Here is a 72,089-nt window from a genome sequence, read left to right on the forward strand (position 1 = left end):
GATCCGAATCACTTTTTGTCAGATCCAACAGTAACCCAGGCGGACCCGAATACCCTTTTAGCGAACCTGATATCCATACCATTCGAGGTTGTGGCGCGTTTAGTGCACCAGTTCGAGTATGGCACTACTTACTATTCCCATTAGTTCGGCCAGGCGAATGGAGTTCTCTCCTGCTCATGAGGGATGGGATTGACGATATTCTTACGTCGTGCTTGTATGATTTCTTCTATTTTATATGTTTGGTTAAAGAATCATTTAAGCAAGATGATACCCAGGATTTAGATATAACCATCTGCTAGTGTGCTAGTATCTTATGTGGCAATGCTCGATTCACTAGGCAATATATCGTATTGGATCTATCGATCTGATTGGCACGGCGCAGGGTGATTTTCTATTCGTATTATTATTATACTTATTACTACACACAATACTCACGTACTAGACCCCGATTTGGATATAAATATAACACTCTCCTTATGCTTTCCTTTTGGATTTATTTGCATGTTGGCATAATAGATTAATCACATCATGTCATCTATTATAAATATTTTCTTTTCAATAGTTATTAAGATAAGATATTATAATAACTCATGTGCACATATATTACTGTTATAAACTGTACGTAAAATTATAATTAAAAGTGCTTCGACCATAGAGGATTCCTGGAGGGATAATTCTGGGTCACATACTGGGCGACTAGTCGCTCACCCACGAGTTGTTTCGTGGGTTTTAGATACAGAGACTGACGATTTGTAGCAGGAGTTACTGGGAGCTGTCCCCGATGGCCACCTCGTTTGATTATCTGTCCTTAGGGCTTTTGATTAGGTTTACGAGTTCCTATGTCCTTGTTTTATACATGGGACTCGATAGATCATGTATCATCTTCTTTAGATTGTTCTATTTTATTGTGATGTGGATTGTATGGATATTGTATGTGTATGTTTATTTACGGATGTATGCCTGATGTTATTTTGATCTTATTCACTCTTCCGCTTTAGTTAGTATTTGTGTTTATTGATTAATAAATATGAGGCGAAGCATAATCACATCTTAATCCAAAATTCTCAATTTGGGGTGTGAAAGTTAGTGATCCCCTGAGATACTTAGTGGTCTCTCAAGTAGTTAATGCCTGAGGGGACATTTAGGGGATTTTTGAGGACCTTTAGTCCCTCCCTATTTTATTTAGAAAATTGGTGATGAATATTAGGGATTTTTATGATTATGTTATACATGGATAATCTTCATTGAGTAATAAAATGGAGAATAGTTAAAAATGTAACGTACCAACACCCAAGTTGACTTTAGCCTAGCATGATAATAGAATTTTAATAGTTAAAAGTCAACTATCTGTCTCAATTTGCAGATAATGGCATTCCAATTCCAACTTCAGATATTGCATCAACTACAAACCAGGGCTTCAAGAAAGAAAGAGAAGGTAAAAAAGGATGCACATATGATATCTACACTACAAATTAGCTTTGTTTTCCTATATATATATATATATATGCACTACTTGCATAGCCTTTTAGCGATGAAAAAACTATCAAACCAAAAAAGTAACAAGAAGTTACTATTAACTACGGTCACTGTCAATCGCTGTCTGAGCTACAAGAAACAGCCTCCAAATCTTTGGTCTGATTTTCCATCTGAACACTTTTAAGTTCTTTAATTAGGAGATTTCTTATCCTCTGCCTTAGTGAGGAAGCTTCTTCTGGTTTAAACCACTTTCTACCAAACTGTTAATTTAACAGAGGATCAGAATAACTGTCAACAGTTACAAAATAACAATTTTCTTTGTATAAATTTCAGTGGTAACTGACAAGACTAATAAAACCTGTGTATGAAATTGGTCACTGGACTTCTGTTTCATTTCATACCATCAACTTCTACTCTCTTCAAATTAGATCTCCATATATTTTGAACTTAAAACTCAGACAAATCACAAACAGATTTTGTAAAGCAATTTACTACATTTAGCCACAAACAATCTTTTTGTTAAAATTTCTCAAATATAAAATTCTACGAGAATATAATGACCATAGGTTGGATTTGAAGTCTAGTATGTTAAGTTATGACTTGAAATGTAGCCAGGATAATATGATTGAATTATCACTTGGTATCTTGCGCAATATTTTTATTTGGAATGACTAGATATGGTCAGGTTGGAGTACAATAAGATAGGTATCAAGGGATAAATCAAAATAATATGGCAGCCCGGACAGTTTTGAAACGAAGGGTTATATTTGGTGAAATCCATGAAATTTACCTTGGTTGCTCAAAAAAATAAAGAACTAAGTTTGATTGGGCTTACCATGGCAAGATCATCATTTGTAAACCTATCAGGAGCATCAATGATGAAGCGCTCAATGAAGTAAAGCACAAATAGGCCACAGTCATACTCGTTTTCCTGCTGTGGGACCTTTCCAAACAATATCCAAAAATTAGAAGGTTGTGATAAATAGACACTTGCAAGGGTGAAAATGGTTTACTATCAGAAATTAGGATGGACTAAATGCACTCATCGCAGCAGACGTATATACAATATTTGTTTGAAGGAAAGAGTACCTTAGTGCTTTGTTTCAAAACTAATATCCAATATATGTTTTAATTAAGGCCATATTTGCATTTCAATTTCCATGATTTGTTGTAGTACTTTTAGTTACTAACTAAAGGTAAATAATTAATTCTGGACATAAAGAAAGGTTTTTATTATTGTGCAAATGATGAAAGACGAACTAGCTTTTCAGTATATCATGATTTATAAGGATATTTTGCAAAATCCTCTGATAAGGTAAAACATTACTTAGAATTGCATTTAGTTTTTTTTTTTTTCTTTTGAATTCTTTCTTTGCTCTTTTGGGACAAAAGAATTTTTCAAATATCTATATAACCAATCTTAATTAATTTCATGAACTCAGTTTAATATTTGGCCAATATGATATGTTCAAGATAACAACTTACCGAGACCTTTTCCTTCTCAATTAGACAAAGAGAGTTTTGAGAGTTGCTCTGAGCTAAATGGTGCCACTCTTTCTTCAGATAGCTTTTTCAAACAAAGTTACAGATGATCAGTACAAGTACTAGAGACAAAAAAATAAATAAATAAATAAACAAGTTTGAGACCGTGCATTTTGGAACAGAACAAAGGTGCATCATACTTGCCATCTGACAAATTATACTAAACAGTTGCTCCAAACAAAGTTCAGTATATTTATGCACTAAAAGTGAATAAAAATTATGGGATGTACCTACCATTCAATGGTATTGAAAATAGAGTTGCTAGAGTGACATCCCAAGGAATCAAGATGAATAATTTTAATTGGCCCCGAGTTTCTTCTCTCTTCAGGGATGCATATTATGACCAAGCTCCAATGCAGCCTGATATTGCAAGAAATATAATGAAAAGATTCTAAGCAGATGATGCAAGAATTATTATATATTGCAAATTACCTTCCATGGATCGGCAAAATGATGTATGCCTTCTCAAATATATTTACACCTTTCCACCATCTCCTCAATTTCACAAATAATGAGTTTTGGGCATCCTGAAACTACATACAGTGAATAATAGTTTTACATTCTTAGAGTAATATTTTAGATGTAGTCTATTAATTACAGATTTCCATTTGTTCATGTTTGCTTGTTTAGGATGATGGTTTCTCTCTTTTCTGTGGTAGAGTTTAGGTGTCTGGTGTAATTTTATGGTTGAGGTTCATGTTTTGATTTTTACAGTTTATTTTCCATTCAAAATTTCCTATACATAGCCCATGTTAGTACCTAACCAGTAATCCCGCTAGCTTCCATTCATATTGAAGAGAAGGGAATAATTATAACAATAACTATTTATTGCTAGTGAAGAAAAGGACCTCGTCATCAAAAGCCTCCTCAAGTTTTTGGTAGAAGTATGTGTTAAATATGTAGAACTTTCGTATCGACCTTGAAGTTTGACAAAGGGATTGCTTCAGAAATCTGTTAACAATACCATCGAATTAACAAAAAAAAAGAACATACAACAAATTCAAGGAACTTACAAAAGAATTGGAGAAAACCATTAGAAATTGCTAATGCAAAATTAGAGATGCTCTGGTACCACTTAGAAATTGACAATGAAGACTGGAAAAGATCTATAACTATTAGAGCAGTTAATTTAAGTTTCAAAGTTTTCTCTTACCTTAACTTAATTATGAACCCTTCTCTCACAAGACTTGCATTTATTAAAATTGCAAATTATTTTAACGCTAGAAAGTTCTACTGAAGAAGATTGCATGACTTGCATAAGTTGCATATTCCAAAATTGACCTAGAAGACCTAAAATATAAACGACAGAATTTCTAGAGAGCAAATATTACATTACATTTGACTATTGACCAGATAAGTTTAGTTCTTAACAAAAAACGATTACTTACTGAATATAAAAGTTCATAACTGGGGACGATAAATATTCACATGGTTCAAGGCATTTCATATCTGAATAACCAAGCTCGATAGCTTCTGGATCATTCCTGCTCACAAGGTAACAAATCTAAAATTTAAAAAAAAAAAAAAAAAACATGTAGGATTAAGAAATGACTCGTAGCACATATGATTTACCTTGAAGGATAGTACATCTTATTCTCTTTCCTGAAAATATGCATCAATTCTGTATATTAGTGTGACTGAAATGAGGAAATGGCATACAACAAAAGGAGGGTAAATAATTGGTGGATACTGTACCACTTGTCAGGAACTTACATGTTAGGTACCTGCTCTGGTGTTTCTACGTCATCATCATCCAAAAGAACCACATTTGTTACCTAAACATAAGAGTCAATTTACAAACAATAGAACATTAGGTGTTAAAAGCCATTCATAAAGTAGTGAAGACATTTGAAATAAGGACAGAATTTGAATAGAAGATAAGAGAAATTTGAATCACCTTCTCTGACTCAGAATCAAGCGGATCCACAGATTTAGATACTTTCCTTCGACTACAATAATAAGTTTAAATTATTACAAACTAAATTTCAAGAACCATGAAGTAGTTTCAAATAAATAATACAAAATGGTAAAATAACCCCACGATGGTCGAGAAATTAATATATCTAACTTTTGCTTTTTCTCAGAATAGAGAAAAGAAAATTCCATCATAATGCCAAGCATATGGTCATTTTTTTTCTTTGATAAAAAGCCAAGCATATGGTCATAATCATGACAAAGTCAAAATATGCACTGGACATTGGGAACACAAATGTTTAGACTAGACAATTTCATTTTTGGGATCAATAATATCTATCAGCAAACCTAAACTCCGTGGTTTTACATTTATGAAAAATTATTGGAGCAGTCCATGTTAAGATCAGCTGCCACATAGTGAGATACAAAGTTCATAAAATTTGTAAGTAGCCGATCAAGATGATACTGATCATATCTAGGATATATGAGATCTTAGTATATCTATAAAGACTACAGACAAAAGAATGTAATTACAAGTTACTTTATTTTCTGTTTCATCTACATTCAACAAATCAATATCTATGGAATTCCAAAAGAATCACAAAACCAATAAGGTAACAACAAATTCACATGGAAATGACGCACCTTTTACTTAAAAGGTGAGCACTAAGGTCGTTGTACCGATCTGAACAAACTCGCTTACGAATTCTATCAGATACACTTCTAGAAGGAACTTTTCTTGAAGTTTTTTTATCCTTGCCCTTCTCTCTACTATGGCCTCTTTTGGAGAAGCTTCTGGAAGGTGGTTCTCTTGAAGCTTGTATATCTTTTCCCTTATCCATGGCTTTGCATTTATCACGGCCAAGGAGAATCAATTCAGTTTCAAATGCAACTTTTTCCTGGAAACAAACAAGAAAATTCACTTTGAAGGGAATTACAAGAACAAAAGAGTTCATAAGGCCCTGAACCCTTTTTTCTCTGCATCGCACCTTTTTTTTCATGTCCAATCGAAATCCTTAGATCTTTCATTGTGTTGAATATGGCCCCTGAACTTTCTATTCCAGACAGGCTCCTGAAATCTTTTTATCCAGTAAAAACTATGCCAATTAGCCATAATGCAATGATAATGTAACAAGTGCTTCAAGGCATAAGTGATAGGACATATTAATTCCCACCCATGTCAAGGCACAAAAAGTAAAGCTGAACTAGTGAAAGTTCATATTTGAACAAAGCCAAAGAAGGAACCTAATTGAGAAGGGAAAAAAAAAAAAAAAAAGTTCGTCCAGGGCCTTTTAAGACTTGACAAAAAAAAGAGCTCCTAAAACTTTGAGTTAAAATAGGTAACGGTTTACCTTGCCATAGAAATTATTAACAGATAATGGAGTTCTATAGGATCCATAGCTCTTCTTGAAGGAAAAGGTAGGGTCACTGCAGCAATCTGAAAAGATTAGCAACATGTTTAGAAACCTTTGGTGTTCTTTGTCAGAAGAAATAAAACCATGTGCCACAATTGAGGGGGAAAAAAACAGTGTTTTAACTCGTGGATATGATAAGTTCCATGAGGATATGATCTAGTTCAAAATATACTTAATTCAAACCAAAAGGATGATAATGCGTAAGAAGGATGAAAAACATAAGAATAGAAGAACATAAGAAAAAAGAATTATGTGGATGTAATAATAGCTTCAACAGTAAAAATTCATGCAAGGGTTAAGACGGGAATAGAGATTCTTATTCTAATGTAGATATTGAATAGGAAAATAGGATAATACTTTTAAGATTTTGGGAGGATTAAGGGGAATAAGAAGGATGTAGATATGGAATAGAGATTCTTATTCTAGCGTAGAGTAGAATAAAGAGGGTTAAGACTAGAATAGAGAAGAATAGAGGTTTATTTTTTCTGGAATGAGGTTTTTATTCAAGTGTTGTAAAAAGAGAAGACTAGAATAGGAGCGGAAACTCTTACAAGGTGATTCTCTTGTTGTAGAATGAGAAGTCTTCTCCTTAGCTCCATCGTCCTAGAAAAAATAAACTTATAATTAATAGCAAAAAGAATGAGAAGAAAGAAAAAGAACTACATGTTGCCTCTGTACCCAGCAAATCTTAAAGTACATTCTACAATGGAAAAGTCTTAAATCTAAAATATAAAAACATTTTTTCTCAAAAAGTAAATATACTTGATTTAAATTAATAGAACAAAAAATAAGTCCCACACTCTAAGAAAGCGGTTAACAAGGAGCAGTTCTCTTCATAAGCTGCTCTTGGTGTGCAGCTTATGCTAATAGATTGAAGTATTTTCAATTTGAATTACAACTGAGTTGAAAGAATTACAACAAATTTCTTAGTAGCTTCATATTGGATTTCATTTTTAGAATCTTTCAATCCAATTCATATATTTTTTTTTAAAATGCTGTACACAAAATGTATATATTACCCTATAAAGCATGGAAAGTACCACCAAAAACTCATATGCACTCCCTTGGAAATTGCTATACAGAAATTTGGCAATTTTTATGAAATTTAGAAACTGATGGTAAGTTCATGATTCTCATGTGGCATGCGTTCCCTAGGGACATACGAAAAAGGCATTCCAAGATTTTGAAGGGTTCACCTGAAATTTCTCATGCCCCCCCCCCCCCCCCCCCCCTCAAAATCCCTACCACCAATCCCAATTAAAACTTCGGTGCTTTATTTTCAAGCAGTTATATATGCATACACGATTCTACGGAGTTATGATAAGAATTAACTAATTAAGTAACGTATAAGAAGGTGATTATAAGGTAAAAGAAAATTTTCTCACAACAAACCTTCGGAAATGAAGTAGTTTCTCTCCTACGGAGCTCATCTTGGCACTGAGTGAGATTGATCGTCAACTTCTCCCCTCGATCGGGAAGGCGGTTGTCTTTGAGAAAGCTCCTCAACCTTTGGATCTTCTCTCTCAAACTATGATCGGACATTGCCGCTATCTCCGGCGTCACGGAGCAGTTTGGGGTGGAGGTGGTGGCGGAGGCGGAGGCGGAGGAGGGAACGACCACCACTTCCGTATAATCATCGTCGGGCGATCCCCAGTCGATCGCTACAGAAGCTCCCGCCATGGCGAGCGAGAGAGGAGAGGAAAGAAGCTAAAATGTAAAGTTTTTTCTTTTCTTTTTTTGGTAAATAGCCCCCAGGCAAAATGGAAAGGGTTTTAGCGAGAAGGGAAGGGTCGTAAGGCAAGAGAGGGAAAGACTGGAATTAAAACGAATTCAGATCCCCTAAAGTAACAAAATATTTGAGTTTGAATCTAAACCGTCCAATCTGTGTATGGCACGAATATTAAAGGATCCCGTACATTCCACCTCAGTTCGGATTTACTCAGATTCTAATCAGACTGTAAAGATGTGAACTCAAAGATTGGGTTACTTTAGGGGATCTGACCCAATTAAAACGGGGCTGTGGCAAAAAGGTTTAGAGGGAAAAGAGAGCGCTCATTTTGGAAGGGCAGCGGCATGTATCCGATGGGCATCGGACCAAATTCGATCTGATGTCTCTAAATTGTTCACTTGGCATTAAGATTCTTGTTAGAAAACAAAATTGGCATTAAGATTCGTCTTAGAAACCAATTGAAACCGCTCGCGAGAATCTCAGCGTAGATCTAACGGTCTTCGTTTGTAACAGGACCAAATTTGGTCTTATGCCTATTTGACCCCCTTCGCTCGTTCCCAAATTTTGGATAGTTATTGGACCTGTTGGCACAAAAAGACAGGTTCATCACTTCTCCGGTATCGACATACTGGAGGGTTCAAGACTGTTCAATTGTCATCAACATCAAGTGGTCAGGATCGCTATTGCGCTGCCCAAGCTTTAACAGATTAAAGAATTTTTTTTTTTTTTTCATTTTTCCTGTTACCTGTGCTGAAGTCCGAAATTTAAATTTCAAAATGGGCTAAACTCCATATATGGGCCTAAAGGCCCATCTGCATGTTTTCTTTTAGATATAAATTTTTGGTAATGAAAAATCATAAAATGGTATATAATATAATAAACAACCGCGGATGAATTTATTTTATTGCTTAAATAAATATAGAAAGGTTAGGGCCTGTTCGGCCGACAAATGGGAATGGGCGCGGGCACGGGATTTGAATTGAAAAACACTGTTCCCGTGGGAAAAAAAAAATTCAGTTGAACTGAATTTTTTTTTTCCCACGTGAATAGTGATCTGACCGAACAGGCCCTTAATGACATGGAATTGATGGTCTTGTATCATAATCTTCATTCTTATATTATGCACGCAGTTGTTCTGATTCTCCAACGGTTGAGATTGAAATATTAATGTTCGAATTGAATATCAACCCTCCATCACATAATCTGTCTTTTTTTGATTAAATACATATATTTTATGTGTAGGAGTCTAAATTTAGTTAAAAATATACTCGCCACACAGACTACTACATGGTTTATTACATTACAATTGAATAAATCCCCAGCGATCTGTTTCCTTATTTCTCCTTACAGCTATCTTTGATTCTTGCAATTAAATTATTTTCTTAATTATTTCTCCTTACATATATCTATAGTTTTGACAATGAAAACATAAACAATCATATATTTTCGAATTTTATTTAGTGCTACTATATCTTTGTGAATAGATGAATAGCAGATCATGTGCTAATGTAAACAATCATATCTTTCTAATCTAAAGAGAAAATGAAGAATATCTAAAACTTTCGTTTAGAGAAATGATATGTAGGGAAATTTTCATGAAGAATATATATGTAGAGAAAATCTTTATTTAAATCATTTAATCATATCTTTTTCAATTTTGTTTCTTTACAAATTATTTGTCCTCTAAATCGTTTAATGACATGTCTTGGTTATGGAGACAATTAGATATTAAATCACAATGATACTTCAAAAAAAAAATTCATGTTATATTTGATTTTTTTTTTCATTTGTTGTTGTTTTTTTTTATTGTTATTTATTATTTGGACTTCTATTTTTTTCATTTGTCTTTTATTTTCATTTATATATTTTTTTTTAATTTTGTGTGAATGCCAAACAAAAAGGTATTTTCATATTCTATTTAATCTTATAATATGTCTCCGTTTCAACACAGGCACGATACTAGTAAATTATAGTTTATTTCTAAAAAGAGCAAAAATAACTTGTATGATTTATAATAATCGAATATCACTATAATGATAAACGGGGTTTGCAAACGCTGATGAATTTTTTTTCCCAATATACTTGGTGAGGTCTAAAATTTTAAAAATCTAAATAAGATTATTTCAATTCAGGTGACTTTAAATAATTATTTATGTTTGATTGAAATATATATATATGAGGAGGGTTCAAATGTACCCAAATTTTTGTGCACCCAAATGCACCTTATCTTTCAAATCTTTTTTCTCCGTTTTCAAAGTCCGAATAGTCAATCCAAACTATTAGATGCGATCTATATATTAAGATGTGCTTGGAGACCAAATTTTATATTTTTTGAAATTTTTTTACTATTTATTAAGCCACTTTGAAAATCGCTGATTTTACATTTTCTAGACCATTGGATCAGCGATTTTCAAAGTGGCTTAATAAATAATAAAAAAAATTCCAAAAAATGTAAAATTTGGTCTCCAATCACATCTTAATATATATATCGCATCTAACGGTTCAGATTGACTATTCAAACTTTAAAAATAGAGAAAAATGATAGGATGCCTTTGGGTGCACAAAAATTTGAGTGCATTTGAACCCTCCTCTCTATATATATATATATATGTTATAACTTAAGCTATTGAGAGAAGGAAAATAACTCAAATTAGTCCGGCCTAAAATTAAACTCACTTTATTCAAGAATCTAGATCAACCTAACAATTTTGTATTTGACAACTTGACTAAAATGTAATTTATTTATTTTTTATTTGTACGATTTAGAGCTGAATAAAATATATAGCCCAATATTTTGATTTACTGCTCTGCCCATAGGATAAAACAGGGATATGTGGGGGACCACATGAACAGTTGACTATTGACTTTCAGAGTCGTAGACTCACACAAAGAATGAAAATAAACAAACAAACAAAAAAAAAAATAAGAAAATGACAGCGCAATTAATATAATACTAGTAATTGAGTCAAATGAAATCACCTCACAAGATCGACCCTCTTATTCTTCAATTCAAACCGTTCAAAATCGATCAAACAGCTTTAAATTACATCTTATTCATTTTAATTATATTGATATAAAAAAAAAGGTAATTGAAGTCGTGTGATCAGTTTTGAACGGTTCAGATTGAAGATTAGGAGGGTGCTCATTTTCTCAAGAAAAGAAGTAAATGTGAAATCCTTAATATAGAGGACTTCCTTTCCGGCTAGTACGAGATCAGTGTCATATGACAGTAATTTCAAAATTGATTTAATAGACTTCAAACGACTAATTTAAACCGTTCAGATCGATTTACTTTGATGCATTTACATTCAATTTTTTAAAATATTTTTGAGTTATTTTAGTATCAAATCAAGCGGTCAAAAATGTTGAAAAACAAATGTATTAAGACTAACTTAAAAAATCACACATTTGATCACTTTACTTGTTACTAAATAAATTCTAAAAATTATAAATTTTGTATGTAAACAAATAACTAACGCGGTTTGAACGGTTTAGATTCATCATTTAAAGTTGATTCAATAAATTTTGAAATTGGTGTTATATAGACTGAAATGACACTGATGTTATACTAGCCAGACTCCTCATTAAGCTATCCACATATAGCAAAGTTCCAGTGATTGTCAACATGCATGTCTGTATAACAAAATGCATTTTATGATTTTATGATCAAGTCAGAAATATTTTAACGATGACTTAATATAGAATTACAGAGGACTCATTGTTTTAATCAATAAATTACACAGTAGTACATACTTAACTATTAACTTAATGCATCTTGTCAAGAAAACTATTTAAATTATGCATGAATTTTAAAAAAAATACTAACTTGTGCATGAATTTAAAAAAAAATACTAACTTGTGCATGAATTTAAAAAAATATTAACTTATGTATGATGCATATATACTATATAAGTATATATTATTTTAAAAATTAGCATAACTGATTAATACATATTTAGTTCTTCCATAAGCAGAAATGTAACCACATAGCCCCTTCATAAAATGAGATTACACGACGCTTATTCTGGTTTTGTCCTTATATGTAAGAGTGAGGTGTGATAATATATACATATTACGGCTGAATTCATACTATGAATTTATATCTCTATTTTTAAAGTTTAAACGATTAATTCGAATCGCTAAACGTGATTTTCATATATATGATATTTACTTGAATATCAAGTTTCACATTTTTCTAAACCTTTTAAACTATTTTTTTAGACAATTAGAAATTACTTGATCTAAAAATTTCAGACCAGGAAGGACGCGCATCTAGTGTACTAGTTATCGTGCCAACGGTAAACGCTGGTTAGAAAGTAATAGCCATTTTCACACTAAGAGTTATCCATATAGTGAATTAGTGACGGCATTTCATTCGAAAAGTTGGCTAGGTAGCTAGCCCTGTTTTTTCAAGTCTAATGTAATGCTACTTTCTCCGCTTAATAAATAACTTTTTGCTACCAATAAAAAATTGTTTCTTATTTCAAATCAAAAATGATTGAATTTTGACCAATGAAAACTATCAATTTAATAGAATAATTAGGTATATAATATATCTTTATGTTACTATTCTATTTATCAGTACTGTTCGTTGATACTAAAAAGATTCTCTTATATGTTCGAATTCATGATCTGAACGAGCCGTACATACACCCTAGCTTTATCTATTAAGAAAGTTAGTAAAAAAAATAAAAAAAAACAAAAAATTTAATCTCAAAAAATATTTTCTTATAAAAAAATATATTTAACGATTAAAATCTACTTTTTAAATTTAAAAGTAAAGATAAAGGGATCGATACATGATTTTTTCTTATTTTTTCAAAGTCGGTCAAAAGTAATTGGAGTAGTTGGAAGTAAATATGTCATTCCTTTATGATAAAATTAGTATGTAATTTGATCTACCACTGCCACGTCACTGCTTAGTTAAGCGGTCAAGCAAAGAAAAAGGCCTACATGGCTACATAACTATATATCTTTTTTCCTATTAAAAATAAGAAAACAATCATTAGTCTATAGACAATCATGACAAGTATCTGTTTGGAGTTATATTCATTTTAGAATATATATATAGAGAGAGAGTTGGATTATGCTGTAATGTAATGTATAAGCTCTCTTGTACATTAGATTGTAAACTGTTGTATTTAAAGTTCAAACAGTCGATTTAAAGGGCTCAACATATTCTCCATATTAAAATGTGCTTGGAGACCAAATTTTTTATTATTTGTTTAGAATTTTTGAAAATCGGTATTTTCAGAAATTTATGGACCATAGAAAAGCATCGATTTTCAAAAATTCTGAAAATATAGCAAATAATTTCCAAAAAAAAAAATTGGTCTCAAAACACATTTTAATATGAATATCAATTCAAATGGTTTAGATCAGTTGTTTGGAAATCAAAATCAATAATATACAGTCCAATGTACAAAAGAGCTCGTACATTGCAATGCACCATATCCCAACACTATAATATATATATATATATTTGGTTGAAAAAAATAATATTTTATTAAGGAGTATATATACCCCAATGGTTGACGTTAATTTAAATGATCCTAAATAATATGAATTGGTTATAATTTAATGAGATTTAATATTCGCAAAAAAAAAAATCCACGTTTAAAATTGCATATATTATCATCGATAGCTACTTAAAAAAAAAATTTAATAGAAAGTCCAGTATAAATTAAAGAGTGAGTCTATGGTACTACGCATATTACGATTTGGTCCGTAATACAGATCAATATTTTTGTTTTCAAAATTTATTGGTCGATTCGAACTGTTCAATGTGATTTTTATATGAATATGTAATTGCAAACCAAATTTTATATTTTTTAGAATGTGTTTATTATTTTTTAAGATAGGTAGAAAATCACTGTTTTGAATGGTCCAAAATTTTCGGATCAAGTAATTTTCTATCTATCTTAAAAAGTAGTAAAAAAATTCTAAAACATATAAAATTTGGTTTGAAAGTACATATTCATATGAGGATCACGTTGAACGGATTGGATCGACTGTTAGAATTTTGAAAACAAAAATATTGATCTGTATTATGGACCAACCCGTAATATGCATAGTACCATAGACTCACTCTAAATTAAATGCTCTAAGCTCATTGTATGAGAAATATACTTTATATTAATTTTCAATAGAAGAGATCACAGTTGCTAAATATATTCAGATTTAATGTTAATTAGCATATGGCTAGCAATATTATTGTAAGATTAATGAACAAAAAATGGTGGACTTTGTGTTTGAAGTCTCGCAGGTGCATTTTAAAAATAGAACATGCGCCATGCATGGGATGCATGGTACATACAAAATTCCCCTTTGCATATTTTCTGAGCTGACTTCGTCAGGTCAAGGAGCGGTCCAACAAACCACACACGGTCCGGTCCGGTCCGGTCCGGTTCAGTCAGACCACCTCATCTCATTTGGCTCCATTTTGAAGTTCCAACACCAAATGGGTAAATTATTTTAACAGAGCAGTTTTAGCTTCATATAACGCATAAATTAATTATAATTATTTAAAAAAATAAAAATTAATAAGTTAGAAATAATTTGTAAACCACTTGCTTCCTAAAATTCATTTTAATTTATTATGAGTGCCACATCAGCAGTAATATTATTTCTTTATTTTGCTAAGAGAGTATGATAGAGATTTCAAGGGAATTTTTTTTTTTATCGGTATTCTTCTTATCAATTTAATTAACCAAAAAGGTTTCTATTCGTACCACCTTCTCAAATAAGAAAAGAATTCAATCCGTATCTCTAAATATTGATTTCAGATTCGCGTTTAGTGACTGTTAGATTGTCATTTTCTCAGCCAAGAAATTCTCCGTTATGTCACTTTACCAATTTCTATTGCTAGGTGTATTATAGCTGTTTTTTTAATATCAACACGGCAAAAGCTTAGCACTATCTCTATTAAAATATAAATTAATTTAATTAATAGCGCCTAACAAAAATCATTTTGTACTTCTATTTTAGCATCTAAGTCAATAGTTAGTTTAAGTGTCCAAATCTTTCCAACCTTTTATTGCATTGTTCACATTCAAATATAAAAATCCATCTTAATAAAATTTCCAACGCACCTCTTAATTTGTAGACAAATTTAAAAAGGTACAAAAAAAAATATTGTTGTTCATTGCATAATTTGTTATTAAACAAAAGGAGCAAAGAGTGTCTAATAGACATCAAATTAAATTTGATTATCATTTTGATCGGTGTTAGAGGTGGCAACGAGTTGACTCATCCGAATAGCAAGCGAGTTGAAATCTCAGTTTGAAATCATCGCGAGCTGGCGAGCAAGCTAGGCCCCACCTTGAACTCATTAGTTATGAACCGAACTACTAGCGAGTGACTCGTTAACAGTTCAATCCAGTAACAAACGGGCTGTTTGCAAGCGAATTAGATACGAGTCACGATCGAATTTTTCGCACGAATTTTAAACAGACCGAATTTGATCTGATATTAATTTCAGTGCACAAAAGATGCTCACTAATGACTAATTAAAGAAGTTTCGCTACAGTAACCAAAGAAGATTAAAAAATAATTAAAGAAGATTAGCAAAATTCATTTTAAAAAAATGGACACGTAGGTTAGAGACCCGAGAGGCGAGGTGGTCCCGCTATTCTTGCTTGCACCTAGATTCATTTAATGCAAACGCCAAAGTCAAAACGTGAAGAAGAAAAACGCCATGTTATTCAGTATTTTAAAATGTGATTTTCATGCTGTGTCACTGCATATATGGATTTTTATGCGGATTCTTTTGTAAAATATTAATATTATACCCTCAATTCAATTAAATATTTAATATGTTTTCAGTATTTCTATGGATAATTCCGGAAACTCGTAGCAGCCAGAATCCATAATCATGCATGAATGCAGATATATTAATATTTAAAAGGATGAAAGCATAAAAACAACTTATAAAAGAAGCTGTGAGTCCGGACTCAGCTAATGGGTTTGGATTCAGTATGAGTTTGAATTTAAATTTGTTCGGATTTGAATCCGAATATTTTTGTTAATAAATAAAATGTTTCAAGTGAGCTCTGCGGTTTTGATTAATTCTGAAACCGAATCTGTATAGTAGGATTTTATTTGGCATTAAAAGACATACATGATGGTTCAATAATTTAACTATGCACCGGGTGTACGGATAAATGTGCTCCAACCCACGTGTACGAAAGACAATTCCAATGTACAGTTTTGAACTTCCTGTCAAATTCTCGACTTTCTGTCGCATGTTCATGTAAACGAACACTGTTCATAGCGCCTGACTTGTGGGTCCCATGTCACTACACACTTCCGTCATGTTGTCTGCACATGGTTCATCACAGCTTACACAAGGATTACTCACTCCTTGTAATTGTTATTATTATTTTAATAAGATTATGGAGTTATCCACATTTTTTATTCTTCTAAAATTATATTAAAATATGCATAATTTTATTCATTAAATTAATATTTTATACATTCAAATTCTGCGAAGACATTTGTTGTGTCAAAACAATTGAATACATTGGCGTTTAGTGTTATTATAAACGAGTAGAACTAGGGTGTTCTTAAGCTCACCTGGAGCTTACCTCAAAAATATATCGAATTGGCTTTAAACAATACATCCAAATCGTTGAAACCGTTCTACTTCATGAGTGATGCATTTACATGTCAAATTTATAATTTTTCGAACTAGTTTAGTATGAAGTCAAGCGGTCAAAAAATGATGAAAAATAAACTCATTAAAATTAACTTATAAATCATCTTTTTTTTTTCTGACCGCTTGACTTCATACTAAATTAGTTTAAAATTTTTAAAAAATGACATGTCAACACATCACTCATGAAGTAGATCGGTTTCAACGGTTTGAATGAATAGTTTGAAATCAATCCGATAGGTTTTTGAGTTAAGCTCACAGAGAGACTTGGTAAGCTTAAGAACACCTTAGTTCTACTCTAATAAAATATATTGTTATAATTAAGCTATGAATACTAATTCACTAGACACGAAATTATCTATGATAAAGTTTGTGTATAGAAATTTAAGTATCATAATATTATGATTATTAATTTTATAAATGTTATGAAAGTTGTGTGAGAATGACTGGTAGAGCATGTAATCATTTTATTACCGAGGTAAATATTATTTTTACTTTCTTTTTTTTTAATCTCGTCTCGATCACATATAACAAACTTTAGTGTATTTATTATTTAAAAATGTGCTTACATTACAAAATAACCACATTTAGAGTTATTTTACACCAGTGTTGTAAAAAATGTCCGCTTAAGCCGATTAATTGACTGATTAGTCGTTGGCGGTAACCAAACTGTCATAGATTTTCTCGATTAAATCGGCTGATTATTTTCGATTATTCCCGATTAATCGCTTAGCAGTACTCTGTCCGTCCGATAACCGCATACTGTTATTTACAACACTAACCCTACATAGCCATATTTATAGTTTCATCTGATAATTTATATTTGTGTAGGAAGAATTTGAATGTTGTAAACCGACAATATTTGACATAAATGAATAAAATTGATTTTATACATACATACATATTCCACTTAAGCAATCATCTCAAAAGAAAAATAATATATCGTCTTGTCTATTTAACATATTATCTAAGATAGACTAGATAGTATCGATTTAACGGTTCAAGATGCATAAATTACAACATAAAATGTGCCAAATAAAATTTAATGAAATAGGATTATTAATTTTTTGAAATCTCTATTATTGATTGATGTCATCATCAATGTACTCAATAAAAATTTCACTATCTAAAATATTTTATACTTTTAAGCATTCAATGTATTGAAAAAAAATATTTTTTTTTTTGCAAAATTTTATTTATTTAGGAAAGTTTTTCCATTCTCTAAATATGCAAAAAATATCTTTTCAAAATATTATTTATAATTATAAATTATTTTTCACTATATTTTATGAGTCGCCAATTATAATTTTTTAAAACAATGTCGCCAATTATTTTTCACTATTAAGGATTTGTTATAATTAAATAAGCATAACAATAATTCTAACAAAGCTATTTCCTGCAAAAGGCATGCTAATGAAACGGTAGAATAAGGGTATATTTGGATGAGACCTAGAATAACTTTAATAGTGAAATTTGAGAATTGTAAATGAGAATAGGAAAAGTGATTTTCAGATTAGTATGAAAATAATGCTATTCGGATTAGTAAAAATATTGTTTGAAATGTACATTTAGAATAGTGAATAGCTGAAACGATAAAGAATAGTGTTAACAATGTGTTAATTAAGAAGAAATATAGACAAGTGGGGTCTTAAATGAATTGTCACGACACAAAGATAATATAAAGTTGTGTCAATTTTGTCATTTTGGAATTGTGTTAGCAGAAATCTGAAAAAAAAAAAAAAAACATTTTCTCTCCCTCTTTACAATTTTAAATAGTAGTTATTCCAATATTTACAAAAAATAAAAAATAAAAATTATTCTAACTATTTCTAATAACAAAAATATTATTTGAATGTACTAATAACGCTCTATTCTAACTATTCTTGTTTCATTGAAATATATCCTAAAGAGTAGGAATGACATACATAGACCATGTCCATCGAAATGGGTTTCCCTCGTGAACCGCAGACAAGCTCCACTAAAATAGTAAACAATGTCAAGTAGGTGGTGCTCCAGCTTGCACACATTACATTACCTCTCTCTCTCTCTCTAGTCTCTCCTTCTCTCTTCAGTCTTCACTCGTAGTCTGTATTGGTATCCAATCCATCTCTCCAAAATCAAATGCACACTAATTAATTAATTAATTAATTATTTCAATCTCAATCTCATTTTTTTATTGCCTAAAAGGAATGATTTTTTTTTTTTGATGAAATAAAAGGAATGAACTGGGCTTCAGACTCGATTCCCTGACCCTGACCCGCTTGCCAGAGACAAAGACAGAGAGAGAGTGAGAGAGAGAGAGAGAGAGAGAGAGAGAGAGGCAAGTCGCGGTCACGTTCTCTCTAATCTCGGATGCATTGCGACTTGTGTGTGTGTGTGTGAGAGAGAGAGAGAGACAAGTGACTGCTCTGTTTCTGATTTTTAATGGCGGAAGCATAGATCGATGTTCCATTAATGCAGTTCGGAGGAAGAATGAATGAATGATCTTTCTCCTTCTCCTTCTTCATCTGGTTGAGAGTTCTGCAAGTGGGCTCCACTCTCTCTTTTCCTGAGATAAAGATTTGCATCTCCAATGATTTGATCCGTCTGTCGGTGTGATTATTATTATTATTATTATTATTATTATTATTATTATTATTGCTCTCTCTTTCTCTCTCTCTCTGTTTTGTTCTCGGTAGTTGGCTAAAAGCGAGTGCATTGCATTGTTGCCAGAACCAGAAGTATTCATTCTCTACGGTTTAGGATTTTAATTTGCAAATTAGAAGATGAGATCTGCTGCATTTCAGAGGCAATAATGGTGATGGAAATGCTAATCAAGGTGTAATTGTAAAGAAAGATCTCACCTTTGAGAGAGAAAAGAAAGACTTGGGGTGGGGGTATTAATTGAAGCTTAGACCAGATCTCCATTTTTGGTCAAATGGGTTATGGCTACAGCTATGGCTATGGCTATGGGTCTGGTTACAGTTACAGTTATGGCTATGCTTCTCCTCCTCCTCCTGACCCCACCTCCTCTTCTCCTTCCTCTCAGCCTCCTCCTTCTTCCCCTCCAACTCCTCTCAAGTCTTCTTCACTCCCACCTTCTCCCCTTGCTCAAACCGCTTACCCATCACCACCACCACCATCACCACCTTCCCCATCTCTTTCACCACCACCACCGCCTTTGCCTTGCCCATCTCTTGCATCACCTCCACCTTCGTCGCCACCTCCACCGCCTATTTCGACTTCACCACCACCGGCATTGCAACCAATACCATCCTCCCCACCACCACCAACCGCATTACCACCACCTCCACCTCCTGAAGTGGTAAAACCTCGTGTGTCGTTGTACTACTCTCCTCCTCCCCCAATTCAACAAACAACCCCTCCACCTTCTTCTGCACCTCCGCCATCCCTTCCGCCGGTCAATACTGAGCCCTACAACTACATTTCCCCACCACCACCTCCACCAACCATTCGATCCCCGCCCCCTTCAACACCGCCCCCAGTACCAGTACCAACTGCAGAACCTACACCCACACCCTTGCCAACCTCGCCGCCGCCCCCTGTCCCGACCACACCGCCTCCATCACCATCGGTACCCGTTCCCCCTCCAGTTGAGCCTCCAGTTTCTCCCCCGACTTCTTCTCCAGTTGCCATTGTATACACCCCCCCGGCTCCAAAGCATAGACCACCATCACCGCCTCCACCCCATAGAACAACAACTAGACCTGGTGCAGTGAACCCGAGCAACAACAGTCCATCACAAAATATCGTGATTTCGCGAGAGGCGGCTGCAGCTATAGTTGTTGTGGCCGGGCTGGTGACACTGAGCTTTGTTGGGGCCGCATTTTGGTTTGTGAAGCAACGTAGGCGGCCTGAACCAGAAGACCCAATACGCTACCCACCTAATTTCATGCCCTCCCCGACAGTAGGATCACAACTTTCAGGCTCTAGAGGTGCGGTATTGGTTATTTATATCATCTTTTAAATTTAGGCCTCAATTGAGATCTCAGTATCCTAAATCAAGGAATAAAGGGAGCACTAAATAAAGAGAAAAAACTATGGTGCATTAAGTGGTACACAACTCTACAGACCGAAACTTTGGCATGGTAGTCAAGTGCTCAAATATCTTTACTGAATGTCTCTCCTGTGAACTTTCGTGCTACAGCTATAGTTGGATTTATTCCAAGGAACCAAACAACCTTAGAATTTCAAAGATTGCGGTTGACAAATCTGCCAACACAACCTGGCAAACAAACTCAACAAACACAAAATTGTGCAAGGTTGAATTTTAATAGCATCCTCTAAAAAAATGTTCAGTTTCTTCTGAGCAAATTTATCAGTATTTCAGTATTTCTACAATCCCTAAAACATTTTTGTCTTTAAGGTACCATGTTGTTACTCTGTACTTAACATCTGAAACCTATATTTTGTCGTATAGAAACCTCTGTCCCAAGATCCCCTGCTTTCCCGGGGGGGAAATACAGCTCAAGTAGCTATGGGTACCCAAGTTACACCCCGTCAGAAGCAGGCTTAGGTGTATCCAAGTTGTGGTTCACCTACGAGGACCTCTGCATTTTCACCAATGGCTTCTCTCAGCAAAATCTCTTAGGAGAAGGCGGGTTTGGGTGCGTGTACAAGGGGTCTTTGCCAGACGGGAGAGAAGTGGCGGTGAAGCAGCTGAGAGTGGGGAGTGGTCAAGGGGAGCGTGAGTTCAAGGCTGAGGTGGACATCATAAGCCGGGTCCACCACCGGCACCTCGTCTCGTTAGTCGGGTATTGCATCTCAGACAACGAGAGAATGCTTGTTTATCACTTCGTGCCGAACAACACACTTTATTACCATCTTCACGGTAAGAAAATTTTCTTGTTTCCCTTGATTTTATGAAGCGTTTTCAATTGCATTTCGGAGTGTCCTTGAGCTCTCACCAATTCTGAACTGGCTTCCGCTAAGTAATCAACAAAACGCATGCATAAATGTACGCACAGATCAGTTATGCTGTAAATGAAGTGCTTTCATGATGGAATATTTCTAGTTTTATCCTTTTTGCCTTTATTTTTGTTTGGAATATCCTTTCAATTGCATTTTGGAGTGTCAATTGACTTCTCACAATTTTTGAAGAGGCTTGAAAAACAACCAAATAGATGGATGAGTAAATATATGCACACATAAGTAATGACATAAGCGAAGAACTATCAAGAGAAAATAAATCTAGTATATAGTGATTGAATGAATGAATCATTAAACGTACACGCAGTTACTAGACTAGACTGCACTAACATAGTGTCAAAATCCAAGATAAGTTTAGTGATTTTGACATGTTAGAAGAAACATGTGCTACCATTTAAGATTTCTTCCTTTATTATGTTTTTTGATAACAATTTTATACCACAGAACACTTGTAGCGGGCTGCTGCTGTTTAGCTATCAATTTTCCGTGTAACAATTGTACCCTAATTCATCATGTATAATAGGTCTTCTCAGTGCTTTGGCCTGTCTTGAAGTAAATGTGCTGAAAGTAATATTACCTAGTAAATCTAATTTGTACCCTTGTGAATTTTGATTTGTAGGGAACAGTGGGACAGCTTTGAGTTGGCGAACTCGGCTTAAAATTGCCGCTGGAGCAGCTCGTGGCATTGCATATCTCCATGAAGACTGTAAATCCCCCCCCCCACACACACACACACACAACCAAAAAAAAAAAACAGGCGCTAATAATAGACATGTACTTAGTAAAAAATTTAGCCAATGCATGCGATATGACCCTCGGTTGTGCAATTCCCAATTTATGCAATAATGGCTCAATTACCATCAATTGTGCAACCAAACCTAAATTTAACCCAACAAAGTCTCAATGTACCATCAGTATAATTAAAAAAAGAAGCAGCAAAATATCAGAAAAATAATGGCTCTTATATGTTACTAGTTCCATTTTGACTAGTACTGACTGGATCTAACTAGACTTCACCAAAATGATACCGAGACAGTGTTGGTTTTACCCGGTGGGTCAATATAAGATTGTCCTCTTTTTTTTTTCTTTCCATCAGGTCATCCACGGATTATCCACAGAGATATAAAATCCTCCAATATTTTGTTGGATAATAACTTTGAAGCTCAGGTAATGTCTACAACTTATTTATGAAACAATATGTAGGAAAAATGTTCCCGTGCCCTCAAAACCACTCATATGTCTATCTAGCATACCCACAAATGAACTCAGAAAGAGTGTCCCTCCTTTCCCAAATTTTAGTACCAAGCTGTACCTGTTTTCTTGGTCTCATTTATGCAGAGAGAAAGACAAGGATAGAGATGTACTTTAGGTAACATTTCAAGAAACTTGCATGCAAGGTGCAAGGTACATATATGCAATTTTGAAGCTTGTAGGGGCACATCTGATAAATTTTTTTTCCATTTGCGAGGGTATGCACGATATGTAGAGGTTTTGAACAAAGCACTTGAATTTGTTCCACAACTTACAATAATAATGTATTTTGCTAAGAATCTATGGTTAACATTTTAGGTAGCTGATTTTGGACTTGCAAGGCTAGCCATGGATGCTAATTCGCATGTGACAACACGAGTGATGGGAACTTTTGGGTAGGCCAAGCAAAGCATACTTGGAATATTTCATCTTTTTTTTTTATCCAACCCTATAAATTCCTAAATACAGTTTTATTCTATTTGGGGATACGCCATATACCACTTTTGTAATTGCTGTTGCCTATTTGAGGCTAAACTAACTTGATTGAGCTTTTATAGAATCACATTTAATAGCAAGTGATGTAATAACAAGGTTCATACTCGTGCAGGTATCTCGCTCCCGAGTATGCATCATCCGGCAAATTGACAGCTAAATCAGACGTGTACTCTTTTGGGGTTGTTCTATTGGAACTCATTACAGGGAGAAAGCCGGTTGATTCCTCTCAACCATTGGGTGATGAGAGCCTTGTCGAATGGGTCCGCAACCCCCCCCCCCTCAAAATAAATAAATAAATAAAAATAATAACTTTTGCACATGTTGTGCTCACAGAAGAAAACATGTCATGTGTCAACTAATTTTTGGATGATGTGCAGGCTAGACCGTACCTAATGAGAGCATTAGAGAACAGAGATTTTGGAGAGTTGCTAGATCCACGGCTGGAGAATAAGTTTGATGAGGTTGAGATGCATCGGATGATAGAAGCAGCAGCTGCGTGCGTTCGCCACTCGGCCAGCATGAGACCTCGAATGAGTCAGGTAATTCTTTTTCATTGTTCTTGTTGTTTATTAAAAGGCGGTTAGGGGGTAGAATATGCAATTTTCATTGGACTTGCAATTTTAATTTAGTGAACTTTTTTGTATCTCTTATCTTTTCCAATCTGAAGCTTTTGACTGCAGATGTGTGTGCAACCTTTCTATTTTAAAAGAAATGTGTGAAAATTGCATTTATGCCCTTCCGCAAGTAGCTGTTCTTGATACTGATAAGCAGTTCTAAGATGCATTTCTTTTGATTTGCGCACCATCATTGCATATAAACACAGGATTCTAGAACAAAAATTTGGCATGTTGGCATGAGCAACTAACTGAAGGTTATTTAACAGGTTGTGAGGTCATTTGATAGCTTGTTATCTGACACGAATTTGACAAATGGGCTTCCACCGGGTCAGAGTGAAATATTCGATGAGCCACAAACAGAAGAAATCAGGATGTTTCAAATGAGAGAATTTGGAGATTGCAGCAGTGAGACGGCGAGCCAGGCTGATAGCTCCAGGCGGCACAGAGGAAACTTGTAAAACAAATACGCCTCACTTTTGTATTCTTTGACTTCATTTTGTTTACACTTTTTTTTATCCATTTTTTCTTGTAATTATTTCTTCTTTTAACACAATCTATGAAGAGCCAATTCTTTCTAGGCATTAATGATTTTTTTTTTTTCATTTCTTATATTTGTTGGTTATTTGATGGTTTAAACAGGGTAAATTTTTGGATGGGGGGGTTTGGGGGCTTGTTGGATTCCACAGTGTTGTATGATATGTTAGAAATGTTTAGCAATAAAGAGCTTAGATTTAGATAACAAGCCTACATCTTTTCAGTGCAATTTATATTTTTACTAATTCTTGCTTTTTTCCACAAATAAATGACTACTAATTTCCTCCTCTCTTGCAAATCCGTTGCTTCTTTATTTAATTGTTCTCTCTTTTTATGTTGTCCCGTGATTGTACAATTCTTGTTCCTACGTAACAGTGGAACTCATGCTGGTAAAATCCTATTTTTCTATTCATAGTATTTTGAATTTTTTATTTATTTTTAATTCATAGCATCATTTATGCAAAATATTGAAAACTATTTAAGACTGCACGTTGTGGCACAAGGGCTGGAGCCCAACACAGTATAATTGGGCTCACAAGCAATGAATCATTGCGGCCTTACTTTTGGATAGATTAGGCTTGTTGGATACCAACTTAAAAAATATTATTGTATATTATTTTTTTTGGGTGCATTCGAAGCAATTTTGTTAGAAATAATTAGATAAGCTGAATTTGTAATTTGATACTACAGGTGGCTTGTATGAAGAACCTATCCGACAGTTACGATACAGTATCTGTTAATTCATTTTATACTAACTCAAAATTATTTGTTTAGTCTTAGATCTGTTTATACATGCAAAATTCTTGATTTATACATACATCATGATTCATTATAGCTGTCATTCCAATTCCAATCAAATAAACTAACGTAAGGCACAACTTATTACAACCCAAGCTCTCCCAAATCTTCAAGTAAACAAGAAATGACATGCTAAATTTTATGATACACACAAAAGGTTGCAATTCTTTGCACATCCACTTCGTAGTAAACATTTTCATGCTGTGAAGTTGAACATAGAACTGGTTATAATCTATCAATGAAGCCTTTTAAGCTTCAGCGACTTTAGGGGAAGGTACCTCAGTTGAACTATTCTTCGCCTTCTTTAATTCATAATCTTTCACTGCAGCCTTGATTGCATCCTCCGCAAGCATACTACAGTGGAGCTTCACTGGTGGTAGCGACAGATGCTTTGCTATCTCACTGACATAAAAGAAAAAAATGGAAACATCCAGAGAACCAAAATTATACCCCCCAAAAAAAATATTGGAACCAAAATTGGACTAGAATATGCAATGCTATGAGCTATAAAGGAGCCTTTTCATGTTAAAATAAAAAAAAAAAACATGATAAGAACAGTGCAATTGCTAATATTTGTACGAGGCAAGGTATGAGGTATACACTATTGCCTTAATCGTGCCTAGTTTTCTAACAGATTATTACATAATATTTTTGCCTCTTCCTCAGAACATTGACTTACATAAACTCTTCTTCTGGGAAAAGGTGTTTAAATTTTATATAGGAAGACAAGTACCATTAGACTATCATACTATAAAAAAGTAAAGGACAAACAAATTATATATACAAAGACAAAAATGTTGCATAAAAGGTATACACTTACGTGTTCTTAATGGTTAGCACCTCTTCCATCTGTTTTCCTTTGACCCATTCAGTAGCTGAATTTTTTTTTAAAAAGAAGAAGAAATGTTAGACTTTTATTGTTTGATTGAATAGAGCACATAAAATATCTCACGAAAACATAAAAACTTCTTTACCCTAATTGTATCATCTTTCAGTCTTGTACAGTTAACAATTGGTACAGCAATACAAAATCCAGACAACTACCTTTTACATCATTCATAGATAGATGAAAAAAAAGCAACCAATTGCAACATCAATTTAGCACAATTAAGCTTCAGTTTCTGCAAATATTGTAGGCTAGTTCGATTTCACAGATACCAACTCTCAGTTGAATGCCTCAATTTGGATTTGCCTTTACTTAATTTACTCAATATTCCTCCATTTCACTAAAATTCACATAAACAAACAATTAACCATACACAATTACAGTCTGATACTGGTAATCACCTGTTCTTTACTTGCAGGAATAATAGAAGAAACTAGTACTAAGATCCTTGAGAAAAACACTTCTTAGAGGTTGTGAAATTGAAAGAAATATAAGAATAAAAAACAAAGATCGCGTACCGACAGAAGAAGAAGCGATGGCCGATCCACAACCGAATGTCTTGAAACACGCATCGACGATCTTTCCAGACTGTTCATCGACCTTAATCTGAAGTTTCATCACATCGCCGCAAGCTGGTGCTCCGACCAGCCCTGTCCCAACCGTCGGATCGTCTTTATCAAACGATCCGACGTTTCTTGGGTTGTCATAGTGGTCGACGACCCTCTCATGGTAGCGCCTCGCCGTCGTAACCGCTGCCGTTGCCGGAGAGGCGGCGGATTGAGGGGCTAGGGTTTGGGACAGAAATCGCTTTCCAGCTAGCCTCAACATCTTAGAATTTGATTCCTAATTTTGTGGAGGGAGATTAACTTGGAGAAAATGGAATCTTCTAGTTATTTAATAGAGAACTCGGAAGCGGATAAATATTTTAACAGAGTACTTTGACTTCATGCAGCTGCATGAAACATATGCAGCGCTGGTTTTGATTTTATAGTCTGTGCGCTGCAGAAGCTAAAACTGCCCTGTTAACATAATTTACCCGTTTAATCTGCGAGGTGGATAGAGACGAATGCCGAATGCGTATCCGCTGAGATATCTCAACTTTTACTCAGTATTGGATATTTATCCGACAACATTGGTGATATCAAGATAAAGAAATGTGGCTAAAATTGATTAAAAACAACAACAAACATTGGTGATATCAAGATATTGGATATTTTTTTTTTAAAAAAAAAAGGCCAAAGGCCCATTCCATTGAACAGGAAATATATTACAGAACCCGTTTAAAGCCGAAGTATCCACATTGGTACGCCAACCCTGGCAACATACTAGCAAAATAAAATCAGCAGCATTGCTACTGTCCAAGTGCAATATAAGAGACATAATAAGCAACACATATACCAAACTAAAGAGGAGTCTAATGACCAAAAGTATTCTAAATTTGCTATTACTAAGCCGCACTTTAAGGGGCTAACGAGAGTTAGGTTCAAAATTGGGTGGCACTGTGGTTTCATAACGGCGGAGTAGACTCAAGTGGTTGATACACCACCATCTCCAAAGGCATGTACTGGTTTAAAGGGATTGCATCCTCCAGAATTGGCATCCAAGTACTCACCTCCATTTGCACTGCCTCGGAAGTGTTCCCTGCCCAATAACAAAGTAAAAATTTTATTAGAAAAATAATGGATCTAGCTGTTTTCACATGACAGTGATCAAAGCATCGCTCATTTCGGTGTTTCCAAAGTGTCCAACACACCGCACTTACAACTAACAAAAACCCTTGTCTTTGGATGGTAGACATGGATAATGCAAATGTTATAATGTCAGCTAGAGTATGCCATTGCTGCATGTATTCTTGGCTATTGCCAAGCCAGAACCACACCCTTTGAGCTAACGTACAATTTAAGAACAAATGGTCAATGGTTTCATCATGGGGGCAAAGTTGGCAATTCAAAGGACCTTCCCAACCTCTAATCATTAGGTTATCCTTAGTGAGGATAGAATTATGTGTCACCAACCACATGAACACTCGTATTTTGGGTGGAATGGGTAAAATCCACCACATCAAGGCTGGTATGTTTGGATTAGCACCTCGAGAATTTAAAAAATTATACAAAGATTTTGTAGAAGATATTGGATATTTATGACAACTTTTACTCAGTATTGGATATTGGATATTGATTAAAAACAACAGCAAACATTGGTGATTAAAAACAACTTTTACTCAGTATTGGATATTGGATATTTATCCGACAACATTGGTGATATCAAGATAAAGAAATGTGGCAACACACATAGCATAATGTATTTATGACCATCTAGATTCTAGAGCACCATTAATCTAGTGTCGGGTCGGGTTGAAGGTCAGACCCAAAATTATTTAATTTTTCCCTGACACGACTGACACCCCTGTGGCCCTGTTTGGATGGAGATAGTGTTTACCAAACGGGTCGGGTCCCATTGATCCGAACCCGCCCGGGCCACGGTTCCCACGGTTCTCGAGTCCGGCGGGTCTACGGGTTAGCTAGGGTCGGGTCGTTCCATTTGGGGGAGTTGGACCAAACCAGTGCTAGATCCTTGATCCAAAATTAGCATGGTTTGGTCCGGGTCGGGTCCGGATCTGATTTTTTTTTAAAAAAAAACAGTGAACTGTTTCTGGCCGAAACAACACTGTTTATGGTTACTGTTTAGTCCGATCTGTTTGGTTAAGTCCGGGTTTAGATGGGTCTCGAGTTGGTCCGGGTCGGGAGTTTGGGCGAATCGAGTTTTCGAGGGTCTAGTTCAAAAAACCGGTCCAAATCCTTGCTAGACCCAACCCTAGGGTTAGTCCGGGCCGATCCGGAGGTCTAGTTAGGATCGGGCTGGTTCGAGAGCGGTCCACGATTCAGTCGGGTCGGATCTGAGCCGATCGAGTTTTTTCAATTCACTAGCTGGAGACTACAGGAAGGAAGTGGAGATGAAGAATTGAAGGGAATGAAATGGAATAGAAAGAAAGATGAATATATTTAATTTTTTAGTGTTTGGATGATTAATGAGAGAAAATAAATTTAATTTTTCTTTCTGTTTTATTTCTTGTTTGGTTAAGTAAAATTCAGAAGATGAGAAATTCGATGACTGTTATAAGTTTGTAATAAAAATTTGTATAAAAATTATATTGATAAGATATAGAGTTAAACATGTGTTATTTTTTCTAAAAAATATTTGTAACAAATTCTTTTTTTATTTGTTACACTCCAAATTAGAATAGAAATTGATTCTATCGATTACAATGATACAATATTAAACCTCAACTGTACCTTTCACATCTCACCTCTGATATAATTTTATCAACCACACATGATTCAACAACACTTTTTCCTTTTCTTTCCATTCCCTCCCTTTCTCTACTCTCCATCCAAATAAGGTGTAAGGTAATTTTTTTTAACCCAAATATAAATTACGCATATATGATATATCTACCAAAATTAATTTACAACTTATGCGGTGCCTATTAATATTTTCAATCAATTTTAGTCTCATTTCATATTTATAAAATTACCAAAACTGGCACATATGCACTTCATATTATAACGAACTGAGAACTAGCCTTTAGTCTAGTGATAAATGCACATGATCTCTATGTGAGAGAACATGGGTTCGAAACCCGAATTGAAAAAAATATTTATTATAATAACAAGGACATTAAATAGTTGGATGACCTCCAACCTTTACTCAAAAAAATATTATAACGAACTGGTACATAAATTTATTTGCGGTAAAATGAAAAGAAATCAAATATTACCTAAACAAAACAGTTGGAATTCATTTTCAATGTGAACATTAACAACACAGGAACTGCAATAAAATATATTGCAGTTGAATTAAATATTAGCTTTAAATCAGTTTAATGACATCTGTAGAAAAAAATTGTACCTGTATAAATGCACCCCTTATTGGATTTTAAAATAAAAGGGTGCTATTATGCATTTCTTCAAAGTAGTTGAAGAGAAGAATTAAATTAAATCCCCAAAAGAAAATTAAAAAGGAAGAAACAAGTAACAACTAGAGGCTCACAGGCACACAGAGGCCATCGTAGCTCAATTGTACATCCAAACCCTCTGTTTCCTTTAACTTAAGAAGATCTTCATTTACTTTGTCATGATCCATCAAATGCATCATACCTTTTCAAAAGATTCATGTGTTAATAAATAATAACCCAACATAGTACAAAAATACACGCTACACAGAAAATAAAAAAAAAAAAATTACGAGTAAACAGAGCAAATTTTAGGAGAGGGTAGCTGGAACAAGTGGTTCAGAGCATCGGAATGATGACGATAGTTTACTGGTAGTTCACTCAGTAGTTTTTGACATTTAGCTAGGTGTTACTAGTGTTATTTTGTCTGTGTTGATAGTTGCTGATTTTGTGTTGCAAACTATTTTCTAGTTTCAGATTGTAGTAGGATATGTAATTTACTTTGATGTACCGGTTACTATGTTTTGACATCTGGCAGACCGGTACCAGAAGTTTGGTACCACGTCTGATAAAAACTTTGTAGGTTTCGTTTCTTAATGAAATCGGTGATATATACCACTTTTATCAAAGAAAAAAAACACACAACATTTTTGAAGAGGAAACAAATATTGGAGAAAAGTTTCGTCATTAGTTTGAATTACTTTCTTTAAACTTTTTTACCCTCCAAAGACACAATAAAAGGTTTACCAGTGAAAAGAGTTCTCTTTGGCTTGATTTTCCGCACTTCAGCAAGGGCCTGACAATTCGAAAATTAGGTCCCCTAATGTATGTAAATGTAAAGCAAGAACGAATATTATATACTTTAATTAAGCAAGAGACTTAAATGACTAACCCTTGGGAGCCCAAAGTGCGTTTTAGAAGATCTATCAGGCCGAAGTGCATCCTGACAAGTCATGGCAAAAATAATAAGTTTAAAAAAAAAATAGTACCAATCTCTTAATAGGAAAAAAATAATATGAAAAAGGTACAAACCAGTACAAGAAGATCGCAGTTATAAATAAGTTCGTAAGTCTCTTCAGGTATTTCACTGACATCACTACAACAATATAATATTCACAAATATGATTCATAGTGGTCGCTAACAAGGAAAATAGATTGTATAGTTCTATAGTATAACTATTTCTTTGTACCTTATATAGCAAACACCACCAAAACGAAAACCAAGAGAGCGGTAACCTTCTCCATGCCAAACTGGCAAAGGTGTTACCTGAACCACCAAAATATTTCATACAATAATTTAGCAAATAATTTCTCGGAAAGCATCCAGGTTCCATTCGTAAGTGATGTAGCATCAAAATTACAAAAAAGTTAAAAGAAACCTTGAGATTATGAACAGTAAAAGGTTCCTCCTTGATAATATTAAATTGCAGCTCTGAGACTGCGGCACCAGGTGTAACCACACTGGTATCTACTAAATAGTAATGTGTCTTCTGCATCACCTGAAACATTGCACAATCTCTGAAAATAAAGATGCATTACAAAAATGATAACTCATTATAGCATGCATGCCTTTTATCTTCATAGACATGAAATATTGCAGCCAAGCAGTTATTGAGAAACCACAGGTGTAACTGCAGAAGCTATTGACAAAGCACGAATGCAAGTGGTTTTGCATGCAAACCTCAAAATCGCGCTGAGCCACGTAAATCGGGATGTGTGGTTGCACATTGTTTGTCCAATCACGAAGATCATCAAGACCTGCCATTGGCGAAGTTTTAAAAAAAAATGGAAAAATAATATTGTTCGGTTACGTAGAGAGAGATTCAAAGTACCTACAAACAATGCATCAGTTTTGACTCGTGAACCTGAGCTAATAAAACATAACTAAGCATTGATAACAAACCTCCAATAGCATCAGCATGAGAATGAGTGATTAAAACTGCATCAATTCTCCTCAACCTGCCACAAAGAAAGAAACAAAATTTAGTATCACATATGAAACATAATTGATGCTCCAATCCAGTGGTATAGGCATACAAAACTTTAAAGTATTCACACTTTTCCCATGACAGAAAATTAAATTTGTAATTCTACATTGACAAAAATAAAAAATAGGAAGAAGAAGAACAAGAGAGGAAATTAAAATTGAATTCTCTTTTTCCCCTCTATTCACTCATTCAATCCAGTGGTATAGGCACACAAAACTCTTATGTTAAACTTACCAAATAACCCCATAAAAATGAACAAATAGAGACATGCAATAACACCCAGCATTGTATAGGTGTTATAAAATACATGAAATGAAAAAAAAAAAAAAAAAACTCCATTCCACAAAGAATGAAATTTATCCTCAGTAAAAAGGAAATACTAGATAAAATCTTACCCAAAGATAGGAAACCACTGCAACGCGCTATGGTAGAAAAATCTTCAACATGCATTTGAGAAAAAAAGAAAAGAAAACATGAGGATCAAATTTACCGGACATCAAAAGAAGAGAAATTGACTGAGGAGGGAATGAATTGTACACATACTTTCCGGCATCAACCAGAATATTTGACGTGCCAGAAGCAGTGACATGTCGAATCAGGATGCCCGTGTTGCGTCTCCTATTCTTGTTCCCTGCTTCTGCTGCTTTCGTACAAACCTATTATTTCTTCATTTATTTATTACTATTACAATTGCTATTACTACCAAAAAGGCGACTATTCAACTGAAGAACTAAGAAGGTACATATATAATAAAATTAGCATACATCATTGCATTTAACGTAGGGGTGCAAACGGATCGGATACGGATTGGATAGTGGTAAAACCATATCCGTATCCGCTTTTATTTTTCAGATACGGATACAGATCGGATATTAAACATATATGGATACGGATATCTGCTTTTTATAATAGTGAATACTTAAATTTTTTCATAATATATATTAAACTATATATTATATATTTAATATTCTGATACAAATAATTAAAATTTAAAACCATATCTGTATCCGTATCTGCACAGATATTCGGATATCGGATATCCATATCTAATTTTCAGATACGGTCGGATAATATCCGACCCGTTTGCACCCCTAATTTAATCTGCACAAAAATGATTAAAAAAAGAACAGGAAGTGGGACTTACAGGGCAAATCTTGGATGGATTAGTGATGCAGCTGACTCGGGGAATGCCTTCGCTGGTGCCTGTTCCCAGAAATATAATCTCTGACCCCTCTACCTCTCCTCTGCCACTGCTGGCACTGGCCGCTCTTTCGGTGCCTGAGAAAATATATATGTATGTTGACATTCATACCAGTATTAAGATGACAGTATAACACACACACATGCTATAGCCTATAGGGGAGCTATAACTATAAGACTTAATTAAAATGCACAATAGCAGTAGGCATATGCAATTAGTTCAAAAAAGGAGAAAGAAAGAAGGGAAAACAGCGAGCGCTGACTGTAATGGAAGGAGGAGAGTGGGGCCCGCAGAGCAGGAGGCCGGGGTATGATAGATCTCAGGGAGTAGGCGGGGGCTGCTGGTGGTCGGTGCGCGTATCCCTGGCGGAGGAGAGAACGAGCGGCGGTCGAAATTGACACGGCTGCTCCCGCCATTTCCACCCTCCGTCTCTCTCTCTCTCTCTCTCTCTCTCCTCTCCTCTCCTCTCCTCTCCTCTCTCTCCCTCGCAGCCTCGCTCTTACAACTAGCAAATGGTAACTATCAAATCCAATAGTTTTTCGCTCTTACTTTTTTTAATTTTTAATTTTCTTTCCTTTCTTCTTCTTTAATTAATATTTGATTATTTACTGGATAGTACCGAGAATTATTATATACCAAACATTCTAAATTTTCTATTTTTATATCAAACAAGATTTTTTTTTTAATATTTTCTTATTTTCTTCTTTGTTCATTAAATCTGAATTTTTTTACTTTAATTAGTTCTATTTAATAGTTGAAATATTTGTTTTTTACATGGACACTTCTATTTGACTTGAAGCCCTTCACATCCTTGAAGAATAAAACTTAGTGATGTTTAAGAGTGAGTAAATCGCTTATAACTTATGTCTCATTCGTAACTCGTTCGTTAAAAGTTTGCTAACAAACTCGCTAATAACTCGTTATTATCGACTCACTCGTTAACTTAATGAACCGAGCATAAGCATACCTTAACTCGTTTATTAAGAACTGAGTTACATGAAAACATGCTACATCCATTCTCAATCGAATCAAATCCAAATCAAACTTAGTTGCACTCAGACACAGGCACCCAGCGACCCTAGATCCAAAGTTCCTTCTCTGTCTATACTTTATTACTCTCTCATACTCACAGACTCACAAGGAGATAGCTGTGAGCATGTGACATGTAGGACCGTGAGAATTGACAAGAAGATATCAGTTTGATTTTGTTAGATTTACTTATGGACACTTTTTTTTTGTTAAATTATGTACTGTTTAAGCAGGTTGAATTATGACAATTTGTTAAATTTTATTAATTTTAATTAGTTTTTGAATGATGTATCTGAAACAAAAAATTCGAAACAACATTCAAATTGCCCACAAGCTTGATTTCTTACGAGTCGCTTAACGAGCACGAGTCAACTCGAGCATTTAACAAATCTAACACGAGCACAACTGTCAACTCAGTATTGTCTTCTCGATTCAAATCGACTCGCTCATTAAATTGATAAGCCGAACATGAACATATCCAATTCACTCGAACTCGCTCATTAATCATCCCTAGTGGTGTTGATGGTAATATCAAACTTTTTGGTATTGAGGAGTGAATCGGACTTCAAGTTAAATATAGGCACAATATTGATAAATTTGAGATTATAGAAAGCTTAGCAGTATCAATTTATAAACACTTTTTTTATATGCAAGATTAATAATCAATAATACTAAAAATAATAACAGAGAGAGGGAGACATGTTGCACGGCTGGCGTTAGATATAATCACACAAAAATAAATAGTGTTGCAAGTCAAATGGACATGTCTATTTACAAAATAGAACAAAACATGTATGTTAACTAGTAAATAGAACTAAATAATTAATTAAATTTCAAATTTCAAATTTAATAAACACAAAAGGCAAAATAAGAAAGTATTTTAGTTTAAAATGAGAAAAAAAAAGCTGAATATTTAATGAGGAAATTAACAATTTAAAATATTTCAATGAATATACCAACAATTCTCCTTTTAAATTTATTATTCTTCATGTCACATACGTTCCTACAGCAAAATTACAAGAGTGCTATGATACAAGAATTACTTATATATCCTTGATTTTGAAAAGATATATATACAATTTTGCATCTAGCCTAATCTTGAAATCAGAATAAACAATTCTAAACTTCTTGTCACATTTAGAAAAAAATATATTTAATCACAGTCTTTACATAAATTAACAATTCAATTGTATCTATACATATATTAAACATTTTCACACACCAATTACGAATATTCCTTGCATAACCAGTACTAATTTAAAAAGAATGAAAACAAATCAATCACTTGTAAACTAAATCAATTTTCGACATGTAAAATTACGGTTTTCGAGGGAATTTCGAGAAATCTGGCCGTCTGTGCTCTATGTATGCAGTCTTGCCTTCATTTGCCTCCTCAGATCCATAAAATATAAGTGTTGCATTACCACCAAATTCCTAACAAAATGTATGAAAATACTGGCAATTATGTACAGTAAAGATTTTAAAAGAAAAGCTGAAATCAGACCAGCTTGTCTTTATCTGTTCTATCTGCTGGTAAATAATAACCAAATGAGACTCAGGTTGATTCATTTCAGAAACATCAATTAATGCATATAAATACCAGAAATACCAGCAATAATTATAATGGATATGGTATGGTTTAAATATCCATATAAATACCAGAAATAATTCTAATATAATTTCTTATGAATCAATTAATGCTAATTTATAAAATATTTACTGCTTGCAGAAATTTACAGTACCCAACTATGAGTAGCTTAATTCCTAATATCATTTAGCTCTGCCCAAAAAGCTTGTTTATGTTGTCTCAGGAAGAACTGGGCCATAAACTATAGTTAGCATCCATCTATGTGAATAAAATTGATTGTCAAAGTTGACATTATTAACCCTGTTCTGTAAACGGGGTGCTCTCCTTGCTTTACCATTCTAGACTGGCGAGAAGGGAGATACCAATAACGAAAGGTTGATTGTTCTTCACACATTTCATAATATCGGAACATCATCATATATGATAATAGTTGCCGACACTAATCACGGAAGAAAGGCACTTTATTCCATGGCATTTAGAAGAGTGGGATGTGTATTCGTTCTTGGACAAGTTTACTGAACACAGCTTTTCTTTACTTTGCCAATGTTATTATACTTTTGAGTTAATGGAGTCAATCGGAACGTCAGGAAAACCCGACTGAACCTGAACACAATCAACTTGTGAACTGAGCTGGCCCGACCCGATCGAACCCGACCCAACCAATTTCCATCTCAATTTTAGATAGCTCTTGGTTAGTCGGTCCTTTGCTTGAGCGAACTGGAATGCTTGACTTCGTATTTATTTAAATTCTCCCCCCTCTTTGGTGGCCATGCTTGTGTAGTTGGTGCTTCGACACTGAGATTTGATTTGGGGTGATGTTCTAGTTGCATATTTAAGAGCCATATTTCTATCTCTTATCTACATTCGATTATGATAGATGTTTGTTTAATTGCAAGGAATTTCCAAAAATGTGAATGATGGATTGCAGTTTCTGGATAACTCTAATTATGCTAACTTATTATTTATGGATATAACTACTTTTCTTCTTGCTTTGCTTTACTTAAACAGCTTAGCATATTCTGTTATTTGTATTAAACTATTATTCCTGTACTTTCTTTATCAACTCCTTCCCAAAACTCTTATCTTACTTACTACTGTAAAACTCACCTAACTTCTTGATCCTATTATGAGAAAACAAATATTTATAATAACGGGTTGGGTTCGATCCAGGTCAAATAATTTTGACCCTAGTAGAATCGGATCGGGTTAGGTCGGAAGAAAATAATAAAATAACGTTGTCCCAACCCGAACCGTTAATACCACTAGAGAAAATGCTTTTGTAAGCATTAAAACAACATTATATTTAAAAAAAAAGAGGTAAGAAAGAAATTAAAGAATTAGTACCTGTAAACCAGCATGGCCATCATCTACGGCATTGAGAGCTGATTTAAGAACCCGAATAGCAGTCGGACTGTTGCGCAAAATCTCCCTGCACCATTTTACTGTCTCCTGTTCTAATTTTTCGAGCTGTAAATTAAAAATAAGTATATAAAAAACATTATTCAGGATAGTAAGTGGTAAAAGGGTTCAATTCCACCTAATGCAATATGAGAGTTCAACACTGCTTATTTAGATAGATTTATATATTTTGTGGATGTACATTTTTACCAGTAGCCTTTCTTATGAACCAAGAGAAGTTAATAATTTGGAAACTTACGCTTCACTTAAGTATAAAATTAATCCAACCTCTTTGTTTCGAAGGAACTTACAGGAACAACTGTATTTACAAGCCCCATTTTCTCGGCTTCTTGGGCTGTGTAAAACCTCGAGAGGAACCACATTTCCCTTGCTTTTTTGGGGCCTACCTGCTCAATAACAAAGTAAAATGATGCAAAGAATAAGATATCAAACAAGGTACCATCTCATGGTATAAAGAAGTTGAGATAAATATACTGATTCTAGTCCCATATCATGGTAAAAAGAGCAAGTTCTTGCATTTAATACTTTTGTTTCAATTGCACTTTTGTGATCCTCAAATAATGAAGTTCCATAGAAGTCAAGAAGTTCAACTAATTGAGTTTAATCTCAGCCTAAATTCATCACAATTACATTTGAGACAATATGTTGCAATCGGAAGGCAGGATGCATCACACAACCATAGACGTAACTGTAGTTTTGGGGGAAAATTTGGGATTATTCTTCAAAGAGGTCCCACTTTTCTATTAATGCATTTTTACAGATAGATCCTTCCAAGATATATAATTTACTCAACACTATCCTTCAAGATGGGCAATAGATATCAATCAACACCATCTTATTACAAAATATATCACACTCTCTAGAACCTAAACTTTTTGTTAAACGATCAACTATCTGCTCCTCTGATTTCACATAGCTCAAAGTCAGAACTCTTCTATTTAGTTGCTCCTTGATAAAGAACTGATCAGTCTCCACATGTTTAGTGCGATAATGCTAAACTAGATTGTTTTCAAAATTAATTATTGATTTGTTGTCACTCCAAAGTTGCAGGGAGTCTTCCCTAAACAAACACAACTTAGATAACAACTTTTACCCACATCATCTTGCACACGCTAATTGCCACAGCCCGCCCCCTGCCTCCTCGACCTACACGTCCACCTCTTTGTCCTCTGCCTCCTTGGCCACCACCAGAATTGTGAGGATGAAGGCAATTGTAGCTGAGATGCCCTTTCTTTCCGCAATTGTAGCACTCTCTATCATCTTTGATGGGAGCACCGGGAACCACCAATGCCGAACGGATAGCAGGTGAGGTCTTGTTTGTCATCATGTTATGTCTGATCTCTTCTTCCTCTTGTTTCATCAATGCAACAACCTCATCTAGGGATGGAAGAGATGGCAAATAACAAATTGCTACCCTCTTCCCCTCCAATTGTGGGTTCAGGCCCTTGAGAAAACGAGCCACACGCCTGCGCTCAAGGTACTACTTCCCAAGAAGAACATCTATCGGATTCTGCAATGACAACGGATCATAGTGGTCCAAGTCCGCCCATAAGCTAGATAGCTCCGCTGCATACTGGACTACCGTCTTCTCCCCCTGTGTGGTAGCATCAATTTGCTCCTCCACTTCCATCATCATCACCACACTCCTAGCTCCAGAGTACATCCCAGACAATTTCTTCCAGACATCAGCTGCACTGTAGATTGATTCCACCATCCTAGCTATGGTTGGAGACACAGAAGCCAGCAACCAAGAAACTACCAGAGAATTAGTGTTACTCCATGCGCTCCACTCAGCACCCGCCATATTCTCTGGCTCAGTACACTCCTCCTTCACATACTTTTCAAGTCCTTGGATCTGAAGATTCAACAATGCACTCCTAGATCAACTTGGGTAGTTTATCGTCCCCTCAAGCTTGATCTCATTAGGCAACAACTCTATCCTTTGCATTGCTTGCACCGATTCAAATGCTGGCACAACAGTCCTACTGGATGAGGTCTCCTCTAATTTGGTATGAAACACCCTAGCCATCCCCTCAAGCATCTCCTTCAGTTCCTATCTAGTCACAGATGTTCCCATCTTCACAATTAACTGCACTCGTCTCAAACATCAAACACAGTACAGAGACGAGATCAAACGCAACTCAAATACAGGCTGTGTGCCTACACACGATCACACGATTTTCTCCATCTATCTGTACAACCCAAGTTCATATGCATGACAGGACGTCAGAGTTACGGCACAGCTCTAAGCACATAGATGTTTTGAAGAAATAAAATCGATACATTAGTACCAAAAATTTGTAGCCTACAGAAGTAGCTATGGAAGAGAAGCCAGAATCGCTAGCAGAAATCGTGAAGCCAGCGGAAGGAAGTCGCTATAGAGTCGCCAGAGAGAAAAAATCGCAGAGGAAAGAAAACTGCAAATTGGGATTATTCATTTATTCTATCACTCTGAGATTCCACTCTTTCTTTCTATTAATGTACTCTTACAAATAAGTCCTTACAAGATATATAATTTACTCAACAGTAACCTTGGATGTACCAGCAGTGTAGTAATCAGCAGTGTAGTGATTACTGCATTGTCAGAAGCAGGATAAATAGAGTAAATGCTAACAAATTAATAAACATCAACTGTATTAACTTACCAAACGGGACATGATCGATGATCCATACCCAGCATCGAAGCTCCCGACCTATAATAAGTCATTATTAGCTTATTCAAAGGATGCTACAATCAGGTGGAATAATACACTAGTGTAGAATACCTATTTTGGATCCTTTTATACAGTCATTTAACCAAGTCATGATGTATGACCAGTGATTGGATTCTGAAATCTGAATATGGCCTCAAGCAAAGCAAGATAACAAAGTGGTACTGGCCAAAATTTTGGCTATATTACCAGTGCCAGCACATACTGAAACACTACTGGTATATGAAAAAGGTATATAGAAGTAAAAAAATGGTGAATGACCTTAGGCCCTGTCTGTCCAAAGATAGCATTATCAGCTGCAATTGTAAGATCACACACCATATGCAACACATGTCCGCCACCGACTGCATAACCCGCAACCTAACATTACCATAATTTTAGACTTCAATTACCCTTTTCTTTTATGAAGATGGGTAGATCAATTGTGCTATCAATATCCATAATTTAATAGATTTCTGTATAAAACATCAAAGCCAAAATATCTAGGAGCCAAAAACAACCATCATGGATAAAATCCACAAAACCAAATAACATTTTTAGTTGTCTTTAGTTGTGAGTATTAGATAAATATAGAGGTGTCAATGGCACCCTCTTACCCGTTTATCTGACCCGTATCATATCCGAAAACACGGGTAAGGATAAGATTTTTTTTTTCGTTAGCTTATCGGGTACGGATAATAATTTTTTTTCGTTATCTTACCCATTTTTGTATACGATAGTTTTTAAAAATAAAATTATATACATAGATATATATTTGTATGAAAATGATACATGATACATGATACAATAAAGTTTTGTATTCTATTAAATTTTCATAATACAAATTAGTTGTATTCATTATTATTTTTTTTCTTATTTTCCTTGTTTTGAAAAATATTTTATCGAAAGCACAAATCTAAATGTTAATGACACTTTTTTATCCGTTTACCCGACCCGTACCGTAATCGAAAAGACGGGTAAGAGTAAATATTTTTTTTCGTTATCATAACGGGTACGGGTATGAAAATGTCTCCACCCGACCTGTTTCGTACCCATTGACCCCTAGATAAATAGAGCTTCTTTCTAGCTTAACTGGTTGGCTGGTTGCATATGCACAGAATAAAAAATGTATTCAAAACAAACAAATAAACATCTATTGTAAGATCTATTAAGCATTTTTATTATCAGTGGATTTGGTTAAATTAATTTGAAATGGATGTTGGTAGAAAAGAAGAAAAATAAGGAATAAGGTACAATTTGAAAAGAAGAGATGAAAAAAATATGTAAAATTGCAAACAGTGGCACATGGGATATGATACCATTGCTATTACTGGTTTTGGAAGGCGGCGAATCTGAACCTGAAAATAGAGAGAAAGAAGAGAAAATTACATATACATATATTTTAAACCTGAGAAATAGAGGGAAAAGAAAAGAAAATTGATGAGAGAACAGTTGGAAAAACCATACTATGTTCTTTTGAAAGTAAAGCGAATGTGAGGAAAAACCTGGAGATCGAGCACATTTAATCGGCCGAAATTTTCAAAATCGGCATATCCATCTGAACTCCTCAGTGCTTGATCACCACCACTGCAAAATGCTTTTGTTCCCTTTTACAAATTAACATGAAATGCTGTTATGTTTTAACCCTACCAGTAGTGCATTTCAGTGACATTACTTGACTGCCATCAGATATACTCTGATAGTGTCACACTATACTGGTACCTATTTGGTTTGTACCATCACAAATTGGCATAATTCTTTTGTTAAAATTAAAATCATAGGATTAAAATGCAATACCCTTCCAGTTAAGATAATAACTCCGATTGAGCTATCATCACGGGCATCATTAAATGCGCGTATAAGCTCTTTGACGGTGTTTGGTCGGAATGCATTTCTTCTCTCCGGCCGGTTTATTGTGATCTGTGTGTCATGAAGAATTAAAGAAGATGTAATTAGTTGACAGGCTTTGGGTTCATTATATTTGCATTGAACAAAGAAAACAAAATTCCCCGAGGGGTAAAACTGGAATTTAATCAAGCTACACCAACTGCAGATATCCTCATCTTAAACCATTAAACAAAGTTACCACTATGCTCCTGGAATTACAATATCTAACAAAGTCCAATTTATTTTATTAATCCTTTTTTCCGAACTTGACATTTTCTCTTCTGGCACAGAGAAAGTACAGTATAATATCTAGGGGTGCAAACGGGTCGGATATTATCCGACCGTATCCGAATATTAAATATGGATATCTGATATCTGAATATCTGTGCGGATACAGATACGGCTATGGTTTTAAATTTTAATTATCCGTATCCGAATAATAGATATTATGAAAAAAATTATGTTATGCACTACTATAAAAAGTGGATATCTGTATCCGTATCCGTTTAATATCCGATCTGTTTGATACCTTAGCTATGCCTTCACCAATGGACTTCTCATAAATTATGTCAACGAACTCTTTCCCGGATTCGTCGCACACTGCTTGCCACGTCACTTCCTTATCAGACACCTCACCATGGACCCGGTGGTAGCTGTTGGTCGATGACACCAATGATTGTGAAACTGGAGAGGAGCAGAGAAGAGAGGAATGGAGAGAGGGGTTTAGGTGAGATGTGATGCGCTCTATTCTTCCTTTCGCCAAGGCGACCCATTCCTTGGTCGCCATGATTGAGGCGGAGAAATGTTAGTTGCTCAGTTTGTGATAAATGGGGCGGGGTTTATCCGTTACTTTTTAATGTTATTTTTCAAATATAGCCCTCACTTTTTATTATTTAAGTTCATCTTTCAAAATTAAAAAAAAAGTGGTAACAACCTCTGAAAATAGTAATATTACATAACGTGATTAATTTTTAGACTTTGAAATACATGATGCCCTTTTATTATTTAATTTTTATATAATTTTTAGACTATGAAAATAGTAATATTACAGTAAAATTCTATGGATATTGTAAATTTTACCTCTATTGGTAGTAAAAAAAAATTATATGATTGATCTCCATTCACATTTGACTCCATCCTTGTTCTTTAATATTGTAATTTTTCAATTAATATTCTTATAAAAATTCTGATTCCAGCTTAAATCTTCACAAATATTGCTCCGTGAACGAATAATACACCGAACTGAATTAATTGTAGTAAATGGACTTCAACTTAATTAGAAATATCAAATATACCAAAAAGGGAATTCCTTGGTGATGTTGCAATTTTCTGTTATAATAAGGACCAAAAATGATAAGGGATTCTTAAATTATTCACCCATAAAGGCCTCAATGCAACCCAAATCCAGCCTCTTATAATAGGCCTAGAATTTTAACAGTTTAAAATTTTCTAGGATTGGACCAAAATACACTGTTTAAAGCCCAATGGCTTTCTTGCTCTTATATATATATATAAGTTTACCATTGATCAATTTGTTTTTATTTTTAAGAAAAATGGACATAGCCAATTTGTCCTTTTATTCGTCTTACAAATATATTAATTCTAATATTATTTATTTTTTGGGAAGATAATCTCTGAGTTTTACATAATGTAACACTATCTTTTTCTTGGCAGGAACACATACAGCAGAATAAAAAATAAAAAAAAACTAGCTTTTAATTTCTAACTTGTAATACATTCCGCTCTCTTAAAAAGATTGTTTCATTTTAGAGAAATAAATAAATAACTGCCTCAATAATAAAAATACTTAAAAAAAAAATTCAATAGTTGTTTTTAATTTTGGAAATATTTATCATCTTGAAACTGAAGAAAATTTTGATCGGTTTCTAGTTATGTGTGGTGTTTTTTTTTAATTTAATAGCTGTTGAGTTTGTTTAGAATTAATACACGATTCTATATTACGTCGCTTTTCGGAAATTTCTTCGAAGAAAAATCGTAGAAATGAAGAGGAGTACGATATTTAGCTTGCTCTGTTAAAATCAACAGTAACAATCTGGCTGTACACTAAAATGAAATAGTAGTGTAACAGAAACTGGAGCAATCTAATCAATGAGGGGCAACAAATAAAAGAACATGACGCATCCAAAAGAAGATTAAACAGTAGAAATTAAAGCAAAATGGCCCAGCATTTGTTGGTACTTTAATTGATTTCATTTTCAAGTATCAGAGCAGATCTCTTTTAGATGAAAAGAAAGGTTGCAAATGTTTAAAGGAAGCTTCTCTATGATCTTGCAAAAGATGGATTCAAGATCTCTATCAGTAGAAAGACAGATAATTGCTTTCTCTAAAGGGTGGAACTCAACATTGAGTATATAGAGGACTAACCGACTAAATATTATATACTTAAAAAATATTAAAATCAAAATCTATAAAATACAAGATAATATGATTATTCACTATTTGATTTTATAAGAGTTATAATAATTAACGAATTAACGCCAATAAATGACATGTTTAACCAAACAAAATAGCATATACATCATATTGTTTTATATTATTTAAATTTAGACCTATGCTTTTTTAAAAGAACAAATTCTGCAATATCTCATCTGAACTAATCTTATTAGTTATTTCATTCTCGATATAAACAATCATGTAATCTTTAAGAAAATCATCATCCATCTTGTTTTAAAGTCTAGTTTTAAACAAGCATGTAATCAGAAAAAAACTCGTTCTATAGTAGTAGTTGAGACAGGTGATGAATCATAATTTGACGCATTATTTGAAACACGGTTGAACCCAAAATTTACCTTAATCATCATGTTTTGTTGCATTTTATCTGTCATTTAGTTTAATTTTAGTCAATGTTAGTCAAGACAAAAGATACTGCGCAAGTTGTTAATTATTGTAGAATTGGAGCACGAAACCGTACGATTTGCATGTACACAAAAGATCCAAGCCTAATGGAGAAACAAATGGAGGACATAATCTTTTCTACCGAAATTAAATCATTTTATTTGACTGATTTCACCTGGCGCAAATTGGTTTCCAAATATGAATTTAGGTGCAGCTGGCTGATTGAGCCAATTTTATTTGTTACCAAAATTTGATGGGAGTTAAAAGCACCTGATATATTTGGCGCTAGGAGAAATGAAGGCATATTATCTTCACTTTGGCATATCTTGACTTTTTAGCATTCTTTTGATTTTTTTTCGTTACTTGGTTTCTGGGAGAGATCGGCCAGAGACAAGAATTTGAAGAAGAGAAGTCGGCCAGAGGCAAATCGAAGCAAAGGAATTGTACTGGATTTAAGGGAGTTTTTTATTCTCTTTTTCTATTATTTTTCTGATTTCAATGGAAGCAAGTATGACTCGTGTTTGTGTTGAAATTATGCTTGGCTAAACATTTTATCTAGGGATATGGGAGTAACTTGATACTTTTGTTATGTTAATTTAATTGTTTGAATTTTATTTGTGGTTGTGATATTGATTTGTTTATGAATGCTTGCTTAGTTTGTTTAATTATTTCTTATTTTATTAAGGGATCCGCTAATAATAAATTGAGACCGAAAGGAGAAATTTATATTAGAAGTACTTTTTAAAATAGTCATAGTTATACAAATAATATTAGGTGAATTTGGTGATGGATCGAAAGGAGAAATTGAATTGCTAAAACAACATAAACAAACTTAAGTACTCGGAGCTACGAAAGTAGTCCAAAAGGCTTTTGGGGAAAAACACGGGTTATCAAATAGCTTAATGGGTTTAGATTAAAACTGGTAAGCCACGAACGTAGGAGACCTATTTAATCTAGATACGGTGCGAAGCCACGAAAGTGGATAAACATCTACCTTAGGATAACACCCCCTCAATAATTGCAACCCAAATATTATAAAAACAATTAGAAATACATAATTAAAAGTATCACAGTGAAACCATAATCCTAGATATCCATTCTCTCTGATTTTTCTCGTTATTTACTGTTTCTGGAGTTCAATCTGCATTCTGTCGCATTCAGATAATTCAATCTGCATTCTGTCTGGAATTTAGGCTGAGTTTCTGGAATTTAGTCTGCATTAGTTTATAATTCATTCTGCATTTAGTTAATTCATCCAGCATTTTTATAATTAAGTTTAAAAGAAAACCACTCAATATTTGCTTGTCTAGATTACTGAAAACCGGGAAACCAGTACTTACAATACCTCTCTGTGGTTCGATACCCAAATTACTAAGCGATAAAGTCATGCGCTTGTGACCGAATTGTATTAGAATTAGGGATTAAATTGTTAAGCTACCAAAATCACATCAACAGGAAGAGTAGCAGTTAATCCTATCTTTCTTATTTTAAACTTTTTTAACTTCATAAACTAATTTGTTACTTTTTAATCTGTCATTGCTCTTTCCTTTGATTTCTATTCTTATAACTTCTTTTTTAGTTCTTCTAAAATTACAATAACTTTTTATTATTTCGGTAATCGTGACGTGCACGTTGTTCTTTTCCTATTTGAGTTTGTACCTCTCTATATTAAACCGGTGTTGTAAATAACGGTATGCTCTCATCGGTCGGACATGGTACCGCTAAGCGATTAATCTGAAATAATCGGGAATAATCAGTCATAATAAAAAAAAATCGGTTGATTAATCGGAAAATTGCTTGACGGTTTGATCACCGCCAACGACTAATCGGACGATTAATCGGCCTAAACGGATATTTTTTACAACACTGCATTAAATAACTTTTCAAGTTTTCAAGTGAGATGTTTTTTATTTACTCGGTCACGTGATCTGGTAAGTTGGAGATCCAAACTATCAAAGCAAGTAAAGTTGATATTACTCTCATACATATACCTTCTAATTTTTTTTGTATTATCAGGAGGTTGAGACATATAAAATAAATATTTTAGTAAATTTTTCAGGTATCTTTTAGAAAAAATAAAAATCTTGGGGTTTACTCAGTCCGCCCCTCGCCCTTGTTGTTGGCTAATTATCAAATCTATTTTTTTTCACAAATTATGTTAACAATGGAACTGGAAATTTTATATGTAGATAATAGGTCATTATATATATTTTTTTATGAAAATTTTCTCTGTAGGTAAAATTTTGTTGAATTAAAGAGAAAATGTACATCCAACTTTTATAGATATACCAACTCTTATGTTATATGTATTTAAGAAACACAACTATAATTTTAGTGTAAATCCAATTTTATGGTATATTTAATGATATATGTATTTAAGAAAAGATTATTCAGTTTATAAAAGAAAGTTGGAATCTAATAACTGACCTCCATATTCAATCTCTAGTCAAATCCTCTAACTCTAACTACCTTTAGTCATGATCACCTTTTAGAAGGTCGCTAGTGCATTTACAGTTGGCGCTAGTTGGTTCGTACACACCTTTAAACATAGCGTATCAAGTTTTTATACATAGCTTGTCAAGAAGAAAAAAAAAACAGTGATACAAATTTAACTCAAAAGTAATTCATATGTTTATCATGGATCTCATTTGAAAGAAAAAATTAAGTATAAGACCTTTGTAATTTTAGATTTGTAAAATTTCTCACAAATCATTGAGAAAATTGATAAAATTGATCGGAGGAAAAGTATAAAAGAGTGTGTGCAAGTCTTTAAAAGGTTCAAAGTGCAAGCTTTATGCATAGCATATGAATTCTTTAAACCTGTCCATGCAAGTCTTTAAACCTAGCACATGAAGCCTTTAAACCTAGCATATCAAGTTTTTATACATAACATATTAAGAAGAAAAAAATACAGCGGCATAGATATAACTCAAAAGTTTGAAAAAGAAAATCGAGTAGAAGACATTTATTTAGGTTTGCAAAATTCATTACAGATTGTCAAAAAAATGATCGAGAATGATCCGAGGAAAAAAGAGAGCGAGTAAAATGAATCTTCTTATTTTTGCTTGAAGACAAATTTGAAAAAAAATAGCAGTTGAACTAGTTGAAGAACACGCTCGAAGATATATACTTGGGGGTATAACTTTTTTCTCAATAAAAAATTGCAATTGTGTTTTCACTTGCATCAAATTTAAGTCAATTTGAAATTTGATTGATTATTCATCACAAATTCACTAAAACTCTCTTGTTAAATTATTAAATTATTTGATGAAATGCTCAATGTCTTTCATTAATCTAAATTTAAGACATATGTCGAATGTAAATAATTAAGAATACATCTAATTTTATTTTTAAATTTGAATAATATTTTTTAAATATATGTAGCGTAAAAATTGAATGTAAGCTAAAATTATACATTTAATACAGTTTTAAATTCACATACAAATTCGGATTGTATTAACAACTCATTTTATGTAATTTTTTTTTTCAATATCTTTAGCTTCTACAGTAAGAAAAGCTACAATATCTGTGTAGCAAACTAGAAAAGAAAGTACCAAACATGAAAACACACCTATATCTTAGAACACCTACCTATTATATTGCATGTAGAGATGCTAACAATTGACATGTTTGCAACTATTAACTATACATAACATAACTTAGCGATTAAGAAATACTTGAATTTGAAAAGTTTTATGGGGAGCTCTAAAGTGGTGCTCAAAAGCATTTAGTGGGATATCGTGTGCTTGCCATTTGGAACAAACATTAATTTTCTTTTTCCTGTGGAGCTCCTTTTCATTTCTTGAGGTGAGATGTGCCTGTTTTGTCAAAGAAGCATTTAAACAATTTTAAAATGTACTGCAATTGTTGCTTCATTAAATTAGTTGGAATTTTTTTATTTTTTAGAGAAAGATGTACGTCTTAACTTTTTAAATTTTAGTATTTTTAAAGGACCTCTCATTTAAGTTTCGAACCGACCTTCTACACAGAGGGGACATTCTTCTTCAGAACTAACTCCGCTGCTCTTCAAATAGGAGAGCAGGACTCTGTTTTTCAAAATCGAACCGTTCATCTGTGTTGAGATTTGTGCATGAAAAAAAATCAATGGTTAGAGTTTGAATAAGAGGGTCCTGCTCTCATATTTGGAGAGCAGCGGAGTCGGATCCGTCTTCTTTAGCTAGACCAAATGCTGATTCTTTGCTAATTTAGTTGAATTTACAGATCTCTCCTCGTTATTAAGGAGCTTAATGTCTAGATCCTGCAAGGGTCCTGATTTACTATTTTTTTTTCTCGGAATGATGCTCAGCCGTTGAATTTTCAGATCGCACATAGATGAATTTTCCAAATTATGAGCTTCAACACTTAAGTATGCATTGGTCGCGCCGCATATGATCCCAGTGCCCGTAGACCACGCGCTACACTCGTGGACTGCGCCTTTGAACCACGCACGGCACTTGCGGACCGAGCCTGTGCACCGCGCACCATTTTTCTTTTTTTCTGTTGAAGGCGGGATTCGAACCCAGTTGGGTTCTGTTGGTGCCAAAATTTTTACCACTACACTAGAGTTCACATGTGTTATTTTGTAGATAAATATAGTATTTAACTATTTTTCTCTACAAATTTGATTTAAATTATCTCTCCTCCTTATTAAGGAACTTAATATTTTCTACTACATAATTTGCTCACGTTGCTGTGCACGGGCAGGATTACTAGTAGATAATTAAATACGTAGTTTGTTTGTTTGTGTCAATTAATTTTGTAAAATATTAATTCTTCACAAAAACATGAAAGCAAAAATTCTTCGCATCGAAAAAGAAAATATTAACATTGGAACTTTATTTGCTAATTTGATTTTTGCCATTTAGATCAGTGATCATCATCCTTTATATATCTCAGGCTGATAAATATTTCTACAAGAATAATGTTTTTGTTTTTCAACTTGTTTGCTACACTGTGATGAAATTCCTAAATAAGTAGATGATCAAGAGTTGGAAGAATTTTTTCTAACAAATTCAGTGTTAATTATTTGGTATTCCTACGGGTTCTACTCAAAAAAAGAAGAAGTTAATTAGTTGGTATTATATTTATATTTAATTTATCCTTGTCATGAATATATGTTGCATTGCTTGTATAATATGTTTTATTCAAGGTTCAAAATAGCGGTGCTATAGCTCCACTATAGCGTTTTCGGACTATGAAAGCTATAGTGCTATCGGCGCTATTTGGACATAACGTCTATTTAAATTTTTGATTTTATTTAACAATAATAGTGTCTCTTACTCATAAATGAATGTACGACTCTTATGTACCAAATGCCTCACAATATTTAAAAATATGATACATGGTAAAAAAAAAAAAAAAAGGTTTGCATAAGTTTTCTTGCTCTTACCAAGATAAAATGTTGCCAACAATCAATTGGCAACTCTAAAAACATATTTTGCAAATGTTTTATTCATCACAATTCAAAATGAAAAGAACCACCTATTTCAACTAGCAGTGTTTAACAAGTGAAGGAAGGCTTGAGAAACAATGGGGTGCACATGATTGGTACTCAAAGCAGAAACAGAAATTTCCACAAACTGTACCCATAAATTTAATGTATTAAAAAAGTAAAAAAAAAAAGAAGAAAAAATTAAAAGGAGAGTAGGAAGGTAGGGGCACTAAAAACATGTGGGCTGCATTGTGTCATTTCTTAATGCACCCCCCTTGACCACTACCACTTGTGTGTTCTATGTGGAGTCCAGCAGGAACCAAAATCAATACAGAGCACCAGATCTGGATCTCTTTTTTCATTTCTGATCCTCTCCAGTCTTTTCAACACTGGAGACATTCATTAACTAAATGTCTATCTTTTAAAATAGGAGGGTAAATCTACACCATTAGTTTAGGGTTCCAAACATGTTCACATCTTAATTTATCTTTACTTTAAAAACCAAACAATCAATTTGAACTGCTTAACATGATATGTGTATTTAAATATGCTCGGAGACTAAATTTTATATGTTTTTTTTGAAACTTTTTACTATTTTTTAGGAGGAGGGTTCAAATGCTTCTTTTTTGTGCCTCCATCATGCATTTTTTTTTTAAAACTTTAATAACTCAAAACTTAAATTATAAATGTCAAAATAAAACCGTTAGATGTGATCTATGTTATTTTCTTTAGATGCTCATGAAATATTATCACATTTCAATTTTGGTTTTATGTAAATTAATAAGTTCAAAAATCAACGTCTAGAAATTATCCACATTAGTACATTTTTTTACAATCTCTTGATGACAATCAAAACAAAGTTGAAATGTCATAATATTTTACATGTGCATAGATAAAATGATGTAGATCATATCCAATGGTTTTATTTAGACTTTTAAGTTTCAAATTTTGAGTTATTAGAGTTTAAAAATGAAGGCATGGTGGAGGCACAAAAAATGGAGGCATTTGAACCCTCCTTATTTTTTAGATAGATACAAAATCATTGTTTGCAGAAGATTTTGGACCATCAAAAACAATGATTTGGTACTTGTCTAAAAAAATAGGAAACAAATTTCAAAAAAATATAAAATTTTGTCATCAAACACATTTTAATATGAAGATCATATTTAGCAGTTCAAATCGACTGTTCATCTTTGAAAATAGAGAATGTGGAACATGATTGAAACACAAAACCAATAGTACATTTTAATCCTACTCACCTTAAAAAAGTTTCTAAAGAAAAATTACAAATAAGAGGCGTCTAACCAACATAATTTTTTTTTATTTGTAGAAATATATTAATATTTTGTCAGGAAGGAGAAGGGTGAATTTTTTTTCCAATGCAATATTCAACGATTCAGTTTCGTAGGCATTTTTTAAGGAACTTTATAATTAATTTAGTTCCTTAAAAGTTAGTATACATATTTCAATCTTTAGACATAAAAAATGCATGATATGCATATAAACATATAAACTCTAAGAAACTGAATCATTGATTTGATTTCTTCTTTGGTATCAAACTTTTTTTATTCTTCCTATTTTTTAATTTTTTTTACAAAATATTTAACATATTTCTAAAAAGTAAAATAAAAATTATCTAACCAGTGTGGGTGTGGACAACTTGAGAGGTTCCAATTCCCAACAGTGTTTCTTTCTTTAGTTGAGGGGATATGGACATATATCTGTTTTTCTTTCTTTCTTTCTCCTTTGATTTGAGAAGGGGAAAAGGTGACATGTACTAGGTTGTAGATTCCAAGCATCTTCTTCCATGTGCTCAATTGACGATCTAGACTTTCAACAGGAAAGTGTGATAAGGGAGAAACAATATCAAATTAAATTGAAAGGACAATATATAAAAAAGTTATATTTAGAGGAAAACAAATTGATTGCAAGAAACAACTAAAGCAACATCTAGAAAACAATTTGATGTGATGTGCTCAAGAGAATTATGAGAAAAATACCTAACTCCACACAAAATTTGATAATCATTACATGTAGTAAAGTCAAATTGGAATAATAATCTAATTGTATATATTTGTGTACTGATGAGTTTAACTTAAAAATTCTGAATTTAATGAAGTGATAATACAAGATATAGTAGTTAAGGCTGTGCTCCAGAAAAGAGGAATATGTCGTCATTAAAGGAAAGGAAATGAAGAAAAGGTGAAGAGCGATCAGACCACAAGGTGTCTGGGCTCTTTCACCTGCTCCAAAAGAGAAAAATTAAAAAGAGAGCAGAAGGGAGTAGAAGGGAGCGGACACTGTGCGGAGGTGACGACGCTGTGTATTTTCCTGAAATTTGTTACTCTCAAATTGGAGTGTACGAAATATTATGCGGAGATGAGCAATGCACTGATCACCTTTCTCTCTGTTCCCTCTCCTTCCTCTACGCACACTGTTTCTGAAACACAGCCTAACTGAATCCGAATCCATGGAAAAAAAACTCTATGGGTACACTTGATTTTTTCCTTTAGCAACCTCCTAGGAAGACAAAATGAGTAACAAGTAATCAGCAAGAAACATTAATGTTTGCCTGAATTGAAAAAAAGGAGCTAGAATTTGAAAATTTGGCCGAAGCACACAGAAATCAGAATATACAAAATGCTCACATCACCCTTTTAGTGATATGTTCCAAAAATAATTAATAACTAAGGATAAGCAGTTTGCTTGACCAAGCAATATATCTTTACGGTCTCGGATCTTCTGTTATGCTCTTCGTGTGATGATATGTGTATGATGACTATTTATTAAAAAAAGAGGTAATTTAATTGATTTGAAGTTAGTTAGAATTATATAATAATTTTCTCTCTTATAATTCCGTTGATGAGATGTGGTGATTTATTTGTAATTTTAAGGGTCAATTTGACAAAAACGTAATAATTACTTTTTGTGACATAATATAATTATTTAGGATAGAAAAAATAATATTTTATTTTCAACGGAAAAATATATTAGAATTTTGTTCGCTTAAATTATTCAGTAGTTTTTTTTGTATCTTTTTGCTCTTTTTTCGGTTAATGTAATTTTCATTTCATTTCATGACATATTAGAAATTAACAAAAAGTATTTAACAATAATAGACTCAAACAAAAGCATGAGCACAAAACAACTATCAACTTTGCTTCTAAAGTTCTTTAGTAGACTCTACCAAGCTTTTAAAAAAAAGAACTCTTACATTATTACAATATAAATTTTATCTTTTCAAATCGAATAAAACATGAGCTTTTAAACTAGTTTGACACTTAAGCCGAAGTAAAGGTCTAGGCTTGTTTCTAAAGTATAACCCAATCTTTATTGGATCCGGACCGTTCCCTCTGTGTTTGGCACAAATATTAAGGTTCGGATTCTAATCAGATGATGAGGATGAAAACTCAAAGATTAGATTACTTTAAAGAATTTGGACCCCTTATAGGTCTAAGGCGGGACTCAGGAGTACAGTGACTGACATAAATTTAGCTAAACACAGTCTAAACTGGTGTATGTTTCTAATTTGCATTATATGCGTGTGGTATTCTAGATCAATGATAGATGTATTGAAGTTATATTTCATATTATTTGATTGAAATGAATGTTCGAGAGAACTAAATAAAAGATAAATACAAATGTGATTGATATAAAAAAAAGAGCTTTAGTGTAATAAGTTTTTATTTGTTGTCTTTAATTGTTGACACAAGTCAAAATTATGTGTGTGATTTGTCTTTTTCTTACACGTTGAACTTTTCTAGATCAATGAGGTTAAAGTACGTAGTTGCTTGTAATAATATTTTGATAATTGTCATTTTGAAGCCGGGTCTTCCAAAAGAAAGAAAGAAAAAAAGGTTATATGCGTTAAATTGTACAATGCCACACAGACGGCCACACAGCGTGTGCCCCAAATCCAATCAGGGCTGCTACACTCTTTAGCTTGGTGAAGGAACCTTAATTTGGCTTATGCAAATTCCATTATTGGTATCTGTTGAAAGTTGAAACCATGTCTGCATTCCTTCAGGCGAACTTTTACCATTGCTATCCTGCTTTTTTACAAAATTACCACTGGTATGTGCCTGTGAAAGAAATTCCTACAATTGAATTTACATAAAAAAAAAAATTCTACAACTATATTTAGATTTCTGATTGCATGGTGACATGTTGTCATGTCCACCTTATAATAATTTAGAAATAGTTATTTTCTAAAATATTTTTTTTTAGAGAAATTTGCTAAAAGTAAATAATGAGGAGATTCATTTTATAATTTTTCTTATTCACTAAAAATATGAGAGAATTGTATGTAATTAAGTGATATGTAGCCTTGGCTCTATATACAGAGACAAAGTCAACATGCTTAGTAGAATGGACAAAATTCTGAAATGAAACATAATTTTATAATAATTTTAAATATAAGTATATTTCTATTACTTTTTCTGAGAAAAAAAATTAACATGTGACATAAACTTATAATTTTTGTATCTTAAGTACATTTTCTAGAATATATATAAATAGAAGCATATTTCTGAAAAAAAAATGGAGCTAGAAAGAACAAGTGCCTACTCATACTCTTACGTGGCTTCGGCAATATATATGTTTATATATAATAAGTTATTTTCATGAATTAAACAGAAATTAAATCAATGGTTGCCTCAGTAGATCTATGTTGATGTGATTTTTTAAGATAATGATTTTGTCACCTCTGTTTTTGTTTCTTTACATTAATTTGTGCTTCATGAATCATGCCAATTGTCTTTTTTTACCTAATGTATCACATTTACATTATATATATTATCCAAATAAACAAAGTTGCCATGATAATCAAACACATTAGGTGACAAAAGATAGATGTACCCAATTAAGTACTTGATTTATTAATTGGTAAATTAATTAGATATATCATCAGGTGAGATGGTTAGCTACGTATGTGTACATAATATATACTTTATTTAATCTCATTTATTGACTTTTATCATCTCTTTCAATGATAGTATATACATTATATAATATCAGATGCCTTATTTGACCAAGAATGAACAATGACATTTTTTCCATTTGGCAAAACATTTTCATTTAATTTATTTACCTGCTGGTAAATTGTTTTTGAAAAATAACTAACATAAATCTAAAGACCCAAAATATCAATCTGACTTTAATTTCTGTGTTGTTTTTGTGATTTCTTTTATTGATATTAATGTAAAAGCATGATCTCAAACATAATGACAAATGAATTATTCAGGTTCAGTTCAGCGAGATTAAAAGTTCGTGATTCGGAAATGATTCGGGTATAATTCGAGAATGATTCGGAATTATGCAGACTAGAAATCTCAGTCCTGCAAGAGAAAAAAAAAACCAAAAACAAATGTTATAGGAAAAATTCACGAATAATTCGTAAAATTCAGGAAAAATTCGTGAATTATTCGAGTTTAATTCGGTCAAAGTTCGGTCAACCAATAATTCGGCGTTCAGTTCGGCATCACCCAAAAAACAAATAATTCGGGTATAATTTGTGAATCTTGTAACTATGATCTCAAACAGTAAAATTAAGCAGAGCAGAACCACACAAATGACCATACAGCGTGCGCAACAAAAGATCTATCCGCATCTGGCAAACCTACTAAACTACCCAACAACAGAGACATTCTAAAATAATGTTTGCAATTGCAGTTGTCTTGGAATGAATAATTAATAATACCACCCTCTTGTGTTAATCATTGGGATATGAAATCAGACAACAACCAACCCGACCCGTTAAAACATCTAAACCCGTTAGCTCTTTGTATAAATTCCACCCCCTTACATGCCCCAATTCCCTTTTCCCATTCTCCTCTCCCCCCCTACTAAGGTCACCTCTGCCCCAAAACCCTGCCCCTCTCTCCTCCTTTGATCACCCTTAAGTTTTCTCTTTGTTCACCTTCTTTAGATATAATCAACAAACCCTGCTGCTTCCTTGAAACAATACCAGTAAAAGGTTTACACATATATTGGTTGTATAAACTTTTTGAAATTTAAAAAAAATATTCGGAACCCTTTGTTACACATCGATCAAGGGGACACTCTGCCGAAATTCACCTTGTATACAATTCATAATTAATTAGCAGCAATTAATTGTGGATTTTTCTCTTGATGAATAACCTCTTCATTTGGTTATTTCTGATTCATGTCTGCTATCCTAAGTGAGGTCCTTCGGTCCAGGTTTATGTTAAAATCCTCTCTACGACGACGCACCCACCTAGTCCAATCTTTCTCAGTTGTATTTCTTTACTGGTTCTATGTTTTCTCATAAATTATAGATCATCATACACACCTCCTGCACCTTAGCTCTCCAATAATTCCTAGCTATATCTTTCATTTTATCTTTCATATACTAGAAGTTTAATTGCAATAGTTAGAAGTTATTACAAATATTAAAAGAAGATTAAGAAAAAAAATTCTGTTGGATCTTCTATGGCATCATCAAGTGGAACATCGTATTCATCTCCATCTGACGAGGACATGAAGGCCAGGTTGGAACGGAAGCGGCGTAGAATGGATTCCAACAGGGAGTCAGCGCGGCGATCAAGGATGCGCAAGCGCAAGCAGTTGGAGGATCTGACGGCGGAGGTCGACCAGCTCAAAGCCGGCCGTAATGCGGCTCTTACGGCACTGGCCACAGTGAATCAGCACTACATTGCAGTTGAGGCAGAAAACTGTGTGCTAAGGACACAACATGGGGAGCTAAGCAACAGGCTCCATGCAATGAATGAGATAATAAATTACATGAATGGCATCAATAATAATAACATCAACAATCCAAACGGGTTTGACCCGTTATATAACGGGTTGGGATCGGGATTAGGGTTTGACACGAACCCTTGGAGTGTATCTGGTGGTGTGAGTTTGCATCCTCTTATGGCCTCAGGAGACTTGTTCCAATGCTATTAGATGGATATTTAATTGGCAGCATTTCTGCTATGGACCCTGCATTTATTACATATTGACAGTTTGTGTATATGATGGGAAGAAAATTTATTCCAGGGGCACCCTTTATATGACAGGCAATAAAAAATAAGTATGAGGGGTTGGGTGAAAGTTTCACCATTTTATGTAATGAGATAATTAATTTTGTGTGAGGTTTTGCTTTTTTGCTTTTTGGTTGTGTTTGGTGTGTTTGTTTGGTGGTGGAAAGAGATATTTTCGGCCTCTTTTGGTAGTGGGGGCCCAATCGAAAGATCCAATCATTTGGAGAGGGAGAAATGATTTTTGGTTTTTACAAGGGCTGATTTGTAATATTTGGATTTATCAAATTCTCCCTTCAAGAGATATTGTATTAAATTTCGTCATGTCTGTGGAGTATTTTCTTGTTTGCAATGATAAATTAGTAGAACTAAGGTGTTTCTAAGTTTATCAAGTTTTGTTGTGAATTCAATTTTAAATTTTATTAGATTAATTTTAAATAACGAATTCAAATCGTTTATCTTACGAGTGATGTATTTAAATGTGAAAATTTTAAACTTTCGAATTAATTTGATATAAAATTAAGTGGTCAAAATTAAAATGTTTATAAATCGATTTTAATGCATTCATTTTTTAGACGCCTTTTGACAACTTGCATTCATTTTTTGCATGTAGACGCATCACTCGTAAGATAAAATGATTTCAACAGTTTGGAGTTATCGTTTGAAGTCAATCTGATAGATTTTAGAGTTGAGTTTATAAAAGAGCTCGGTGAACTTAGGAACACCCTAGTTCTACTCATGATAAATTACTATTTACTGAGGTTATTCAATGAAATTTTGCATTGGGCAAATTTTTATATAACAAAAGATGTCTCATTTAGAGGTCAGTTACTAGTTGACCTTTAGAAACAGCAATGGCTGTGCCTGTATGACCAGTCAATTAAATTATTTCACAGTATAACAATTAAATACCAACATAATACTGTTAATCAAGTGACTCAATGAAGCATCAAACTCAGTACAATTAAAATCTAGCTAGTAGGAAAAAGTCTTAAAATTTGTACTCAAAAGTCGAGAGTTTGATTCCTTCTCACAACTTTACAGTTTCTGTGAAGATTTTCAAGAAATAAAATTTAGTTAGAGCTGATGATGTTGCTATTATTCCTAACTTCATATATACTATCTAATTAATTAATGCACAGAGGTCAATATAACTCAATGTAATATATAGGGATAGGTGGGTAAATCTTAGTAAAATATTATTGATATCAAATGGATAGTAAAAACTTGTAACTTCAATTTTGAAAATATTTAGAAATTATCTTTCAGCCAACATGAGTGCTTATGGTACTTCAAATCCAAATCTTGTGTTATATCCAATCAAACTGACAAATATTAAAACATGTTAGGACATGTTTAGACAAGACCTTTTTAATGGACATGTTAGGCCTTAGCTCACTCTCAAACAATCATATAAAAAAGGTCGAACACACAATTAATACATTATTATAAATTGAGGAGATTCCTCTGATTTGCAGGAAACAATTAATATTAAAAAGAAACATTCTCTAGTGGCTTGAAAGGTTGTGTTACACTAAAAACAAGAAGAGAGAGGAATTTTAAATCTTGAATTTATGGATAAAATCATGCTTGCTAAGTGGCTAGGAGTAGGTATATACCACACGCATTTATATTAACACAACATCTTTACAAAAATTTAATATATAGACATTTTAACCTTAATTAAATCTCTTCCTAATTACCTCAGCTTGCTAAATGGCTGATTAGGTTTCCTGATAATTCTATTACTGGAGATAGGGAAGTTATTTTTATAACTAAATATGGTAATACAAGGATAAAGTGGAAGAAAATCTCCTTTTTAATTAGACAAAAATTTTAAAAGATAAAGAGATAATAGAATTAGGAATTAACGAAGTATTTGGATATCTTGTTCTCAGAAGCTTTTCCTAATCATAGTTTAAACATTCAATTTAGTAGTGGTTAGGTTTTTGAGAAAATACAACAAAAAGATGTTTCAATTTATGTTTAGGATAAATAAGGAAGAAATATAGTTTTAAAAAAAGGCTACATTATTAGATGAAATTGTTAATTAGTTTGCTTAAGGAAATAAAGTATAAATAAAGAAATGATCAAGTGGCACTCTTTTACTCTTGCTGTACGTCATACTTGTATATATGACACTTGGTGCAAAAAGAAGAAGGATTAATGCGGAAGTTACTAATTAAATGAGAAATGAGCTAAGCAAGCAATGATGTATTGTAAATGGACAAGCACTAAAAGAGATAAATGTTGCTCTCTTTATGACCACTTACCATGCATTATTTTACTATTACCATATAGTGACCAAAATTAAGTTAATTTGTCTATGAGACTATGACTTCTTCTTTTCTTACAATTGTAAAGACTATATATACCATAATTGTTCTTTGTATTCTTGTGGTACTTGAAGCAACTAGAAGCATACATCTAGTTAGATATCAGACTGGAAAATTGAAATTACATATACCTGAGAGTTTGTATTGACTGAAAGTTCTATTGGTCTGATTGGGTGCATGCAGTTGGTCTCAATTGAGTTTACCTTATTAATTTGTCATAAAGGAACTAAAATATATAAGTAATTATAAATGTTATAAAATATAGAGTGAGGCTATGGTATGGATTATTGGTCCGTATTACGGATCAATATTTTTATTTTTAAAATTTTAACGGTTGATCCGAATCAGTTCATGTGGTCTCCATATAATTAAATATGTAATTGTAACTTAAATTTTATATTTTTTTATATTTTTGTTTTTTTAGATGGGTAGAAAATTTGTGTTTTTGGATGGTCCAGAATTTTCTGATCCCATCTAAAATAATAGTATAAAAATTATAAAAAAAATGTAAAATTTAGTTTACAAGCAAATATTCATATGGTAACTATAATGAACGGTTCAGATCGATCATTGGACGAATTTTCAAATCAAATATTTAAGTTCATAGCATGGGCTAATATGCACTGTGCATAGTACCGTAGCCTCACTCTAAAATATAAATTAATGATATAATAGTCAATTAATTTAAATTTATAGTGATTATTTAGTCAGTCCTAATTAATATGTAGATTCGCCTCTAAACATTAATTGCATCCTCATGACCAATTTTGCATTATTTCATAACAAGTGTGCTCATTTACAAAGAGATGTATGTTATGCCTAATCATGCAAAGGATTATAGATCTGCCACAGTCAGCTCTCATTGTTGGCAGATATATATTAGACAATGCGGTATGTATTCATGAATTGATTCACCATGCTAAATATATTAAAAAAAATGTGTGTGTGTAAATATATAGAGAGAGTGAGTATATGTACTATGCATATCACAATTTAGTTTGTAATACGGATTAATATTTTCATTTTCAAAATTCTAACGGTCGATCCGAACCGTTCAAAATAATTTTCATATGAATATGTACTTGCAGACCAAATTTTACATTTTTTTTGAATTATTTTACTATTTTTTAAGATAGGTATAAAATCACTTGATCTGAAAATTCTGGATTATCCAAAAACAATGATTTTCTACCTATCTTAAAAAATAGTAAAAAAATTCAAAAAAAATATAAAATTTGGTCTGCAAGTACATATTCATATGAAAATTATTTTGAACGGTTCGGATTGACCGTTAGAATTTTGAAAATGAAAATATTAATCCGCATTACGGACTAAATCGTGATATGCATAATACCATAGACTCACTCTCTCTCTCTCATTGACTCCAAAATTTATCGAATCGACTTCAAATGGTGAATCCAAACCAATTTACTTCATTAGTTGTGTGTTTACATCAAAATTTATAATTTTTCAAATTTATTTAGTAACAAGTCAAACGGTAAAATGAGTGAGTTTTTAAGTTAATTTTAATACATTCATTTTCTAACATTTTTACCACTTTATTTGATACTAAAATAACTCTAAAATATAAAGAAAAATTGTATATAAACGCATCACTCATAAAATAAATCGGTTTGAACAGTTTGAATTAGTCATTTGAAGTCTATTCAATTGATTTTGAAGTTAGTATCATATGATACCGATGTTATACTAGTCGGACTCATCAAACATCTAACTGTAATATCTACATGATCTCAAATCCAAATTTTGTAACTAGAAGTTCCCACATAAAGAGTATTGTTTTTTGCGGATGGACCAAAGTCTAGTTATCAAATACATGTATAGTTTTTAAGATATTGTTTTGGGCCACTTATTTGAAATTCTAAAATAAAGGAAATATATATGAAAAAAAAAATGGATAAGATAAACTAAAGTTTATTAGAAAGAAGTCAAATATGTGTCAATTTTACTGAATTTCTTACAAATTATTTGAACTAAGACAAGGGATCCTTTTATCCCTTTTATTGTTTGATTTAGTGATGGATGTTAATCTATTGTTTGATTTAGTTATAGATGATTTATCAATGATAGATACTGGATGAAGAACAAAAGCAAGGATTAGACGAAACAGTCAATTGGTTTGCTTTAGAAATAATGGATACAAAAAAAGAAATCATCAATGGCACTATTTTTTTTTTCTCTTGTTGTCATACTTGTACCACTTGTGCTAAAAAGAACAAGGATTTATGCGGCAGTTAATTAATTAAATGAAAATTGAGCTCAGCAAGCAATGATATTTTGCAAATGGACAAGCACTATAAGAGACAAATGTTTCTCTCTTCATGACTACTTGCATTGGCATTCTTTTTCTATTACCATATAATGACAAAAGCTTCTTAATTTCCTACATTTGTAAAGAATATATATCATATATTAATTGTTCTATAAATTCAATACGGCGATGCAAAAAGCTCTATTTAGGCACCAATAGTGTATATAATATAATATGTAAATGATAATATATATAACTTATTGGTATTTTTTTTCTTCTAAATTTTGGAATAATTACTAAACAGCTTGTCATATAATTTGTAGGAAATAAATCTTTTTTATTCAGATTCTAACTGTTCAAATTTTTCTATGCGTCAATCTCAACAGTGATCAACGGTTGGGATTGGAATAACAAATTCCTGTTATTCCTTTGGCAGCATATATATATATATATATATATATATATATATATATATATATATATATATATATATATAGAGTTAGGCTGGGGTGCTATGGATAGCATAGTGGCCTCTATGCTACGGCTCAATATTTGAGTTTTCAAAATCCAAACGGTCGATCCGAACCGTTCATCTTATTCTCCATATTAATATCTGCTTGGAGACCAAATTTTATAATTTTCTGAATTTTTTTACTATTTATTAAGCCACTTTGAAAATCGCTAATCCAACGGTTTTACTGTTTTGTGCAGCCACCGTTGGATCAACAATTTTGTAAAATACTTAATAAATAGTAAAAAAATTCAGAAAAATGTAAAATTTGGTCTCCAAGCAGATATTAATATGGAGAATAAGATGAACGGTTCGGATCGACCGTTTGGATTTTGAAAACTCGAATATTGAGCCGTAGCATAGAGGCCACTATGCTATCCATAGCACCCCAGCCTAACTCTATATATATATATATAGAGTTAGGCTGGGGTGCTATGGATAGCATAGTGGCCTCTATGCTACGGCTCAATATTCGAGTTTTCAAAATCCAAACGGTCGATCCGAACCGTTCATCTTATTCTCCATATTAATATCTGCTTGGAGACCAAATTTTACATTTTTCTGAATTTTTTTACTATTTATTAAGTATTTTACAAAATTGTTGATCCAACGGTGGCTGCACAAAACAGTAAAACCGTTGGATTAGCGATTTTCAAAGTGGCTTAATAAATAGTAAAAAATTTCAGAAAATTATAAAATTTGGTCTCCAAGCAGATATTAATATGGAGAATAAGATAAACGGTTCGGATCGACCGTTTGGATTTTGAAAACTTGAATATTGAGCCGTAGCATAGAGGCCACTATGCTATCCATAGCACCCCAGCCTAACTCTATATATATATATTTCCTAATTTGTAACAGAAGCATTTTTATCTACACCCGAGAGAACCAAAAAATGAATTAAATGTGATTCTGGGCTTGGTTCTGGGCCATAATTTAATCTGGACTATTTCGCTCAAAATGGAAATGGAGCACAGCTGCTCGTCGGACTGGAGAGCGGCCCAGTTGCAGCAGCCCTCCAGGAATATAATGACAAACCCAATAAAATTCGCCTCCAGTTTAGAAATTCATATCAACTAAGAACATCTACATCTATAGAACTATTAGAATTTCTAATCTCATGTATCAGTTTCATAAATATGAGAAATTTTTTTTATCAAGAAACTGTTTATAACTCAATACTGATCAAATAATTGGCTCAAATTATTTATTATTTTTAATTTGTTGCTGACGTGGCTTAATAGAAACTCTAAAATTAATTTCAAATATGTAAGAGTTAGAAAAAACCTTAATTTCTAAAAAGTGATTAACAATTATTTAGAAATTCGCTTGAGTTTCAGGGATGTAGAACTTGTCATTTGCATTTAAATCCTGTCCGTTCGTTACATATTAACGTGCATTTAAATTCATATCACCTAAATTTTGACTTTTTGTAAAAAAATTCTATAAGTTTAATATAGAAATTATGTCCTAAAAAATGAGCTTGCTTGCAAATATATCATAATTCATCTAGTAAAGTTTTACCCCACAATATAAGTCTCTTTTGTTATACACTCTTAACTTGATAAATATAATTTTCATCGAAGAAAATTATTTTTTCCCATTTTTCATACCATTTTCTGGTATCATTATATAATCTAATTAAGATATATATATATATATATATATATATATATATATATATATATATATATATATAGATATAATTCCTTTTTGCCAAGTACGTAGGAGAATTACGTAATTATTTATTTTAAAAAATATATTAAAAAATTATGATTCTCAATTTTAATATTACATAGCCGTGATAATAGATAGCAATATTTTAATTATTACATAGCCGTCATAATAGCCATATTTTAAAAATACGTCAATCTGTGTGAAAAACATTACTAATTCTTGTAATAAACAACAAATTTATGTGAATGCAAAAAGATAGATATTATGTTGTTAATTATTCAAAAGCTTTGACCCATATTTACTAAAAAATGGTTGTCAAGTTTTAAACTTTTAATTAAGCACAAATATACTATAACTAACTGCACAGAATTGAAAATCGTAGCTAGCCAATTAGCAAGTATGACAGAAGAAAATGAAACAAAAAATTAATATTTAATCAATAATACATATTTGTAAATTTACAAAAATTTGATGATATATATATATTTCCGTAAAAATAATTAAAATCCGACGCATAAAGTTTCCATGCTAAACTAACTAGCGATGAAAGGCCATCCTAGCTATTTACGTGATATGCTCACACTTTAGTTATTTCTGAACTATTTATATATCCGGAGCTGTAATTTTTTTAGAACCGCACGATGCATACTTTTAAGTTTTAACTAAACATAGAACTTGTAAGTGATTGTATATTCAAATAGTGTTATTATGATATACTCAACTTTAATATTTAGCAGTAGCCGTTCGAATATTTGATAACTTTACAAGAAATTTTATTCTCAAACAGTTTGAACAAATTAAAATACACACACCATAATAAAATATTAGAGAAAATCAATAATTAAAAGAAACAATCCTATGGACTTAAAATGATAGGTTGTGTAGAAGAAATTTGAAAAAATCTTCTAACCATATTTTTGAGATAAATATAGAGATCAGGCTTCTCAATTTCAAATATTTACAAAGAATCTTCTAACCATATTTTAAAAATACGTCAATCTGTGTGAAAAACATTACTAATTCTTGTAATAAATAGCAAATTTATGTGAATGCAAAAAGATAGATATTATGTTGTTAATTATTCAAAAGCTTTGACCCATATTACTAAAAAATGATTGTCAAGTTTTAAACTTTTAATTTAGCACAAATATACTATTACTAACGTCTGCACAGAAGAAAATCGTAGTTAGCCAATTAGCAAGTATGACAGAAGAAAATGAAACAAAAAATTAATATTTAATCAATAATACATATTTGTAAATTTACAAAATTTGACGATATATATATTTCCGTAAAAAAAATTAAAATCCGACGCATAAAGTTTTCATGCTAAACCAACTAACGATGAAAGGCCATCCTAGCTATTTACGTGATATGCTCACACTTTAGTTATTTCTGAACTATTTATATATCCGGAGCTGTAATTTTTTTAGAACCGCACGATGCATACTTTTAAGTTTTAACTAAATGAAAACTTGTAAGTGATTGTATATTCAAATAGTGTTATTATGATATACTCAACTTTAATATTTAGCAGCAGCCGTTCGAATATTTGATAACTTTACAAGAAATTTTATTCTCAAACAGTTTGAACAAATTAAAATACACACACCATAATAAAATATTAGAGAAAATCAATAATTAAAAGAAACAATCCTATGGATTTAAAATGCTAGGTTGTGTAGAAGAAATTTGAAAAAAATTGTGAAACCAAAACAAATTGACACGTCCTCTTTCAAATTGAATAAAGATCAAACTATAAATCTAAATGACATGAGATACTTTTAGTAAATTCATTGGAAAGAAACTGCTACACAATATGAGACACATTAATTTTTTCCTAATTAATAGATGAGTGAGGCAAATAATTCTATAAAATAAAAATTGAACAAAAGATTGGGAAATTTAGTTTATCAATTTTGGTTTTTTTAGTCAATTTCAGAGAACTCTAAATCTAAAATGGGGTACAACATAGAACTAGTTGAAAAAAAAAAAATTCACTGTTGGTTGTTAATCGAGAGGGCTCGGTAGCTGATTTGCAAGAGAGATCAAGATTCACATAACTTAAGAGCTTTAAATAGACTTTAATTTTCATCCATTTGCAAGAGGGGTCACTGATTTGCAAGAGAGATCGAGATTCACATAACTTGAGAGATTTAATTGAACTTCATTATTTTTCATCCAGTGCTTGTTGTACCTAAATATATACAAATCTTCACAACAGTTGCATGTAGTATATCTCAAATCTGTAATTTATATGCAATTATAATTATATTCACAGTTTTGAGGACACACTTACGACTATATATATTTACATTAATATCAATACTATTATATAAGAGGAATGTTCAAATGCCTCCATTTTTTGTGCCTCACTTAATTCTATCTGACATGCCTCTATTTTTTAAAACTGACATGCCTTTATTTTGTAAAATTTTAATAACTTAAAATTTAAAACTTAAAAATCAAAATAAAACCGTTAGATGTGATCTATGTTATTTTTCCTATGTGCTCATAAAAAATTATCACATTCCAATTTTGTTTTTATATGAATCAATAAGTTGAAACATCAACGTGTATAAATTATCCATACTAGTACGTTTTTTACAAGCTCTTGATGACAACCAAAATAAAATTGAAATGTCATAATTTTTACATGTACATAAATAAAATGATGCAGATTTTATTTTGACTTTTAATTTTTAAATTTTGAATTATTAAAGTTTTTTAAAAATGGAGGCATGATGGAATCACAAAAAATGGAGGCATTTGAACCCTTCTCATTATATAATTGCACAGCATTACTCTAGTTGATTTTAATAGGAACTGAATTGTAAAAATTAGCAATTGATCAATGAAATTGAAACTATTATCTGCATTATCTTGCTTTCTCACTTAATCTATCTCTTTAAAAACATATTATATCGTTATCATTTGTCAAAATTGAGAACTAATTAAGATGGCACACTCATATTCTTCTCAACAATGACAGTAGATGCGAAATTGTAAACTGATTTATTAGATGAATAACAGATAGGGGTGTAAACGGAACGGATAATATGCTAATACCAAATTTGTATCCAACTTTCAATTAACAAATACGAATACGATATGAGTGTAGCAATGATTCATTTTTAAAAAAAATAGAACAAAGGATTAACAATATACATAAAAGTTTAGTTTGTAGATGCTAATTTTTTTACCCACTTCCAAAAAACCTATACGTAAAATTTGGTGCAATAGACAACAAATAAATTTTCAGCAAACAAAGTAACTAAACCAACAAAAGCAGCTAAATCTATCTTGTATAAAAGAAGAGAGAACATGGAAGAAAGCGAACAGGAGCTCCTGATGACACGGAAATTGCAGAAAAGAGAACAAAAACAGCGAGCAGAGGCGAAAGAAGAAATCTCTCGGTGGAGATAGATAGTACCAAGCAAAATAGAGAGAAGAACGAATTCATGTCTTGCAGATGTAAAAAGAAAAACAATTTCTTTAGGAGAGGGATTTATTGCAAGGTGGAAAAGAAGGTGGGAACTAAAATGTTCTTCTATTAAAATCTGAAAGAAACAAACTAATCCCTCTAAAAGATCAGGTATCTAAAATGTAGTAGATATTAACTCACCCGATAAGATCCACTGGTATCTAAATCATATTCATATCCATATTCACAAGTGGAGATTAAGAATCAACGTACCAACAGATGTCCAGAGTAATTTCATTGTAATAGTTGTTGGATTAAATATATTATTAATTACATAGCCGTCATAATAGATAGCAATATTTTTGATTTAAATATAGAGATCAACTTTCTCAATTTCAAATATTCACAAAGAATCTTCTAACCAGATTTTAAAAATACATCAATCTGTGTGAATATTATTGTTTATATATATATATATATATATATATATATATAGAGGTGGGCTACGGTGAGTTGCGAAGTAAAACGCGTTTCTACTTCACGCCGTATTTTTATTTTGAAAGTCCAAATGACCGATCCGAACCGTTAGATGTTTAATCCATATTGAAATGTGCTTGGAGAGCAAATTTTACATTTTTTGGAATTTTTTTACTATTTATTAAGCATTTTTGAAAATTGCTGTTTTGCTGTGAACAGTAAAAAACAATAAAATTCTCTGGACCATCAGATCAGCGACTTTCAAAATTGCTTAATAAATAGTAAAAAAATTCCAAAAAATGTAAAATTTGGTCTCCAAGCACATTTCAACATGGAGAACAAGATGAACGGTTCGGATCAACGTTTTGAACTTTAAAATCGTAAAATATGAGCGTAAAGTAAAATAGTCGCTTTACTTCGCAACTCACCGTAGCCTAGCTCATATATATATATATATATGAGATGGGCTATGGTGCATTGCAATGCATGAACCCCCTTATGCATTGCACTATAAATCACGGATTTAAAGTCCAAACGACCGATCCGAACCGTTAGATGTTTAATCCATATTGAAATGTGCTTGGAGACCAAATTTTATATTTTTTGGAATTTTTTTACTATTTATTAAGCATTTTTGAAAATTGCTGTTTTGCTGTGAACAGTAAAAAACAGTAAAATTTTCTGGACCATCAGATCAGCGACTTTCAAAATTGCTTAATAAATAGTAAAAAAATTCCAAAAAATGTAAAATTTGGTCCGCAAGCACATATTAATATGAAGAACAAGATGAACGGTTCGGATCGGTCGTTTGGACTTCAAATCCGTGATTTATAGTGCAATGCATAAGGGGTTCATGCATTGCAATGCACCATAGCTCATCTCATATATATATATATTGAATTGTACATTTATTTATGCAAGAGATACATTAATTTATTAGAGGGATCGACATTTAATCAAGAATATACATATATTATTTACCAAAATTTGACAATATATATTTCCGTAAAAATAATTAATTAGTTCCTTAATAAAATGCGATGCATAAAGTTTTCATGAATAAACTAACGATGCAAAGCCATCCTAGCTATTTACATGATATGCTCACACTTTTGTTATTTCTGAACCATTTATATATCCGGAGCTGCAATTTTTCTAGAGATGCATACTTTTAACCAAAGGAACACTTGCTTATGATTATATATTAAAATAATATACTCAACTTTAATATTTAGTAGTAGCCTTTTCGAATATTTGATAAATTTAGAAGAAATTTTATTCTCGAATAATTTGAACAAATTAAAATACACGCAAATAACAAATTAAAATTCTATTCATAATAAAATACTAGAGGAAATCAATCATTAAAATAAATAACAATATTCTTAAAAAAATTAAAAAAAACTACTATTTGCATAAGTCTTATCACAATAACTCGAAATAATTTAGCAATTTTGTATTCATAGGGAAAACACTTTCTCAATTTAAAATATTCACAAAAAAATCTTCTAACAAGATTTTAAAAATACATCAATATTTGTGAAAAACATTACCTTTACTACTAAATTAAATTATGATTCTTGTAATAAATACCATAGCCTCACTCTATATTTTATAACATTTATCTCTTTTAGTGCTTGTCCGTTTGCAATACATCATTGCTTGCTTAGCTCATTTCTCATTTAATTAGTAACTTCCGCATTAATCTTTCTTCTTTTTGCACCAAGGTGTCATACAAGTATGACAGCAAGAGTAAAAGAGTGTCACTTGATCATTTCTTTATTTATACTTTATTTCCTTAAGCAAACTAATTAACAATTTCATCTAATAATGTAGCCTTTTTTTAAAACTATATTTCTTCCTTATTTATCCTAAACATAAATTGAAACATCTTTTTGTTGTATTTTCTCAAAAACCTAACCACTACTAAATTGAATGTTTAAACTATGATTAGGAAAAGCTTCTGAGAACAAGATATCCAAATACTTTGTTAGTTCCTAATTCTATTCTCTCTTTATCTTTTAAAATATTTGTCTAAAAAGGAGATTAATTTTCTTCCACTTTATCCTTGTATTACCATATTTAGTTATAAAAATAACTTCCCTATCTCCAGTAATAGAACTATCAGGGAACCTAATAAGCCATTTAGCAAGCTGTGGTAGTTAGGAAGAGATTTAATTAAGATTAAAATTATCTATATATTAAATTTTTGTAAAGATGTTGTGTTAATATAAATGTGTGTGGTATGTACCTACCCCTAGCCACTTAGCAAGTATGATTTTATCCATAAATTCAAGATTTCAAATTCCTCTCTCTTCTTGTTTTTAGTGTAACACAACCTTTCAAGCCACTAGAGAATGTTTCTTTTTAATATTAATTGTTTCCTCCAAATCAGAGGAATCTCCTCTTTAATTTATAATAATGTATTAATTGTGTGTTCGCCCTTTTTATATGATTGTTTGAAAGTGATCTAAGGCCTAACATGTCCATTAAAAAGGTCTTGTCTAAACTCTAAACATGTCCTAACATGTTTTAATATTTGTCAGTTTGATTGGATATAACACAAGATTTGGATTTGAAGTACCATAAGCACTCATGTTGGCTGAAAGATAATTTCTAAATATTTCCAAAATTGAAGTTACAAGTTTTTACTATCCATTTGATATCAATAATATTTTACTAATTAAGATTTACCCACCTATCCCTATATATTACATTGAGTTATTGACCTCTGTGCATTAATTAATTAGATAGTATATATGAAGTTAGGAATAATAGCAACATCATCAGCTCTAACTAAATTTATTTCTTGAAAATCTTCACATAACTGTAAAGTTGTAAGGAGAAATCGAACTCTCGACTTTTGAGTACAAATTTTAAGACTTTTTCCTACTAGCTAGATTTTAATTGTACTGAGTTTGATGCTTCATTGAGTCACTTGATTAACAGTATTATGTTGGTATCTAATTGTTATACTGTGAAATAATTTGAATTGACTGGTCATACAGGCACAGCCATTGCTGTTTCTAAAGGTCAACTAGTAACTGACCTCTAAATGAGACATCTTTTGTTATATAAAAATTTGCCCAATGCAAAATTTCATTGAATAACCTCAGTAAATAGTAATTTATCATGAGTAGAACTAGGGTGTTCCTAAGTTCACCAAGCTCTTTTATAAACTCAACTCTGAAGTCTATCAGATTAACTTCAAACGATAAATTCAAACTGTTGAAATTCTTTTATCTTACGAGTGATGCGTCTACATGCAAAAAATGAATGCAAGTTGTCAAAAGGCGTCCAAAAAATGAATGCATTAAAATCGATTTATAAACCTTTTAATTTTAACCACTTGATTTTATATCAAATTAATTCGAAAGTTTAAAATTTTCGCATGTAGATACATCACTCGTAAGATAAACGATTTGAATTTGTTATTTAAAATCAATCCAATAAAATTTAAAATTGAATTAAAAAAAAAAACTTGATAAACTTAGAAACACCTTAGTTCTACTAATTTATCATTGCAAACAAGAAAATACTCCACAGACATGACGAAATTTAATACAATATCTCTTGAAGGGAGAATTTGATAAATTATTACCAATCAGCCCTTGTAAAAACCAAAAACCATTTCTCACTCTCCAAATGATTGGATCTTTCGATTGGGTCCCCACTACCAAAAGAGGCCGAAAATATCTCTTTCCACCACCAAACAAACACACCAAACACAACCAAAAAGCAAAAAAGCAAAACCTCACACAAAATTAATTCTCTCATTACATAAAATGGTGAAACTTTCACCCAACCCCTCATACTTATTTTTTATTTCCTGTCATATAAAGGGTGTCACTGGAATAAATTTTCTTCCCATCATATACACAAAATGTCAATATGTAATAAATGCAGGGTCCATAGCAGAAATGCTGCCAATTAAATATCCATCTAATAGCATTGGAACAAGTCTCCTGAGGCCATAAGAGGATGCAAACTCACACCACCAGATACCGATTAAATATCCATCAAAAAATTGTTAATGTTGGTGTATATGAATGTGAGCTTATTGTTAATGTTGTTGTTTTAATTAAGGAGCTTTGTTTGGTTCTGCTGATGT

At 32.6% G+C, this 72,089-nt stretch overlaps 6 protein-coding genes across 7 annotated transcripts; 2 read left to right on the plus strand and 4 right to left on the minus strand.

The window, feature by feature from the left end:
- Positions 1-1,361: 1,361 nt before the first annotated feature.
- LOC144563243 (ubiquitin-like-specific protease 1D) lies at positions 1,362-8,090 on the minus strand. The gene is made up of 14 exons (XM_078312684.1): positions 7,740-8,090; positions 6,899-6,950; positions 6,285-6,370; positions 5,578-5,831; positions 4,916-4,967; positions 4,732-4,793; positions 4,591-4,620; positions 4,407-4,502; positions 3,867-3,969; positions 3,451-3,545; positions 3,253-3,378; positions 2,962-3,043; positions 2,312-2,419; positions 1,362-1,736 (listed from the first exon to the last, which is right to left on the minus strand). The coding sequence occupies exons 1-14, from the start codon at positions 8,025-8,027 to the stop codon at positions 1,590-1,592; spliced, it is 1,581 nt and encodes a 526-aa protein (XP_078168810.1). The 5' UTR covers positions 8,028-8,090; the 3' UTR covers positions 1,362-1,589.
- Positions 8,091-19,025: 10,935 nt separating this feature from the next.
- LOC144563155 (proline-rich receptor-like protein kinase PERK8) lies at positions 19,026-24,760 on the plus strand. Its single transcript, XM_078312565.1, has 8 exons — positions 19,026-20,664; positions 21,150-21,560; positions 22,278-22,364; positions 22,755-22,825; positions 23,228-23,304; positions 23,517-23,664; positions 23,782-23,943; positions 24,288-24,760. The coding sequence occupies exons 1-8, from the start codon at positions 19,647-19,649 to the stop codon at positions 24,477-24,479; spliced, it is 2,166 nt and encodes a 721-aa protein (XP_078168691.1). The 5' UTR covers positions 19,026-19,646; the 3' UTR covers positions 24,480-24,760.
- Positions 24,761-25,340: 580 nt separating this feature from the next.
- LOC144563109 (iron-sulfur cluster assembly protein 1-like) lies at positions 25,341-27,112 on the minus strand. The gene is made up of 3 exons (XM_078312500.1): positions 26,758-27,112; positions 26,174-26,228; positions 25,341-25,755 (listed from the first exon to the last, which is right to left on the minus strand). The coding sequence occupies exons 1-3, from the start codon at positions 27,065-27,067 to the stop codon at positions 25,602-25,604; spliced, it is 519 nt and encodes a 172-aa protein (XP_078168626.1). The 5' UTR covers positions 27,068-27,112; the 3' UTR covers positions 25,341-25,601.
- Positions 27,113-30,085: 2,973 nt separating this feature from the next.
- Positions 30,086-33,904, minus strand: LOC144563213 (Metallo-hydrolase/oxidoreductase superfamily protein). Its single transcript, XM_078312644.1, has 12 exons — positions 33,643-33,904; positions 33,324-33,457; positions 32,723-32,835; positions 32,575-32,616; positions 32,095-32,150; positions 31,873-31,949; positions 31,571-31,690; positions 31,382-31,458; positions 31,224-31,287; positions 31,084-31,134; positions 30,939-30,987; positions 30,086-30,396 (listed from the first exon to the last, which is right to left on the minus strand). The coding sequence occupies exons 1-12, from the start codon at positions 33,794-33,796 to the stop codon at positions 30,278-30,280; spliced, it is 1,056 nt and encodes a 351-aa protein (XP_078168770.1). The 5' UTR covers positions 33,797-33,904; the 3' UTR covers positions 30,086-30,277.
- A 1,639-nt stretch (positions 33,905-35,543) lies between these two features.
- ECHID (enoyl-CoA hydratase/isomerase D) lies at positions 35,544-42,830 on the minus strand. 2 transcript variants are annotated; one of them, XR_013514289.1, is made up of 9 exons: positions 42,523-42,830; positions 41,904-42,026; positions 41,612-41,713; positions 41,426-41,464; positions 40,389-40,487; positions 40,062-40,109; positions 37,684-37,802; positions 37,342-37,464; positions 35,544-35,843 (listed from the first exon to the last, which is right to left on the minus strand). XR_013514289.1 is itself a non-coding variant. In XM_078312716.1 (9 exons), exons 1-9 carry the CDS (start codon positions 42,778-42,780, stop codon positions 35,727-35,729), a joined length of 1,005 nt encoding a protein of 334 aa, XP_078168842.1. In that variant the 5' UTR covers positions 42,781-42,826; the 3' UTR covers positions 35,544-35,726. The 2 variants fall into 2 exon arrangements, 1 of the variants encoding a protein (XP_078168842.1); XM_078312716.1 differs by having other exon boundaries at positions 37,707-37,802; positions 42,523-42,826.
- A 13,292-nt stretch (positions 42,831-56,122) lies between these two features.
- Positions 56,123-57,603, plus strand: LOC144563511 (bZIP transcription factor 44-like). Its single transcript, XM_078312995.1, has one exon. The coding sequence runs from the start codon at positions 56,731-56,733 to the stop codon at positions 57,205-57,207; it is 477 nt and encodes a 158-aa protein (XP_078169121.1). The 5' UTR covers positions 56,123-56,730; the 3' UTR covers positions 57,208-57,603.
- Positions 57,604-72,089: the final 14,486 nt, after the last annotated feature.

Source organism: Carex rostrata, chromosome 12 (assembly GCF_964058835.1).
Source record: "Carex rostrata chromosome 12, lpCarRost1.2, whole genome shotgun sequence".
NCBI classification, from domain to species: Eukaryota; Viridiplantae; Streptophyta; class Magnoliopsida; order Poales; family Cyperaceae; genus Carex; species Carex rostrata.

What these genes read in the sequence shown, in the direction of transcription:
- ECHID (XM_078312716.1), bottom strand. Translation starts at nt 42,780, where the DNA reads ATGGCGACCAAGGAATGGGTCGCCTTGGCGAAAGGAAGAATAGAGCGC. An exon ending in CAAAACCAGTAATAGCAATG is followed by an intron (nt 40,488 to 41,425) that starts GTATCATATCCC and finishes TGGTAATGTTAG; the next exon opens with GTTGCGGGTTATGCAGTCGG. An exon ending in ATGGCCATGCTGGTTTACAG is followed by an intron (nt 35,844 to 37,341) that starts GTACTAATTCTT and finishes ACATTTTGTTAG; the next exon opens with GAATTTGGTGGTAATGCAAC.
- LOC144563511 (XM_078312995.1), top strand. Translation starts at nt 56,731, where the DNA reads ATGGCATCATCAAGTGGAACATCGTATTCATCTCCATCTGACGAGGAC.
- LOC144563213 (XM_078312644.1), bottom strand. Translation starts at nt 33,796, where the DNA reads ATGGCGGGAGCAGCCGTGTCAATTTCGACCGCCGCTCGTTCTCTCCTC. An exon ending in ATTCTGGTTGATGCCGGAAA is followed by an intron (nt 32,617 to 32,722) that starts GTATGTGTACAA and finishes TGCATGTTGAAG; the next exon opens with ATTTTTCTACCATAGCGCGT. An exon ending in CAGTGGTTTCCTATCTTTGG is followed by an intron (nt 32,151 to 32,574) that starts GTAAGATTTTAT and finishes TCTTTGTGGCAG; the next exon opens with GTTGAGGAGAATTGATGCAG.
- LOC144563109 (XM_078312500.1), bottom strand. Translation starts at nt 27,067, where the DNA reads ATGTTGAGGCTAGCTGGAAAGCGATTTCTGTCCCAAACCCTAGCCCCT. An exon ending in CATCGCTTCTTCTTCTGTCG is followed by an intron (nt 26,229 to 26,757) that starts GTACGCGATCTT and finishes AAAAAAATTCAG; the next exon opens with CTACTGAATGGGTCAAAGGA. An exon ending in GTGCTAACCATTAAGAACAC is followed by an intron (nt 25,756 to 26,173) that starts GTAAGTGTATAC and finishes CTTTTATGTCAG; the next exon opens with TGAGATAGCAAAGCATCTGT.
- LOC144563243 (XM_078312684.1), bottom strand. Translation starts at nt 8,027, where the DNA reads ATGGCGGGAGCTTCTGTAGCGATCGACTGGGGATCGCCCGACGATGAT. An exon ending in AAGATGTACTATCCTTCAAG is followed by an intron (nt 4,503 to 4,590) that starts GTAAATCATATG and finishes CCTTGTGAGCAG; the next exon opens with GAATGATCCAGAAGCTATCG. An exon ending in TTGAGAAGGAAAAGGTCTCG is followed by an intron (nt 2,420 to 2,961) that starts GTAAGTTGTTAT and finishes TTGTTTGGAAAG; the next exon opens with GTCCCACAGCAGGAAAACGA.
- LOC144563155 (XM_078312565.1), top strand. Translation starts at nt 19,647, where the DNA reads ATGGGTTATGGCTACAGCTATGGCTATGGCTATGGGTCTGGTTACAGT. An exon ending in ACTTTATTACCATCTTCACG is followed by an intron (nt 21,561 to 22,277) that starts GTAAGAAAATTT and finishes TTTGATTTGTAG; the next exon opens with GGAACAGTGGGACAGCTTTG. An exon ending in TGAGACCTCGAATGAGTCAG is followed by an intron (nt 23,944 to 24,287) that starts GTAATTCTTTTT and finishes GTTATTTAACAG; the next exon opens with GTTGTGAGGTCATTTGATAG.